The sequence below is a fragment of the Mercenaria mercenaria genome, unplaced genomic scaffold, assembly GCF_021730395.1.
Source record: "Mercenaria mercenaria strain notata unplaced genomic scaffold, MADL_Memer_1 contig_3065, whole genome shotgun sequence".
Lineage (NCBI taxonomy): Eukaryota > Metazoa > Mollusca > Bivalvia > Venerida > Veneridae > Mercenaria > Mercenaria mercenaria.
Genome location: NW_026461170.1, coordinates 1 through 58,614, shown reverse-complemented (window position 1 = coordinate 58,614; position 58,614 = coordinate 1). Strand labels below are relative to the sequence as shown.

The 58,614-nt window shown below is 36.2% G+C and overlaps 1 protein-coding gene across 1 annotated transcript; it reads left to right on the top strand.

Annotated features, from left to right (window-relative positions):
* Window positions 1-2,738: 2,738 nt before the first annotated feature.
* On the top strand, window positions 2,739-55,973 carry LOC128552705 (uncharacterized; the record flags this gene model as incomplete). Its single annotated transcript, XM_053533752.1, has 5 exons — window positions 2,739-2,784; window positions 7,806-8,081; window positions 12,630-12,917; window positions 13,181-13,489; window positions 55,851-55,973. Coding segments are annotated over exons 1-5 (1,042 nt in total), but the record flags the coding sequence as incomplete, so codon positions are not given.
* Between the last annotated feature and the right edge of the window lie 2,641 nt (window positions 55,974-58,614).

The following is a 58,614-nucleotide window of genomic DNA, read 5'->3' as shown; positions in this document are numbered from 1 at the left end:
AAATTATTTAAAGTCAACTTTAACACTTGGTTTTAAAACTAATGGCTAATTTCATTGATAAGTTTACCTGCTGCAATATAACTGAATATCTGCATGCAGTGAATGCATCTCTTTGGGAATTGTAATTACAGGTTGTGTCCCTACTATCCTTAGCTGACCTTTCAACTGTTCAGTTGAACTTTTAATGTGTGTTTGGTTTAGTTAAGCTGATGTTCAATTTATGGAAGAGTAATAAAAATAATATTCATTGTGGGACCTCTAACTCATTGTCAGGGTGTTGGCATTTTAGATTATTGATATTTTTCTTGCACAAAAAAATAATGGTGCATTGTGTTTATGTTATTTCTAAGTGATATATTTAATGCTAAAAGATGCTCTTGAGCCTGTTTCACAAAAGTTTGTAGGATTTTTTTCCACATACTTAGATCAATATAAAAACAATCTTACAAAAATATTCAGTATGTGTATAACCTAAACTACAACATTTATTTATCGCTTCCCCGCACCATACTATCCCAGATTCTAGAACGGAGGTAGCATTATTTTAGAAATTGAAAGTTGTTGTCCGTTAGTATTGACATGTGCCACTCATTAATCTTCGCCAATACTTTTGGGCGTTTTCTTTATTTTACACCATATTTGTAACCTGAAAATATCTAAATTAACCAAAATAACATGCAAAGTTTACCAATGGCACAGTGGCGTAGTGATAAGTTCTCCGACTTTCACACATGTTACCGTGGGTTCGATTTCAATTCAGATTGTTTTCATTAAAATGTCATTTTATTGATACTGCTTTTATTCTTACAACAATTTATGGTAATAACTTGTATGTAGAAGAATGTCAAATACTTGTGTATTTCTTTCAATAAATGAACAATAAATCACGATAAGTGACAATTTTCCTGCATTCTAAGTTTACAGATGAAATTTTAAAAAAATGATAATGAAAATAGTCAAACAGGTGTTTCGAACTTACAGTCCCGAGATTGGTAACTGAACGTTTTGTCAGCACAACTATATCTGCATGTCTGACCTGGTGATAAAGAAATCAGTGTGTACATACCACGTGGTTTGTGAGGTCATTTTCGGGTATTACGGCAAGAAAATTAATAAACAAATCCGTCGATTCAGAACTTAAAAACACCGTAAATATTTTATTTTTTCGCCGATTTTAAAAATTCTTTTACGAGGCTCAAGCAAAAATAGTGGGCTTTAAAGGTAAGGCAATGATTTTCTGAAATTCTAAGCAGTTTTTGCAAAGGTCCGTTCCAACCCTGAAATACTGAAAATTCTTGGAGGGTATTACGGCAAGAAAATCCTGTGTTTTACAAAATAATGCAGGATTGCTTTCTTTTACATTGTTGTGCCTTTCACCGCTGGTTATTTCGGTTCCAGGAAGACTCGCGAACCACTTTTCTTAAAATGAAATGGTAGGTATCCGTGAAAAAAATGTGTCTTCGGAAAATGCTAATACGGCAAGAATAATATGACGGCAAGCAGATTCATGAATACACTTTTTGTTCCTTTACGAACAGTCTGGCAGATTATTGTGTTTGAGATTAATTTCCTCTTGAAAAATACCTGTTAACAGATTTCTTTAGCTTTTAAGATTTATTTCGGTATGATGTGATATGAAAGAACGGGTTTTTTCAATGCTTCTTAAAGATCGTTTAGTAGATCTATTTTTTCTGTGTCATTACTTGTTATCTAATAATTTCGGGCTTTCAGAAGTTTCCAAATTTTTACTTTAATTATAATCTCAAGAGATATCTTAAAGATGAGTCCCTTTGTACCTATACTGTTGCATCCACGAATGCTAACAACTAAATTGCCAAAAAGTGAACAAAAAGTATTAATAATTGAAAAATATATCCTAAATGTTCACATTATATCTTTCCTTATCAAGCATTAGTGAGAGTTGGGCCTCTGATCAATACCTGATAATGTATCGAAACTTCATATAGGATAAGTCTTTGAGATTTCGAGATTACAGTGATAGATCTACAAACATATTGATACGAAAAACCTGATGTTGAAGACGAATACTCGGACGACGTATTTTAACTTTTTAAGAGTAATGACGCGAACAAAGACTAAACTTAAACTTGGGAAACGATCTAAGACAGAAACCAACAAGCGAGTTCAAATGTAAAGTTTGTTACCTCATTGATACATACAGAAGTTATCAATAAGGTTTTTTACTATAAAAAATAACACATTAAATTATGATAGTATAAGCAGATAATTAAACACTTTTAAAAATTGATTAAACATTTTGAAATGTAAAACATAACAGTAATATTTAATTAAGAAATGAAATGATTTTTTCGGTGTTCATGTGAAATGAACGACAGAATAGAATTGGCAATTTAATAGGATCGGCAATAGGAATGGATCGGCAAGTTTAATAGGATCGGCAAGTTTAATTTCTTATAATTACATTATATTTTCTTTCCATTTGTAAACTATATAATATTATGAATTGCATATGATTTGTAGTATTGAGCATTAAAATCAACTTCCCGGCGATTCTGTTCACCAGACGGAACAACTGCGATGTCATCTGAGGAACGTTCTTCCTGACTATACGCGGACGTCGTAAAAACACCGGTAGGTTATCACTAAGCAGCGATGATGTAACTTTCGCGCCTTTCCTTTTGCTGTTCATAGGAAATGAACGTCAAATGTTAAAATGTAAGATTGGAAATATTAATTTGATCAGACCCAACAAAGCAATGGCAATACAACAAATGCAAAATCAACAAAAGGCCACCAAGCCAGGTTTGTAGTTTCCATATTCGCAACGATATATCACGCACATTGAAACTCATAAATGAAGACTGTGCAGCATCCTTTTGTGATAAATTTGTATTTCAAAATTATCTTTTATGTAAACAAAAAGTTTTACTGACGATGGGGAAACTATGATGAACGTATATGATATATTATTGTAAGAGTAAAGCTTTTCCATTTCGACTTTGCATCTGCCGTATCGTCCATTAATCGCAGTTTAAACAATGTAAACCATATAATTGTAAATAACAGAACTATGCATATGTATGCAGTATTTCCTGTATGTCATACTAGAGTGTAAAATGCAGATGCACCTCTAAAAATAAAAACAATATCAAAAACGTATATTACAGTAATGTGTTAGAATATTTTCTAAAATTGGACACTTCCATAGCGTAAAACAACGACTAGAAGAATGTGATAAATTCGATTTTGAGTAAAATAAGTTTGTGTCTCATAAAAACCACACTGAACGTGAGACAAAGAACTATAATAATTGCTTTGAATAAAGCGTTAATGATAAGACAAAGAGCATATTTAAGTATGATATTGATCTGCTCCTGTTGGTTAATAAAACATAGTTGACACAGACGGAATCAAGGGTCGGTGTAATATCTTCCAAATACAGGTCATGTAATGAAACTGTTGTTTACCAAGTTACGATCCATGTTATGGTAAGGATCGCAGAATCATTACTGAAGGTAACTTCGACTTATCATGAAACTTAATTAAGAATCATGATATCCAGTCATTTAAAGATGAAACCATAAAGTGGTGAAACTTTATGCCCTAAAAAGGGAGCATATAAGTAAACGTATGAAAAGAAAAGGTTTATCCTGCTTGATAAACGTAACATTGTAAATGTGAATATTCTTAAGATTTTGCATAAATTGTACAGTAATACATGCATTCTTCAGACCCCTATAAGTATGTTGTCGTAGTATAAAATTATTTTTTACAAACAATAAGTATCTTTTATGAACAATATTACAATCGTTCAAAATATCGTTTCAGAATCATGTTCGTGGTCGTAAATTGGAATGTAAGACTATGCCTATACAATCACTTAACTTGCCAACAATATAAGTAAAAAGTATTTTCAAGTTGCGTTAAACACACTTTAAAAAGTAATCCCGAGACGACTATGACAGTCCTTAGTATAATGTCGCTGACATAGTACAACTGTTTGTACAGCAAAGCCCCCATCCTTCCTATGGATGGAAAGTGCATGAAAAGGTCACAACAACTTTGAAAACAGACCCCTGACTTATTCTTTCTAATAAAGAAAATGTTTTGTCAACACTTCAAAAATGAAACAGGGCTTTACTGTTTATAAACGGTTCAAATTAGTTTAGCATACCATGCACTAGGTAGGTAGGCCCTATTTACTTACCTGCTGACGGAAGTAAGTAGTTTTAGAGAACCAAATCTCAACTGCTGTTAGGGACAATAGGTGTATAAATGAATCTGCTTGCCGTCATATCATTCTTGCCGTATTAGCATTTTCCCAAGACATATGTTTTCAATGAGAAACCTATCATTTCATTTCCAGTAAAGTCGTTCGCTGGTCTTTTTGGGACCGAAATAAACAGCGGTGAAAGGCACAACAATGTAAAGCAAATCAATCCTGCAATTTTTTGTAAAACGCAAGGTTTTCTTGCCGTATTACCCTCCAAGAATTTGCAGCATTTCATGGTTGGAACGGACCTTTGCAAAAACTGCTTAGAATTTCAGAAAATCATTGCCTTACGTTCATAGCCCACTATTTTTGCTTGAGCCTCGTAAAAGAATTATTCAAATCGGTGAGAAAATGAAGTACTTACAGTGTTTTTAAGTTCTGAATCGACAGATTTGTTTATTAATTTTCTTACCGTAATACCAGAAAATGACGTCACAAACCACGTGGTATGTACACACTGGAAATGTTTATATTTTATTTGTTTTTTTTTTTACAGAAGCATACGGAATATTCTTGAGTGATATAGTTCAATAATTTCGGACAATACTAAATAATCCTCAACAGACAAAATAATAATAATTAGTTAAGTTATTCAATTGGGGGAAAACCAAACCACCAGTCCCCTGATAATAGTCGTAACAATTAATCAGGCATCACCTTTAAATTAGACATAATAGTTATATTACCTACAGGCTTATTCCCAGGTGTATAATTTTACAGGTGTATAATTTTACAGAGTGGGAATTCAAAATGTATTTATATAATGTCTGAAATATCCAAACTTATTCCAAAAGTCAGATTTTAAAGACCCTATATAGAAATCACTTTCACCTTTTATGAAATTGAAATCTATGGCCTGGCCTGGCCTGGCCCAGTCGAAAATTGGGCTCATCGGGCCAGGCCAGGCCAGAGATAAGAACATGCCGTTTCTTCAGTGTATCTTGGCATGAAAACTGCATGTGCCTTTCATGATGCCCCTTTGGTATTGACTGCATATTTACAGAAAATTATAAGTGTTGGGTCGGAAGTGGCAAACAAACATATTAAGGGTGGTCTTATCCAAAGAAGTATAAAATAAGATTTATTTTTATAGCTCTTTGTCTTATCTCAGAAAACTGACTGAAATATTATCACTATGATATTGGACATAGGATAACAGACTGCCTGTATTCACAATTTTAAAAATAAAATTCTAAAAAATGATATACATGTATCATAGTTTAGGAGTTTTTCAAATATGTTAATTGATCAACGTGTAAAAGTTTATTGATAAACAATGCGAAGAGGAGCCAGTTATGGTGTTTGTACCACTTGTTAATTAGCGGTATAGCCTACTGTTATTAGCGATAATTTACAATCAAGTTTTTACAACTTTCTGAAAAGCTCGGCGATTTGGATTTCGCCCGGAGGCGATAATTAGAAGTTGTCGGCTTTACAGCGACTATGTAGGATGATCTTTGGAATCATTGAAAAAAAAATGTCTCGACCATGAGTTGTCCTTAGAAACTTTCGCCAACTGATCCAAAATAACGTCAAATTTTGTGGCGACCGATTGTTTTACGGTTTGCCGACTTTATAATGAACAACAAATTGCATAATAAAAATCGTTATTTTGTGTGCTTGATACATCATATGAGCCGATCGGCCGGTACGGTCTATATAGCAAATCATTTTGGCCCAATAAAAAAAGCTTTATATAAGCAGAAACACAAGTAATGAAATGAAATAAAATTGAAAACAAGTATTTTATCAAGAACTTGATACTTTCCTTCGCTTTTCCGTATTTGTCACCCGTTTTTGCGATCGTGATTTTCGGATATTTCTGTCAGTTTTTACGAGATTTTCTAGTGCATTTTGAATAAACAGTCAATAAAAAGTTTGTATTTAAGAAAAATATGACAACTGTTGCAAAAGCAGCTCTATATTGAAGCATTTTTCGAAAATAAAAACATGCAAAGGCACCAAACCCCACCCACTTTTAGACAATGTGCAAAATTGGATAACTTAAAATATATCCTCCAACTTAAAGCTATTAAATATTTAAACATAGAAATAAAGTCAATCTTCAAGAAAGTATTAGACTATAAAACTTTACCATAATGATAAAATATATACAAATTTACCTTTTTCAAGTTAATTACAAAATGTACAAATTACATTAGATGAAGGCCTGTGCCTGAAATTTTTTATCCGAGTGACCGTTTTCCTGGCCTGTGTTTGGGACTTAGTAATATTCAGAATGCATAAATAAACTAAATATATAACATATCTGCATCTTTGACTTGTGTTATAGGTACTTTTGTAACCTGAATACCCAGGTCCTGTGATGGTTAATATGTTTCACATGTCAAACATTCACTTTGCAAGCCATGTTACTGCGAACATAAAATTAAAAGAATGAAATAAATATATTGATCAGGAGAAGAAAGCAATATAGTAGCAAGGAAATTTCATGAAAAGAAGGTTAACATGCTGCAGGGAGTGATTAGTAACCAAAGGGTACATAAAAAGCATCGGTATATGCTGATACACCATTGTTTCAATACAAAAAAAAAAAAAAAAAAAAATCCCTACCTACCTATGTAAGAGAAACATTCTTTTCATTAAAAAGTATCATTGTGTTAATAAGTGATGTTTTTCTGTTAGAAATGATTGAAAAAGATTGAAAAAAAACCCCTAAAAGACATGGAGCATACTACGGTCAGATGAAATATATAAAAGTAAACATATATAAACACTCTCAGAAGCTTGTGCAAAATCCTCTGAAATCTGGAATTCTCTGAAAATGAGACTTTTGATATGGTCCGGACAGGGTCTGGATTTTAGAGATTTTACTGTAACACATACTATTTCTTACCCGACACCTATATAATGCCAAGTGGGGCCTCCGTAGCTGAGTGGTTAAGGTTGCTGACTTCAAATCACTTGCCTCTCATCGATGTGGGTTCAAGCCTTACTCAGGGCGTAAAATTCTTCATGTGAGGAAGCCATCTAGCTGGCTTACGGAAGGTCGGTGGTTCTTAGTAACCCAGGTTCCTGCTTGTGATGAAATAATGCACGGAGGGGGACCTGAGGTCTTTCTCCACCATTTAAGCTGGAAAGTCGCCATATGACCTATCAATTGTCGGTGCGGGATGTTCAGCAATTGTAGCCAAACAACTTTAGGTATGGTTTCAAACAAATACATTGAACCATATTCGAGAAGAAGGAATTTTAAAAGTGTCCGGCTAGAAATGGCTGTAGGTGTATATATTTTCTTTAAATTGGTCAAGGTTCTCCCTCAAATTTGGCCAGATGGCGGTGCTTGACCTGTTTTATGTTTTTGTAAGCTAAACACAGATGTTACCATGTGATTCAGTGTGTCTTATATATATTTTATGTCAAATAGTCAAGGTCAGGTGAGCCATTTAGGAATACTATGGCCCTCTTGTTTGTAATTTTTTCAACCCTAATCAAATGTAAATCTTCCTTTTCTGTACTTCAGTTTACACTATGGTGTGAAAATGTACAAAATATATATGTTTAAATAAATGTCCTCACTGTATTTCAGATCCTCCAACGATAGGAGAACTAAAAAACACAAGTGTTGTTGAGGGGTCTCCGTTGACTGTTTTTTGTCCTGTCACTGCTGGTAATCCTTCTCAAACTACCTATGAATGGATGAGAAATGGTAAAGTATGGAAGAGAACTCAAACATTTACAATAGATACAACCTCAAGGAATGATGCAATGTTCTACACATGTAAAGTTTCCAACAGAATGGTACAAACTGGAGAAGAACCTGTTTCTCAACCAGACACAAAAGCTTTCTATCTGAATGTTTGGTGTAAGTACAACTGTAACCGTCAGTTTTTAAACATTTGTTTTTGGAAAAGTTACTAATAAAATCTGTAAAAAGATCAATTGGACGCATAGAATGCAAGAAAGCAGATTAATAATAGACTTGGTTTGATTGAGTCTGTTTATGAGAGGTATAAAATGTGCAACACCTCTCATGCCCCCTAGCATCGGCGTAAGTGGAATCCTATTACACATTTATTGAATGTAAAGATGGTACCTACCCAAATAAATCAAAGGGGGACAACTCTGAATTGATCAATAAACTGAAGCCAACATTAAACACTGATCAAAAGTGAAAGAAAAATCAGATAGGTCCTTTTTCAAACAACTTATCAGGCAGACAAAATATGACCTACATTTGTTTAAATCCCTTTGTATTCAATATACAATATGCACGCTTTTCTCATGACTTACACAGACAGTTATTTTGTAAGTTGTAGTGAGGCACATTAAGAAACGTTATTAAGTTTTGATCTTTTAGCCAAAGTTGTTTATTTATTGTTCTCAATGGTGATACATTGGTTTACACAACATTTATATATCAAAATGTAAAATGTATATATCCAACAATGAGAAATAACAAAAAAAGTTAAATTGGTAACACAAAAATTCATTGTCGTCAAATATAATAACAATGTTTTAAGGTAGTGGTTGTAATATTACTACATGTTAACGTAGCTGACAGGTAATGACTCTGTTTAATGTATTTTAAGCAATTCTCAATTTAAACATTCTCTGGAGGGAACTAGCACGATCCTTTGCTTTTCTTGAAAAACGAATAAATGCAGAAAAAGCATATGGAGATTACTCTATTTGATGATTTTCGTTACAGGTCAACTACCCTAAACAAACTAAAAGGTGTTTTATTTATTGTTGAAAACAAAGTAATCGGATAATTTCAGATATCAACATTAATTTAAAACTTATACTGTTTACACAACTTGAAAAAAAGGTTTTTGTTGGGGCCTCTCATTTACAAATATATCAACAATTATCACCTGAATTGAGTGCATTCATGAGTGGAAAATATTGATAGTAAAATGGTGTAGGGGTTTGTTTACAATATAAAATCTTTAATAACTTCTTTAAGGTACATTTTTGGTATGGTTTTGGTAAGCTTATAATAAAGAGCATGTCATTCCCTTTCACTCAGAATTTTTTCAAGCGTTTTAGACTCTTGGCTAGTCTTGGAATTTGACTTTATTAAAAGACAAAAGGAAGTTTAGTATAGGCTCTTTCAAAATGTTGAAAGTAGAGTAAACTTACCTTATACGCTATTGAATTTATTTAGCTGTGGGAGCTTTTGATATAGACTATAATTGTGAAAGTCCTAAAATCTTTGAAAAACGGTCAATACAAGAGTTGTCCATTTTGCTTCAGATATTTTGAGAAAGTCATTTTTATGCCCCCGAAGGGAGGCATATAGTTTTTGAACCGTCTGTCGGTCTGTCAGTCTGTCGGTCTGTCAGTCTGTCAGTCTGTCCGCAATTTTCGTGTACGGTCCATATCTTTGTCATCGATGGATGGATTTTCAAATAACTTGGCATGAATGTGTACCACAGTAAGACGACGTGTCGCGCGCAAGACCCAGGTCCGTAGCTCAAAGGTCAAGGTCACACTTAGACATTAAAGGATAGTGCATTGATGGGCGTGTCCGGTCCATATCTTTGTCATCGATGGATGGATTTTCAAATAACTTGGCATGAATGTGTACCACAGTAAGATGACGTGTCGCGCGCAAGACCCAGGTCCGTAGCTCAAAGGTCAAGGTCACACTAAGACATTAAAGGATAGTGCATTGATAGGCGTGTCCGGTCCATATCTTTGTCATCGATGGATGGATTTTCAAATAACTTGGCATGAATGTGTACCACAGTAAGACGACGTGTCGCGTGCAAGACCCAGGTCCGTAGCTCAAAGGTCAAGGTCACACTTAGACGTTAAAGGTCATTTTTCATGATAGTGCATTGATGGGCGTGTCCGGTCCATATCTTTGTCATTCATGCATGGATTTTAAAATAACTACGCATGAATGTGTGACTCAGTAAGACGACGTGTCGCGCGCAAGACCCAGCTCCGTAGGTCAAAGGTCCTAAACTCTAACATCGGCCATAACTACTCATTCAAAGTGCCATCGGGGGCATATGTCATTCTATGGAGACAGCTCTTGTTTAGATATCAAATATTTCTATTTTTGACATGGAGAAGAGGAAAACCATAAATATATTTAGAAAATTGGTGCACTTAGCTATCATTCCACTCTGAAAAAAACCTATAAAGATGAATTTGAATTTTTTAGGTACCATCTCTATTGAATGGATTCCCATGATTCCTGGAGGACCAGAAAATATACTGAACACTGAATTAAGTTTGTTGCCACAATAAAATGGGGAAATTACATAGAATACAGAATAACTTAATGCTTCAGAATCATGTAAAAACGTAAATTTTGCCACATACATATTTTTAGTTACAGTCAGCATCTTGCATGCAATGAGTGTGCTGAGTTACATTTTTCTGTAAACAAGCGTGGATTAATCTAATTTATTTTTAAAATTAATACTATTTCAGAATTAACCTTCCAGCAAAACTTAGCGGTTCTAAATCAAGTACATACCGGTATTGTTTCTTTATATGTATTATTATAGCTGGTAATCGTAGTTTGATACTAGTATGTGGTACACAATACGTTTTATTGCTGCTTTTTTAGCTCACCTGTCACATAGTGACAAGGTGAGCTTTTGTGATCACCCTTCGTCCGTCGTCCGTCAACAATTTCTTGTCTGCGCCATAGTGGTTTTATTAATGATTTTATTTTAACCAAACTTGCACACAACTTGTATCATCATAAGATCTCGGTTCCTTTCTTGAACTGGCCAGATCCCTTTATGGGTTCCAGAGTTTTGGACCCTGAAAGGGCCAAAATCAGCTGTTTCGACCTTGTCTGCACAATAGCAGCTTTATTTATGGTTTGATTTTTACCAAACTTGCACACAACTTGTATCACCATAAGATCTTGGTTCCTTTCTTGAACTGGCCAGATTCCATTATGGGTTCCAGAGTTATGGCCTCTGAAAGGGCCAGAATTAGCTATTTTGACCTTGTCTGCACAATAGTAGCTTCATTTATGATTTTATTTTAACCAAACTTGCACACATCTTGTATCACTATAAGATCTTGGTTCCTTTCTTGAACTGGCTAGATTCCGTTATAACGGTTATGGGTTCCAGAGTTATGGCCCCTGAAAGGGCCAGAATTAGCTATTTTGACCTTGTCTGCACAATAGCAGCTTCATTTATGATTTGAATTTAATCAAACTTGCACAAAACTTATGTTGCCATAAGATCTCAGTTCTTTTGTTGAACTGGTCAGATCCCATAATGGGTTCCAGAGTTATGGCCCCTGAAAGGACCAGAATTAGCTATTTTGACCTTCTCTGCACAATAGTAGCTTCATTTATGATTTGATTTTAACCAAACTTGCACACAACTTGTATCACCACAAGATCTTGGTTCCTTTCTTGAACCGGCCAGATTCCATTATGGGTTCCAGAGTTATGGCCCCTTAAAGGTCCAAAATTGGCTATTTTGGCTTTTGCAGCCATATGGAGACTTCATTTATGGTTTGATTTGATACAAACTTCCAAAACAACAATAAATCTTGGATTCCATGACAAATCAGATCCAATCATAGGTTCCAGAGTTATTTTATATCTGATTACATCCCCTGATTGTAGTCAAAATGGATTTATATCAGTAAGTACTTATAGGACTTATTTGAAATTTCATTATTGTCATTAGTTGGACTGAGCCAATCAGGGCAGATAACTATGGACTGATTTTATGTCAAATTACCTCCCTTTATTTCAAATTAAAATGGGTATATCTCCGTAACTAATTAAGATACTGATCAGAAATTTCATCCATGTCAACAGATTTATTTGGCAGATCCTTCTTTTGTTCACTTACAATAATTTTTTTTTTAATTACTTCCCTTTTACGTTACTATAAATAGCTTATTTTAGTAACTCTTTTATTATAAGCTGTAGGGAAAAACCGAGGCCACTTTTCTGTGGTACAACATGGATGGTACCTCCAATGTTTAGGTGTATTTTGACATACCTGTACCTTGTAAGAATTTTTTTTCTTATTGGTTAAATTTCTTTCCTTTGTTGTTCCTGTCCTTTGGACTTAGATAATTTTTCTGAGTATCTTTTTGTCCTCAAGTGCAATGATAACAGGTGAGCGATATAGGGCCATCATGGCCCTCTTGTCATTATATTTGGATCACAATGTGTGAACAAACATAATATGGAAAATGTCAGTTTGAATCAAACTATAATTAGGGAACATTTGTAAACAAACACAATGTGCACTACACATGCTTATAGGTCATAGTCAATATGGCTGAAATTTCGGCTTTTTCTTGTCAGATAATTATTGATGTATTATATGAATATAGGCTTTAACTTTTTAAAATCTACATGTATTACACTTCTTCAGATTTATCCAATTCTTACATTTTCTCATTTCAGACAAAGCGTCAGTTAAAGAATTCTTTATTTTTGGACATAAAGGAGAAACGAGCATTGTCATGAATGAAAATGATACAGTTCCATTTGTATGTAACGTGGATAGCAATCCAGGATCTAATATCTCTGTTGATTATAAGAAAAATGTATTAAAGTCGCAAACTGATACAAAATCACTGGCCTACTCTATTGAATCAGCATCTTGTACTGACAGAGGCGAATACAACTGTGTAGGATTTAATAAACACAACGAAAATCATTCTTCCAAACTTCTAAATCTGCTTGTTAATTGTAAGTATCATGCTATCTTGGTTTTGTATTAGTGTATCATTTTACAGCTTGAAATGCAAATTAATTAAACAATTAAGACTGAAAGATAAAGCATTCTGTTTATCACATTACAAAACAGTAAAATTTAAAGGAGTTGTTAGTACTTCCATCTTTATGATATTGATTTCGTTAAGTGACAGCTAACCACTGGTAACAAAAGTTAATAATTTTGAATGTAAATATTTGTTGAGTCTGTTTTAGGTTTAAGGATATTTTATTTCAAGGCTCTCCACGTCCATCACCATCGGTTACATTGAAGCAGAATGTAACAAGTGCACAGCATATACCAGCAGTTTTAACTTTTACAACACTGGCTTATCCTGACCCCAACAATGATGCCTTTAAGTGGTACAGATTTGATAGCAATGATTGGCAGTTACTATCAAATAGTGGAGAATTTCAGATAGAAACATCAAACCCACAGACAAACCTTACAGTCAAGGAAGTAAATCGGACTTATTATGGAATGTACAAGCTGGAAATTAGCAATAGTATTGGAAACTACAGTCAGCTATTCTACCTTGAAGCAGAAGGTAGTGTTAAAATAATCATACATATATACTCAGCGTCACTGAAAAGTTACCACCCTAATAGCCCTTATATTTTAAAAATCACATTGAACTGTGCTAAATGCATAACACGACTACATCTTTGACGCAGCTGAGATATCACTGGTGTAAAGATTTGTCAAATTCATTTAACTCCATTTGAGGCATGGGCTGTACGTGCAAAATGACTTTTTTCCAGCAATGTCGACATGTACGAATTTTCTGTCACAAATCATTCATCACATTTGAAAGTTAGTTGACAGACTAAAAGGAATATGTTAAAAAACCTAGAATATCCTTGCTAAGAATGCCACATTTAAGGCACGATCAACGCCATCAGGCCATTGGCATGGTTGACGCCGAACTTTCATGTCGTGAAATTGCACGTTGTATGTGCTGTTCTCACCTGACAGTCATGAAATGGGTTAGGAGACATGATCAGACAGGGTCTAAGAATAATAGAGCGTGCACAGGCCATGAAAAAGTGACATCAGTATTGTATAAAATAGTAAAGAGGTATATATTAGAGGGTAACTTTTCAGTGGTGCTGAGTTTAGTTACATTGCACCGGAAGATTTAAATCCCAGAATTATATTGTTTTTCAGTTGAGTAATAATATATGAATATATCAATAAAAAGAATTGATATTTCATGGTTATGAAGCAATAGGAATATGAAATGTGTTTTTCTCATGTGAGCAACAATACTGCAGAAGTACATGAATTATCTTATAGGCTGATCACTACCAAACAGAATGTAAGCCTCTGCTGATCTAGTCACAAGCAGTCTACATATAAATAGTACTAAACTTTTTAGCTCACTACGTGACAGGGTGAGCTTTTGTGATCGCCCTTCATCCGTCATCGGTCCGTCGTCCGTCCACAATTTCTTGTCTGCACGATAATGGTTTCATTTATGATTTTATTATCCCCCGGCGAAAGTCGGAGGGATATAGTTTTGGCATCGTCTGTCCGTCTTTCCGTCCATTTTTCCGTCCGTCCTTCCATCTGTCCGGAGCCATATCTAGGAAATGGTTGGGAATATTTATTTAAAACTTCATATACATGTTCACCACTATGAGTTCTTGTGGCCCGTCAAGTTTCAGTCAGATTGCCCAAGTAACACCAGAGTTATGGCCCTTAGAAGTTTCTAGTGTTAACTATATAGGCTACTATAAATATAGCAATTTCTGCATCATAACTTTTGATATATTTGACCTAGAACTATGAAACTTAAACAGAATTTAGATCACCATAATGTGGTTGTGTACACACAATTTAATTCGGATTTATATGTAAATTAAGAGTTATTGCCCTTTAATTGTATAAAAATCCACATATTTGTACATAACAAACTTACCATTTGGCAGAATTTCATTGAATTTCTTTCATTCTTTTCCATGAACATTTATTGTAAACATGTGAAGTTGTGTACCCACACCTGGTCACCCCCTTATCTTGATCACACACCTCCCCCCCACCCCCTCGCCCGAAAAAAAATCTTTCCTTTTTTTTTAGATTTTTTTCAAACAAACTACATATACATGTTCACCACAATGAGGTTATGGGGCCCATCAAGTTTCAGACAGATTGCCCAAGTAACACGAGAGTTAACTATATAGGGTATTATAGATCTATAGATATGGCAAATTTTCTGCATCATAACTTTTGATATATTTGACCTAGAACTATGAAACTTTAACAGAATTTAGAGCACTACAATGTGGTTGTGCACAGACAATTTTGTACGGATTTCTTTTGTAACTTCAGAGTTATTGCCCTTTAATTGTCTAAAAATCCACATATTTGTACATAACAAACTTACCATTTGACAGAATTTCATTAAATTTCTTTCATTCTTTTCTGTGAACATTTATTATAAACATGTGAAATTGCACACCCAAACCTGGTCACCCACTTGCCTTGGTCACACCCCTCCCCCTCCCAACCCCCCTCCCCCTTCCCCCCAAAATAAAAAAATAAATAACATTTTTTTCATTTCTTATTTTAGATTTTTTTCAAACCTTCCAAGTTGTACCATTCCCCCACATCACTTCTCCACCCAGTCATGCCCACCACTGATCATGCATCCTCTCTCCCCCACCCACCCCCAACTTTACCCTTTTTTTTTTTTTTTTCATTTTTAATTTTCAATCAATATTTATAATCAGCATGTGAAATTTTGTTTCTTCTCCCGTTCCCCTGCTCCCCCACCCCCTAAAAAAATAAATATATATTTCCATTCCTTTTTTTATTTAAATGTTCAAACCTTTAACATGTTTTTTTTTAAAAGTTGTGACTGCACAAACCTTGCCCTCAGCCATGTTCAAGATATCTTACCTGTGTTCTCTTAAGGACATCTGTCCTTTTAAGTTCAAATGAACTTGTTAAACAGCAACACCTGGTGCCAAACCACTCAAAGAGAATATTTCGTTCCAGTTAAACTTCAAGCTCACATTTCAATTAACTGCATTTAATTTTAAAAGCTAATCTTATTACAGTAAGCATATCCCATTCAAAATAAATTCTTAGTCAGGATCAAAGTATCATACACTTATTATGTACTCTTTAATTCAACATTAATTTTGTTTTCTGTTAAATTGATTTTGACTAATGAAATTATTTGCTTCTTATTAACATCCTTTTTGCCGGATATATCTTTTTGCCATTCCTCACCACAAACCCTTTCGGCGGGGAATACCAATTCATCGAATTTGCTTGTTTTAACCAAACTTGCACACAACTTGTATCACCATAAGATCTTGGTTCCTTTCTTGAACTGGCCAGATCCCATCATGGGTTCAAGAGTTAAGGCCTCTGAAAGGGCCAAAATTAGCTATTTTGACCTTGTCTGCACAATAGCAACTTTATTTATGATTTGATTGTTACCAAACTTGCACACAACTTGTATCACTATAAGATCTTGGTTCCTTTCTTGAACTGGCCAGATTCCATTATGGGTTCCAGAGTTATGGCCCCAGAAAGGGCCAAAATTAGCTATTTTGACCTTGTCTGCACAATAGCAGCTTCATTTATAATTTGAATTTAATCAAACTTGCACACAACTTGTATCACCATAAGATCTTGGTTCCTTTCTTGAACTGGTCAGATTCCTTTATAGGTTCCAGAGTTATGGCCCCTGAAAGGGCCAGAATTAGCTATTTTGACCTTGTCTGCACAATAGCAGCTTCATTTATGATTTGATTTTAACCAAACTTGCACACAACTTGTATCACTATAAGATCTTGGTTCCTTTCTTGAACTGGCTAGATTCCATTATGGGTTCCAGAGTTATGGCCCCTGGAAGGGCCAGAATTAGCTATTTCGACCTTGTCTGCACAATAGCAGCTTCATTTATAATTTGAATTTAATCAGACTTGCACAAAACTTGCTCTGCCATAAGATCTCAATTCCTTTGTTGAATCGGCCAGATCCCATAATGGGTTCCAGAGTTATGCCCCCTGAAAGGGCCAAAATTAGCTATTTTGACCTTGTCTGCACAATAGCAACATCATTTATGATTTGATTTTAACCAAACTTGCACACAACTTGTATCACCACAAGATCTTGATTCCTGAACTGGCCAGATTCCATTATGGGTTCCAGAGTTATGGCCCCTTAAATGTCCAAAATTGGCTATTTTGGCTTTTGCAGCCATATAGAGACTTCATTTATGGTTTGATTTGATACAAACTTCCAAAATATCTTCAACAACAATAAATCTTGGATTCCATGACAAATCAGATCCAATAGTAGCTTCCAGAGTTATTTTATATCTGATTACCTCCCCTGATTGTAATCAAAATGGATTTATATTAGTAAGTACTTATAGGACTTATTTGAAATTTCATTATTGTCATTAGTTGGACTGAGCCAATCAGGGTAGATAACTATGGACTGATTTTATGTCAAATTACCTCCCTTTATTTCAAATTAAAATGGGTGTATCTCTGTAAATCATGAGGATACTGATCTGAAATTTCATTTATGTCAACAGATTTATTTGGCAGATCCTTCTTTTGATCACTTACAATAATTTTTCTTTTTAATTACTTTCCTTTTACGTTAATATAAATAGCTTATTTTTAGTAACTTTTAATTATTCGCCGTAGGGCTGTAGGGAAAAACCGAGACCACTTTTCTGTGGTACAACATGGATGGTACCTCCAATTTTAGGTGTATTTTGACATATCTGTACCTTGTAAGATTTTTTTTTTCTTTTTGGTTAAATTTCTTTCCTTTGTTGTTCGTGTCCTTTGAACTTAGATATTATTTTTGAGGACCTTCTTGTCCTCAAGTGCAGTGATAACAGGTGAGCGATTTAGGGCCATCATGGCCCTCTTGTTTTCCTTTCCTAGTGCATTTTCTCAAGAGCAGCTGCTTACTTTTACCCTACCGTGTTTCAGTATGATTGTATCACATTGCATTCTGTTGAAATCGGCATGTTCCTATTGCATGCTAGGTAAAAATGGCGGCATAAGAATTTAATGTCTCGAAAAGGTATATGAAAGAAGTGAAAGGTAGAAAATTCAGCAGGTTGTATTTAACGAACTGTTGTTTTCTTATATAAAAGTTAACACCCCCTTTTCTTTTTAGCCTACCTGTTACAAAGTGACAAGGTGAGCTTTTGTGATCGCGCAGCGTCCGTCATCCGTCGTCCGTCCGTGCATAAACTTTTGCTTGTGACCACTCTAGAGGTCACATTTTTCATGGGATCTTTATGAAAATTGGTCAGAATGTTCACCTTGATGATATCTAGGTCAATTTCAAAACTGGGTCACTTGCGGTCAAAAACTAGGTCAGTAGGTCTAAAAATAGAAAAACCTTGTGTCCTCTCTAGAGGCCATATTTTTTTTCAAGATCTTCATGAAAATTGGTCAGAATGTTCAACTTGATGATATCTAGATCAAGTTCGAAACTGGGTCACGTGGCTTCAAAAACTAGGTCAGTAGGTCAAATAATAGAAAAACCTTGTGACCTCTCTAAAGGCAATATTTTTCATGGGATCTTTATGAAAGTTGGTCTGAATGTTCATCTTGATGATATGTAGGTCAAGTTCGAAACTGGGTCATGTGCGGTCAAAAACTAGGTCAGTAGGTCTAAAAATAGAAAAACCTTGTGACCTCTCTAGAGGCCAAACTTGTGAATGGATCTTCATAAAAATTGGTCAGAATGTTCACCTTGGTGATATCTAGGTCAGGTTTGAAACTGGGTCACGTATGGTCAAAAACTAGGTCAGTAGGTCTAAAAATAGAAAAACCTTGTGACCTCTCTAGAGGCCATATATTTCATGAGATCTTCATGAAGATTGGTCAGAATGTTCATCTTGATGATATCTAGGTCAAGATAGAAAGTGGGTCACGTGCCTTCGAAAACTAGGTCAGTAGGTCAAATAATAGTAATACCTTGTGACCTCTCTAGAGGCCATATTTTTCATGGGATCTGTATGAAAGTTGGTCTGAATGTTCATCTTGATGATATCTAGGTCAAGTTCAAAAGTGGGTCACGTGCCATCAAAAACTATGTCAGTAGGTCAAATAATAGAAAAACCTTGTGACCTCTCTGGAGGCCATATTTTTCATGGGATCTGTATGAAAGTTGGTCTGAATGTTCATCTTGATGATATCTAGGTCAAGTTCGAAACAGGGTCATGTGCAATCAAAAACTAGGTCAGTAGGTCTAAAAATAGAAAAAACATGTGACCTCTCTAGAGGCCATACTTGTGAATGGATCTCCATAAAAATTGGTCAGAATGTTCATCTTGATGATATCTAGGTCAGGTTCGATAGTGGGTCACGTGCCGTCAAAATGTAGGTCAGTAGGTCAAATAATGAAAAAACGTTGTGACCTCTCTAGAGGCCATATTTTTCATGGGATCTGTATGAAAGTTGGTCTGAATGTTTATCTTGATGATATATAGGTGAAATTTGAAACTGGGTCAACTGCGATCAAAAACTAGGTCAGTAGGTCTTAAAATAGAAAAACCTTATGATCTCTCTAGAGGCCATACCCTTGAATGGATCTGCATGAAAATTGGTCAGAATGTTCACCTTGATGATATCTAGGTCATTTGAAACTGGGTCACGTGCCTTAAAAAAACTAGGTCAGTAGGTCAAATAAAAAAAAAAAACTTGTGACCTCACTAGAGGCAATAACTTTTCATGGATCTCAGATGAAAGTTGGTCTGAATGTTCATCTTGAATGATATCTAGGTCAGGTTTGAAACTGGTCAATTGCGATCAAAAACTAGGTCATTAGGTCTAAGATAGTGAATAATCTTTTTGACCTCTCTAGAGGCCATAGTTTTCAATGGAACTTCATAAAATTGATTCTGAAGGTTCACCTTAATGATATCTAGGTCAGTTTCGAAACTGGGTCACATGTGGTGAAAAACTAGGCCAGTAGGTATAAAAATAGAAGAACCTGTGACCCCTCTCTAGAGGCCATATTTTTCATGAGATGTTAATGAAAATTAGTGAGAAGTTCACCTTGATGATTCTAGGTCAAGTTCAAAACAGGGGTCCGTCCTTCGAAAACTAGGTCCAATAGGTGAAATAATAGAAAAACCTTGTGACCTCTCTAGAGACCATTACATTTTATCAATAGATCTTCACGAAAATTTGGTCAGAATTTTTATCTTGAGAATATCTAGGTCAAGTTTCAAAACTGGGTCACATCATGAGCTCAAAAACTAGGTCACTATGTCAAATAGTTTAGAAAAAACTAACGTCATAAACTCAAAACTGGGTCATGTGGGAACAGGTGAGCGATTCAGACCATCATGGTCCTCATGTTTTTCGAACGTAGCAATCTAGTTCTTTATGAATATAAGTCTCTGAATCTACCTGATTATGCTAGAAAATGTCACAAAACTGTTAAGAATTGGATTTTAATATGAAATAAAGAACAGCTGGATTTAGTGTTGTTCAGCCTATAAACCCGATCTAGGAATCCCCATTTTTTTTTTTAAAGAATATTTAAAAATATATCTTTACAAATTTAAAGGCAAAGATGTATAAGATGAAATGTACTCGTGTATGTATTTCCATCTTATATAAAACAAATAGAAACATCATCCCTAAATTATTATAACTGTATGCATGCAAAATGTATAGATATGATAAAATTTTTGAATTGTTGACAATATACAGACCCCGCCAGAAAGAATTTCAACAATAGCTGAACTCGCTACAGAATCATCAATCCACATGACAGGGAAACCTGGTTTTGATAATGTCCAGACCAATCATTTGTTTTGAGATACAAGCAAGTAGCTTGACAAAGACTGGACAAGTGTAGCTATACCAGATACAGGAGAGATGGTGATGAACTACAAACATAACCCAAAAATTTGGGTTGCTATCAAGCGGAACCGAGTATGAGGTGGTTTAACACACCTAACAATGAACTGGGGAATTCAACTGAAACAGAAACCCTAAAAAAATCAAAACAACAGGTACAGTATATATGTAAAGAGCCATATAACATATTAAAGCGACAACCCAAACTTTGTGAATTCTGATTATTTAAATAATTTATCACTGAAAGGCAAAATGCCACCACGGTTTCAAATATATACATGAAACATAATGGTTTCACCATTTTTTATAGTTTTCAGAATTACAGGAACATTCAAGTTTTTGCATTTTGTTCTCGACCTTTTATAAACCATTGCACTCTTAATTTTCATAAACAATGGATAAATGTAGAAATAAGATGCGACAGTATTTTTAGTAGAGATGCCTGTGCCAGCAAATTGGGTGGGAATTAGCAATTGTGGGCAACAAACCATTAAGAGGCCTCCGTGGCCGAGTGGTTAAGGAGGTCGCTGACTTCAAATACTTGCCCCTCATCCGATTTTGGTTCGACCTCACTCTGGGCTTTAAAATTTTTCATGTAAGAACCATCCAGCTGGCATACGTTGTTGGTTCTACGAAGGTGCCAACTCGTGACAAAATAATCATGGAGGGGACCTGGGTCTTCCACCACCATAAAAGCTGGAAGTCGCCAAATGACCTATAAATGTGTTCGGTGGCGATGTTAAATCCAACATAAAAAAAAAAAAATATTGTGCATATAGTTTGATGTTTTCAATTATAGACTTGTCTACTTATAAGGAACAATCAATTTTTTTTTCAGATTGCATTACATCACTGGGACTAAACAGTGCCTGCGGCCCGCCATTGCCGATGAGGAATGAAGCACTTGCTTCCGTACCGCAGGCATTTCCGCCAATGTTGACAATCACGCGAGATCGGTGAGTGTTTTTTTTCGTTTTTGTCATTTTGTACTGCATGTAGCATTATTTTTTTCAAAATCGCGGAATGTAGCGGATGTAGAAGTACCTCATGAACATAACCCATCTAATGTTTGTTGGGGAAATAATCTAATTTCCAGAACTGTAAGGACAAACAAGTTGGGAATGAAACTTAATTGGTTTACACATCATGACTGTTAGCCTCATTTCTTTCCGCTGACGCCAACAACCTATAGTCTCTGCCGTCATAAAACATATTTATTAAATGATATGTGATATGCAAAAACGTAAAATTGTCCAAAAAATTCCGATTTGAACGTTAATCCCATTTTTGAAAATATGCCGCAGCCCCTTCGAGGTGCCGCAGGCACAATCTTAAAGTATCGGGGGCATATATTTGGCCCAAAACTAAACAAATCTCGAATAACTAGCATTCGTGCGTTAGGATATCATATTCACAAACATTTTCAATACATGCATGAGTTACATAGTCAAAAAGTTTAAGCAATTTAAACCTATAGTGCAGGGTGAGCACCCTCAGTAAATGCATTTAAATCACGTTTAAATAAACATTGGGTGGGTCTTTCCATAAAATTTAAGGCTAGTTTGCTATCAATGAATTTGTGACATTGAGATGACTATAAGTTTATAAGAAATAACGTTTGTGAAGATCATCATGTAAACAGATGTTTGCTACGGAGAAGAAATCACAAAGAAAGGGCCCGTCAGAAACGATATGTTTATATGGAATTTATTCACATGTGCCTCTACAACAGTATGAACAGTTTGAACAACAAAATTCGTTTATATCGCGAGTAATCTTAAACTCTACACCATTCAGTTGATGCAAACTGTATTTCCCAAACATTATGCTTCTTATGATTGTCATTAGATAAAAAAGAGACATCTTTTCTCAAAATGAATTACGAATAACAAGAGACAATAATAAGTTGACAGTTATAACCCATGTTGTCTTGGCGTGTTATCTTATACAAAAACTTTATTAATCAAATCATTTAAAACAAGAGCCCACAAGACAACAAAACCTCGACTATTCGAATACGGTAATATAACATTTAATATTAAAAAAACTATATAGTATTAATTGGTATCTGTGGAACTTATGCGAAACATAGGTTTATAAACCATGGAGAAATGTGGGTAGGTTCAATTCAAAATTTGCATTTAGTTGTAATAGTTTAATTGTTTGTAAAACAACAAACAACAAGAAATGTTCCCAATGTATCGCACAGAGGATACACATAATACCAAACTGGGTTATCCGGATCACGTGACTGGTACTCTGAATTGCGCCTTGATGTTTCGATCGGGCTATTTAACATGTCCCGAAAATGTACCGAATTCATGCGCGTGCAACTAGCTCGACTGAAACGAATGAAAATTGATATTGGGGTACAGGGCAAAAAAGGAGTACATAATCGAGCCCATCTAGAATATACTTACCTTACGTTTCGATTTGGTATAACTACTCTATCTTTTCAACACAACTTGCTTTTCAGTTGAACAACCTAGAAAACACAAGAAAGTTGATAAGTGGACTAATTACTAACGATCGAAATTGTGTTTCCTTAAAAAAAAAAAAAGATAAAAAAAGAATACACACGCACACACACAAAGATAGAAACACATTTTGCTATCAATATATAGATCTATAACAAACCAATTTAAGGTGACAAGGTTTTAAAAAAGTTTTATGTTTTCGGGAAAATACACATTGTTTAAAACTGATCAAACGGATCTTACAAAAGATGTGGAGATAAACCCGTTGCTAAAATATTTTGATCATGATAACTCAATCACAATGTTTTGAAATGTTTTGTGAATATGATATATAATCGCATACGAATGCAGTTTATTTGAGATTTGGGTTAGTTTTATGGGCCAAATATATGCCTGGAAACTTTAAGAAAGTCCTGCGGCACAAACCGTCGAAATGCCTGCGGCATATTTTACAAAAATAGGGATAACGTTCAAATTCGGCTTTTCAGGACCCATTTATGTTTGTGCAGATCATATATCATTTATAAATATGTTTTACGATGGCAGAGACAATATGGTTTGGGTCTGCGGAAAGAAATGAGTCTGAAACAGCAGTCACTGATGTGAAAAAAATCACGTTTCCATTCCCAACTATTTGTCCTTACATTTCTAGGAAATGATTATTTCCCACAAACTTTAGCAGGATATGTTCATGAGATACTTCTATCTACTCCCCCCTACAGTCTCCCGATATTTGAAAAAATGCAACATGCAGTAACAAAATGACATAAACCGAAAAAAAAAACACTGACCGATCTCGCTTGATTTGTCAACATTGGCGCAATGCCCTGCGTATAACCGTGGAAGCGAAGTGCCTTTCATTCCTCCATCGGCACAGATTTAGTACCCGTGTACATACTTTTGAAAAGTGTTTTTCTTTTGTTTCTAAATTTATTTCGTTTCTTAATTATACACACCCCACCAAACAATTCATGGGGGGGGGGGGGGGTGAAGGGGGTGCGGGCACATAAGGAGTCAGTTTTTGTCGCGTCACGTCCTCGAAATCTATTTTCTCAAGTATCTAAAAATGGATTTGATTCAGACTTAAAATAGATGTATCACCTTATCGGACACCTACATATGACACAAGAATGCATAACTCTGACACCACTGATATTCCCATGAATTACCCCCCCTTTTACTTAAATTATTAATTTAATTTTGATAGCCTTTTCATTATATCTTCAGTTATTACTAACTGGATTTTATTCAAACTTAAAAAATGGAAGTTCCACCTTAATTAACCCACAAACATGTGACACAAGAAGCATAACACTGACTGAGCTATTGTGACAGCTTGAAGTCAGTCGACTGACTGCATTGTCCGTCGTCCGTCAATTCAATCTTGTAAAAAAATCACGGCTTGAGAACCACTGGGCAGAATTACACAACCAAACTTCACAGGAAAACCTTGTGCCCCCCCTGTTTCAAAATAGTTCAAAGAATTGCATTTCCCATGCAGAACTCTGGTTGCCATGGCAACTGAAAAGGAAAAACCTAAAAAATCTTCGTCTCAAAAACGTAGCCCAGAGCTTAGATATTTTCGAGTAACATTGCCTAGTGGACCCTCTACCAATTTGTTCAAAGCATGACTTCCAGGGTCATAATTGACCCCGCCCCAGGGGTCACTTGATTTTACATAGGAAAATCTTAAAAAATTGTCTTAAAAACCAGAAAGCCCTAGATAATGACCACATAGCATGGCAGCCTAGTGACCTCTACTAAAACTGTTCAAATCATGACCCTGAAGTCGAAATTGGAACTCCCGCCCAGGGGTCACTTGATTTTACATAAGAAAATCCTCAAAAATTTTCAAAAAAATAAACAGAAGGCGCTAGAACCTAGATATTTACGTGCAGCATTGCCTAGTGGACTCTCTAACAATTTGTTCAAATCATGACCTCCAGGTCAAAATTGACATCCGCACCCAGGGGCCACTTGATTTAACCTAGGAAAAATTATAAAAAATCTTCTCAGAAAACCAGAAGCCTTGAGTTTGGAGATATTTGGACAAATAGTCATTGCCTAGTGAACCTCTTACTAAAGTTGTTCAAATCATGACCCCGGGGTCAAAATTGGACCTCATAGCCCTAGGGGTCACTATTTGATTTTACATAGGAAAATTCTTCAAAACATTCTGGAAATAAAGCCAGAAAGCCTAGAGCTTAGATATTTCGCATTAGCATTGCCTCGTTGACCCTACAACATTTGTATCAAAGTCCATGACCGCTGTGACAAAAATTGACCCCGCCCCAGGGTCACTTTATTTTTCATATGAAAATCTTCAAACATTTTCTAAAAATAAACCAGAAGGTCCTAAGTTTTAGATTATTGCACTTGTAGCATTGCCTAGTGGACCTCTACAAAATTTTGTTCAAAACGTTTCCCCAGGTCAAATTGACCTGTCCCAGGGGTCAGCACTTGATTTCTACATAGGAAAATCTTTAAAAAAATCTAAAAATAAGCCACAAGGCCAAGATCTTAGATATTTGAAATGTAGCATTGCCTAGTAGAGTTCTAAAAATTTGTTCAAGTCAAGACCCCCCAGGGTCAAATGTACTCCATCCGCTCCCAATGTGTTTAACTTGAAAGTACATAGATAAATCTTCAAAATTTTTCTAGAAATAAACCAGAAGGCCAGAGCATTAGATATTTGACATGTAACATTGCCTAGTGACCTCTACCAAATTTGTTCAATTTATGACCCCCCATGGTCAAATAGACTCCAGCCCAAAGGGGGCTACTTGATTGTACATAGAGAAATCTTAATAAAATTTGCTAAAATCAACCAAAGGGCTTAGATCTTAGATATTTGAATATGTACATTGTCTAACTTCTACAAACTTTGTTCAAATATGACCCCCGGGGCCAAAAATAGCCCTTCCCCAGGGGTTACTTGTTTGTTCATAGGAAAATCATCCAAAAAAAATTCTAAAAAACATCAGATTGACATTTGAGAACATGTAGCTTCATAATACTCAGGTGAGCGTTCCAGGTCATCATGACCCTCTTGTTAATATTTATGCCCCCCTTTTGCTTTAGAATTATGTCTCCCATCACACAGTGGTGTGAGAGACATATTGATTTACTCCAGTCTGTGTGTCCTGTCTGTCATCAGAGCTTGTCCCGCACTTCATTAAGTCGAACATTTCTCATCTGACCTTCACCAAACTTGAACAAAATGTGTTTGAACCATAAGACCTTGGCCAGGTTCGATAACAATCCAAATCAGCCCAGGCACTTTTGAATTATGGCCCTTGAATTACTGATTGACCTCCACTCGTTCAAGCCATCTAACTGAGTCCATTTATGTAGCCATCTAAGAAACTGAACCTTTTTCATAGTGACCAGTCGTGGAGACAATGAGGTTTTTTATCAAAACAAGCATCTCCAGTTTAAGATTAATTTTGATGCATTTTACTAAATCTCAATATATTACTAAATTGATTTGATGCAAATTTAAAATAGATGTTCCCACCATACACCCAACATCATAAGACAACCAAGGTGCGATAACCCTGACGAAAAACCAATTTTTTCATTAATAATGCCCCCTTTTGCTTAGAATTTACGGTTAAATTTAATGCAATTTTTCACTATATCTCTTAATACTAAATTGGAATTGATTCAAACTTAAAATAGATGTACCACTCATCACCCAACATCATGTAACACAAGATGAATAGTCTGACACCAATTTTTAATGTGCCCCCCATTCGAAGAAGGAGGGGTATATTCAGGGTTTCAGAAATCGGCAATTTATTGGTAGCCCACTGGGCAACAAAATTTTCATCTGGTAGCCCGAAACATTAAGTTTATTTGGCAGTGGCCATTTCAGTTTATTTTAACTATGTTATTCTATACTACAGTGGATGAACTTATAGAATTATTAGAGGTTTCATAATTTTAGCCAAACGCACATTGTTATAAATTTTGTTCTCTTATAAAGCAATTAACATTAACTACCTTTTTCCCTCCTTTTTTATCATTTTTAAAAGAAAAAACCACATGTATATAAACTGAGAAATATAACCAGGAAGACTCCTATAGTTATTGCAACATGACTGCAATATAAAAGGAATGCAAACTTGCAATTCTCAGTGGCTGTATGAATATGTAATTTATCTAAAAATTAAAGTTTGACATAATAATTCTGTCTTGATTCCAACCAACTGTCTTGTTAATAAACGGACTAAGAACCGCGTATATAAAACTCTCTCAGTTTCTTTGGCACTGTAACACTCCCTATCCGAAAATCTGTATTGTCCAATTCTGTTACTTTCTGATATTTGCTAAATCATGTCGATTTTTATGCATGTTAGACAAGTTTTACATTGAAAAGCATAAACATCAGTGTAGGCACTAAACTGCCTCAAAATCAAACATCTGTTCTTTCTGTTTGCTCGATAAATATTGAGGTCAGCGAAACATAAAGTACACTTTGGCAGGTGGCGCTTAAATGACGTAATTTTAAGACTGGTTTGCAGATTGTTTTAAACAATACCGATCAGCGATTTTGATGTTATTGGATCAGTCTAAAATCACTCGTGCACATGTTTTTGTAAACATTTGCCTGCGGGTACGATTAAACGGTTAATTGTTTGCAGATTGTGACTGTAGGTGGTAAGATAATTAAAGCCTCGGGCTTGTATCTCTTGATAAATAAGGGGATTATAGACAACTATCAAAATTATATTTGAAGACTAAATTATTGATTTCCGGGCTACTCAATACGGAGTTTCAAGGTAGCCCGGCGGGCACGCTCTGAAAAAATTTAGTAGCCCGACAGAATTTTCTGGTAGCCCCCGGGCTCCGGACATGGGATTTCTGAAACCCTGGGTATATTGTTTTGCAGATGTAGTTCGGTAGGTCGGTCGGTCGGTCGGTCGGAATGTAGACCAGTCCATTTCCGGATGATAACTCAAAAACGCTTGGGCCTAGGATCATGAAAGTTGACAGGGAGGTTGGTCATCACCAGCAGATGACCCCTATTGATTTTGAGGTCTGTATGTCAAAGGTCAAGGTCAAAGTGACCCTGAACAGTAAAATGGTTTCCGGATGATAACTCAAGAATGCTTAGGCCTAGGGTCACGAAAGTTGATAGGGAGGTTGGTCATCACCAGCAGATGACCCTATTGATTTTGAGGTCAGTATGTCAATGGTCAAGGTCGCAGTGACCAGGAACAGTAAAATGGTTTCCAGGCAATAACTCAAGAACGTTTGGGCCTAGTGTCAGTTAAATTGATAGTTAGGTTGGCCATGACCAGCAGATGATCCCTATTGATTTTGAGGTCATTAGGTCAAAGGTCAAGGTCGCATTGGCCAGGAACAGTTCAACAGTTTCTGATCTTTTTATCCAAACCATAGGGCATAGGGCTTTGATATTAGGTATGTAGCAAAATCTTGTGATCCTCTATCAATATTGTTCAGATTATTTCCCTGGGGTCAAATATGGCCCCACCCTGGGGGTTACAGGGTTTATATAGACTTATATAGGAAAAAAACTTTGAAAAACCTCTTGTCCAAAACCACAGGGCCTAGGGCTTTGATATTTTGTATATGACATCATCTAGAGGTCCTCTGCTAAGATTGTTCAAATTTTTTTCCCCTAGGGTCAAATATGGCTCCACCCTTGGGGTCACATGGTTTACATAGACTTATATAGGGAAAAACTTTGAAAATCTTCTTGTCCAAACCACAAAAGACTATGGCTTTGATATTTTGTAATGTAGCATCATTTAGTGTTTCTCTACCAAGTTTGTTCAAATTATCCCTCTAGGGTCAAATATCCCCCCCCGCCCCCCCCCCAAGGGGTTTCTGTTTTTCATATGGGCTTATATGGGGAAAAAAACCTAAAATTTTTATGTCCATAATTTAAACATCTTTTAAAATTTTTGGACCACATGTATTTTTTTGAGGGGCAAGATAAAAAACCCTGGAAAGATTTGGGACCTTGATCTTGCCCTTAGTGACCTACTTTCACATTTTTTGTAGCTACGCCTTAAAATTTTTGGACCACATGCACAGGTTTTTTTTTAACCCGGAAAAAAAACTTTGACCTTGTTTTTTTAAACCTTTTTGGGGATTATTTTCAAATTTTTGAAGGTAAAAGGCTTAAAATTTTGGGAAAAAAACATGCTTTGATTTTTGTTCCAAAAAAAAATTTTTGCCCCTTGATTTTTACCTAGTGACTTTTTCACATTTCTCAAGAAAAAAGCCTTCAAATTTAAAACCACAAGCATATTTTTGGGGTTTTGCTGAAATGAACTTTGTTCTTGAAAATTGACCTAGTGACCTGCTTTTAAATTTCTAAAGGGTTTTACGGTTTAAAATTTTGGGACCACTTGCATGTTTTGTTTTCCCAATGGGAATTTTGCTCTTGATTTTTTTCCTAGTGACCCTTTCCCATTTTAAAGCTACACCCTTTAAAAATTTGGGAAAACCCAAAATTGCATATTTTTGGGGGTTCTAAATTTTAAAAATTTGAAATTGTTTTTAAACCTTTTCCCTCTTTAAACATTTCTCAAGCTAAGCCCCCAAAAATTTGAAGCAAATCATATTTTCCTGTCTACCAAAATGAACTTTGACCTTAAAATTTGGGATCTAGGACCTTTTTTCACATTTCAAAGCCACGCTTTCAAATTTGGCCCACATACACATTGTTTTGTACCAAAATAAAAATTTGCCTTGTTTTTTGCCCTTGAGTACCCTTAAAATTTTTGGAAATTCAAAAAAGGGGCTCGGGGGTTGGGCCAAATCAGTCTGAAAATCTTCTTTTTTGTTTAATGGGGGAAAAGGTAAAGGGTTCGATTAAACCAGAAGGTAAAAATTTTTAAATTTTAAACGTGAATAAAATTTCTGTTCCTTGTGCAATTACTTAATGACAAGGGGGGCCCATTTGTGTTCGCCGACTCTTTTTTTTAAATAAATTTAATCCCCCCTTTTATTTAGTTTTTCGGTTTAATTTTGTTTGCTTTTTCACTATATATCATTCTGATTGGTTTTTAGATCAGCTTAGATAAAAAGGGGAAAGTAAATTTTTTTTGGGCTCACCTGAGCAAAAAATCTCAAAGGGACCTTTTGTTTTCATTTGGGGGGGTGCCCGACTTTCCCCTCCGTCATCACCCAATTTTGGGACTTTTTAACACCTAGAGGTCATTTTTTTGGGGTAAATTTCAAAGGGAAAAATTGTAAAAAAAGTTATCTCAATAAAACCCGGGGATGAGTTAGAGTTTGGGGGTCTTTGGGGGGTAAAAAAAACTAGGTCACGGGTTTCAAATAAATCAAAAAGTTTGGGTTAACACTCTAGAGGTAAAAATTTTTTGGCCCAATTTTTAAAGAAATTTGGCCCAAAATTGTTACCCTCAAAAAAAATTCTTGGATGAGTTTGAAATTGGGTTATCTGGGGTAAAAAAAAACTGGGTTTCCCCAAAGGGCAAACCAAATTAAAAGCTTTTTTAACCCTGTAGAGGCCCCAAAATTTTTGGGCCCCAAATCTTAATGAAACTTTGTCAGAATGTTACACCAAAAAAACCTTGGACAAGTTAAATTTTGGGGTATAGGGGGCCAAAAAACGGGCACCGGTGAAAAAAAAGGGAAAAGCTGGGTTAAACCCCACCCAGAGGTCACTTTTTTGATCATACCCTTAATGAAATTTGGGGCAGAATGTTAATTTTGATGATCTTTGGGTTTCAAGTTAAATTTGGGGTTCATAGGGGGGCCCCAAAAACTGGGTTTCCTTGGCCCCAAATAAAAGGGGAAAAGCTTGTTAACACTCAAGAGGCCACTTTTTGGGGATTTTTTCTCATAAAAAACCTTGGGGTAAGAATTTTAACCCGGGATGATCTTTTTAGGGCAATTTAAAAAATCTGGGTCGTGTGGGGTAGAAAACTGGTAATTGGGGCCCAAATAAAAAGGAAAATTTTATTTTAAGGTTTTTTAAAAGGGCCCACTTTTAATACCAAATTTTTGGGTGGGAAATTGTTAATCTTGCAGATCTTTAGGCCCGCTTTTTTTTAGGACTGGGTTTTAAATTACTCTTTTTAAATGGACCCCATTTGATTCTAGCTGAAACAGGTTTCAGTTTTTCAAAACCGCTAATCACTCTCAAACAATAAATATTCTACAATCTCAGAAAAAATTATTTTCCCTTCAAAATTACACCCTTGAGAGCAACAAAACCGGGGGTTTTTATTTCGCTAAAAAACACTCAACTTTGTCAATGGGCCGTGTTTTGGGCCGTTTGATATTTTTAAAAAAATACCCCAAAATTTGATTTTATTTTTATCACAGGGCTTAATACGTAAATTTTCATAATTTTCCTGATGAATTCAGCTGCAGGGTCATCAGGAAAAAAAACAGCATTTTGATTGTGGCCGCCAAAAACCCGGTTTTCGATTTAATTTCATAAAAAACATTTAAAACCGGGTTTTCAAAATTTGAAATTTTCCTGCCCATTTTAAAATCTGGGTCGGGAGGGGGCCCAAAAAACTAGGTCACCAGGTCAAAGCAAAGGAAAAGCTATTTTAACACTGTAAAGCAATTTTAAAACCGAATATTAATGAAATTTGGGTTTCAAAATTTTTTAATTTGAGTTTTTTTTAGGTAAATTTTTAAAAATTGGGGTCAGCGGGGGAAAAAAAACGGGTACCGGTAAAACCCAAAAGGAAAAGCTTGTTAACACTGAAAGAGGCCACATTTAAAACGGTATCTTCATGAAACTTGGCCCGGGAAATTTTAAAATCTTAATAATCTTTAGGTCAGATTAAAATTTCTGGGTCAGGGGGGGTCAAAGCTGGGTCACCGGGTAAAATAAAAGGAAAAAGCTAATTAAATTTTTGAGGCCACTTTTTATGACCAAAATCAAAGGGAAACTTGGTCAGTTTTTAAATTTTTTTGTTTCTTTGGGTCAATAGGCCCCGATTTTAAAAAGTAAAGACATTTTACTGTGGTAACAGGGGTCTTTAAAGACATTTTTTTTGTATTCATTTTTAAAAACGCCCGTTTGAAAAAGGGACCTATTAGGGGGAAACGCCCTTGGGGGGTTGGAGGGGCCCTGGCCGGCGGCGTCCACAGCCCTTCCGGAGCTATTTCTACATGAAAGGAGGGATTTTGATGAAATTTGGGCACATTTTTTTTCACCACTTGGGGACAGAGTGTCATGCACAAGAAAAAAGGTCCCTAGGTCAAGGAAAAGGGTTCACACTAGGTTAAAGGTCAAATTCAAAATGACTTTGCTGGGCTTTTCTTCTTCATGCAGGAGGGATTTTAAATGAAAGTAAAAGCACAATTTCATCATTTTAAAAGACGGAGGTCGTGCGCAAGAACCGGTCCCTAGGTCTAAGGTAAAGGCCCCACATTTTGGGTCAAAGGTCCCAAGAATAAAAATTTTGTCCGGAGCATTTTTCTTCTACAGGGGGGGGATTTTGATATAACTTGGCAAAAAATTTTTCACAAATCAGGGGGGGAAATGCCCAGGGCAAAAGCCCAAGGTTTTGGGTTTAAAGGTTCAAGGTCACACTTAGAGGGCAAAGGATCAAAAATTTTAAAAAAACCTTGTCCGGAGCTTTTTCTTCTTCATGCATGGAGGGATTTTGATTTTAACTTGGCAAAAAAATTTTCCCCCAACCACGGGGTTTAGGTGTCATGCGGGGAAAAACCAGGTCCCTGGGTTTCTAAGGTCAAGGTCAATTTTGAGGGCAAAGGATACAAGAATAAAAAACCTTGCCCGGAGCTTTTTTTCCTTTAAATGCAGGGGAGGGTTTTTTGAAAAAAACTTGGCCCCAAAATTTTTTAAACCACCACGGGGTAGAGTGCCCCATGCGCGAGAACCAGGTCCCGGGGTTAAGGTCAAGGTTTCCCACCTTTAAGTAAAAGGATCCAAGAATAAAAAACCTTGCCCGGGACCCATTTTTTCTTCGCATAGAGGGTTTTATGATATAACTTGGCTAAAAATATTCAAAAATTTTGGGAGACGGGGGTGTCTTCCCGAAAAAAAACGGGTCCCTGGGTCTAAGGTAAAAAGGTAATTAGAGGCTAAAGGTCAGAAAACAAAATGACTTTGCCCCGAAGCATTTTTTTTCCCTGCATGGAGGGTTTTTTGATGTAATTTGGGTTTTTTAAAAAAATTTTATTTTTTTAAAAGTCTTTTAAAAGAATAAAAAACCCGGCAACTGAGAAAAGGGGGAATTTTGGACAGAAAGCAATTAGTTAACGGTTTTTTTTTCCCCGGGAGAAAATTTTGGGAACAATTATACCCCTTTATGAGACGAACTTCATGCGAAAGTTCCCTTCTTTGGGTTTTTACTTCTCTTTTTTTTGTTACAATAAATTTCTTATATTGTAACTTTTTCATTACAAAGTCAAAGGGGGAAAAAGTCGAGACCACTTTTTGTAGTAAAAACATGCATGTACATCCAAATTTTGAGGTGTTTTTTTGACCAATCTTACCTGGAAAAAATTTTTTTTGTTTGGAAATTGCCCAAATTTTTTTTTTTATTTTTTTTTTTTTTAAAAATTAACTTCCATTAGTTGTTACTTTTAAATAATTAAATTGTAACTTTTAAATAAATTTAAACCCTAGGGGAAAAAAATTGACCACTTTTCTGTGGTTTCAAATATATGTTTCTTTCCAAGTTTTTGGGTACTTTAGGTTTTTTAAAAAACAAGTGATTACTAAACAAAACCCCAAAAAAAATTTAAAATCTATTTTTCAAAAAAGGGGCTAAAAGTAAAGAAAATTTTCTGTGACGGGGATATTGTGAAATTCTTGGCACTCTTGTTTGTGTATCTCCCTTTTATTAGAGTTTCTTAAAATTTACCCCATCCCTCTTTCTGGACACATTTTAATGTATTACTTAAATTTTCTGAGGAAACCCCCGGGTAAGTACTCCCCAAAAACAAGTAAAACTTTTTAGCTCACCTGCTCAAAGGGGAATTTTGTGATAGCCCCCGTGCCATCGTCCCTTTAAAATTTTCTGTCGCAAAAAATTTGACTGGGGGTTAAATCTAGAGGTCCCCAATTTTTTAAAAAAAATCTTACTGAAACCCTTTGGCAGAAAAATTTCCCTCAATTAAAAAACTTGGACAGTTCCTTTTTGGGTCATCTGGGGTCAAAAATAGGTCACCAGGTCCAAAACAAAGGAAAGCTTTTTAACCCCTCCAGAGGGGCACAATTTTGGCCCCAAACTTAATGAAAATTTGGGCAGAAAGTTACCCCAATTTAATTTGGCGAATTTTATATTGGGTCTATGGGGTTAAAAACTTTGGTCACCAGGTCAAATTAAAGGAAAAGCTTGTTAACACTGAAAAGGGTTTACTTTTGACTTTTATCCTTTATGAAACTTAGCGAGGGAAAAATTAAACTTGATGGCCTTAAGGTCCCGTTTGAATTTTGGGTTATGGGGGGGTCAAAAACTAGGTTTACCCGGTCAAATCAAAAAAAAAAAGGTTAAATTTTCACTGTAGAGGCCACATTTAAACCCTACCTTTAAACAAATTGGTCAAATGTTTTAATTTTTGGTTTATCTATAGGTTAAAGGGTTTAAATCCCGGGTCATGTGGGGGCCCCAAAAACCCAGGTCACAAGGGGCAAAACAAAGGAAAAAACTTTTTTTAAAAACTTAGAGGCCATTTTTTGAAAAGTATCTTCTTGAAATTTTTGTCAGAATGTTAATCTTTGATGATCTTTATTTAATTTTAAAAATTTTGGGGCATTTTGAAAAAACTAGGTCACCGGGGCCCAAAACAAAAGGGAAAAAGCCGTTAACAATTTACCCGAACCCCCCATAAACTTAAAGGGGATTTTAGATTTTTTGGGGGTGGAACGGGTTTTTTGAAACCCTTTTAAAGTCTGATCATTTAAAAAACCCATTTATGTTCTCCTTTAAAGCTTTAAAAACAAGTTAAAATTTTCACTGGAGGTATTTTTAAAAAATTTTAAAATTTTTCCTATCCTAGTTGCCCAACCAAGATGGAGTTTTAAATTTTCATTTAAAATATAAATTTTAATTAAAACATACTTTGCCTAAGGAAAGTTTTTAAATATTAGAATTTTTTAATATATTTGTAAAATATTTGCATTAACAATTTGTATTTTGGGTTTTTATTCATTTGAAACCAAGTTTTAAAAAATTTTTTTTATCTCCCTTTGTTATCTTGGGTTCGCAAACCAAGAAAAGTTGGAAAAAAAATTTAAATTCCCGAAAAATTCACACAGCTTTTAAAAACTTGCCTTTTTTGGGTTTGGATTGTTAAAAACTTAAAATGTTTTAAAAAAAATGCAAATGTAAAAATAGAAATTTTTAAACGAAATAAAAGAAAAATATCCAAACTTTTTAAATACTTTCTATTAAAAAAGGGGGGTAATTTTCAAAATTTTTTTTAAAAAATTTAAAAAAATTACATTTCCGTTGGAATTTTATCTCTTGAAAAAAGGTTTTTTTTGTTCCTTAAATCAATCTCTACCAAAAAAAACAAAAGTAAAAAAAGTTTATAAAAATTTGGGTTTTAAAAATGATTGGGCCACCTTTAAAGGGAAATTGGTCAGGGAAAAATTTTTTTTTGAAGACTTTAGGTCATTAGGTCAGGTGTGGGAATACAGGGCCTTCGGGCCCCCTTTTTTTTTAAGTATTAAATTTTTTTTTTCATTTTTTTATTCCCAAAAATTTCTAAAATTTTTAGGGTTTAAAAAGGTTTTCCATTTCCTTTTGTTTTTAGGACCCTAAGGTGGGATTATAATCACTCCTGTGACGGTTTTTAGTTTTTTATAAAATTTGGGAGTATCTTTAAAATCAATCAATCCTGAAATATGGCCCCGGGCAATGCTTTTGTTAAAATGAAGTGTAAGATTTGTTTTTAAAAAAAATTAAAAAAAAAAACCCGTTTGAGGTTTAAAAGTATCGGGAGGAGGAAAGCTTAAGAAAAAAAACCTTGATCAATTAAAAGTGGGCTGTATTTATACCCCCACCAAACATGTGCCAAAGGGAAACCCAGGTGAACTACTCTGAAGACCCGTAAAAAAATTTTTTTAAAATACTAAGGGTTTTTTTTTTTTTTGCTCACCTGTCCCCATAGTGAAAAGGGAGCTTTTGTGATCACCCTTTTGTCCGTCGTCCCGTTTTTGCGTCCGTGCGTCTCGTGCGTTTTTACAATTTTTTGTCTTCACGATAGTGGTTTCATTTTGATTGATTTTAACAAAAAATTGCACGCAACCTTTTTTCACCCTAAAATTCGGGGTTTCCTTTTTTTGAATGGGGCCCGATTTCCCCTTACAGGGTTTTTAAAAAAGTTAAAGGGGCCCCCGAAAGGGCCAAAAATTTGCTTTTTGGGCCTTTGTCTGCACAAAAAGCCCGCTTTTTTTTATAATTTTGATTTTTAAAAAAAAATGGGAAACCCCAATTGTATCCTTTATAAGAAACTTGGGCCCCTTTTTGAACTGGTTTAGATTCCCTTATGGGTTTCCCGGTTTTTGGCCCCCGAAAGGCCCAAAATTTGCTATTTTTTCCCTTTTCTGCACAATAGCACTTCATTTATGTTTTTTTTTTTAAAAACCAAAATTGCCCAAAAACTTTTACCCCCATAGATCATGGTTTCCTTTCTTTAAATGGGCCCGATTCCATTATGGGTTCCAAAAGTGATGGCCCCTGAAAGGGGCCCGAATCAGCTATTTTTGGGCCCCGTCTGCACAAAAAGCAGCTACATTTATGATTTTTTTAATCAAACTTGCACAAAACTTGGTTTACCCAAAAGATCTAGGTTTTTTTTTTCTTTAAAAACCCGGCCCGATTTCCCCTAATGGATTTTTCCGAAATTATGGCCCCCTGGAAAAAAAAGCCAAAATTAGTGTTTTTGGGCCTTGTCTGCACAATAGCAGCTTTTATTTATGATTTGATTTTAACCAAACTTGCACAAAACTTGTATCCCAAAGATCTGGTTCCTTTCTTGAACTGGCCAATTCCCCCATGGGTTTTCCCGGTTATGGCCCCAAAAAGGCCAAAAACCCCCCGTTTCATGACTGAAATTCTGTTGAAAAAAGGCCCTTTAAACCCAAAAAAAAAAAAAATTTAAAAGGGCCAGAAAATTTGGTTTAATTTTTTGGGTTTTGCAGCCATTTTAGAGACTTTTTTTTTTATGGTTTTTTTTTTGAACAAAAATTCCAAAAAAATCTTCAAAACAATAAAACTTGGAAATTTCCTGAAAATCATATTTTATATTTATTTTAAACCCCCCTGATTGTAATCAAAATGGATTTATATCAGTAAGAATTATTTTAGTACTTATTTTAAATTTCATTATTGTCATTAGTTGGACAGAGTCAATGAGGGGGAAAATAAAATAGGACTGTTTTATTTCAAATTTCCCCACCCTTTAAAATTTTAAATTTTTTAAAAGGGGATATTTCCCTAACAAATTTAAAAAACTGATCTGAAATTTTCATTTAAAGTCCAGTTTTTTTGGGGAATCCTTCTTTTGTTTACTTAAGTCATTTTAAATAATTTAAAATTTTTTACATTTTAATTATTCTTTAAAATTTCTAAAATTTCTTATGGTTGATGGTTGCCATTCTTCTGTGATAGGACCGTATGGTGGGATTATAAGTCACTCCTGTGACAGTTCTAGTTTTGTATAAAATTGGTAGTATCTTTAAATCAATCAATCCTGAAATATGGCCGGACAATGCTTTTGTTAAAGTCAAGTGTAAGATTGTTATAAAACTTAAAAAACTAACCCGTAGAGGTTTAAAAGTATCGCAGGAAAGCTTAAGAAAAAAACATTAGATCATATTAAAAGTGGACTGTATTCATACCCCCACCAAACATGTGCCACGGAAGCCCAGGATGAACTACTCTGAAGACCAGTAAAAAATTTTTTAAAGTACTAAGTTTTTTTTTTTTTAGCTCACCTGTCACATAGTGACAAGGTGAGCTTTTGTGATCACCCTTCGTCCGTCGTCAGTCTGTGCGTCCGTGCGTATCGTGCGTCAACAATTTCTTGTCTGCACGATAGTGATTTCATTTATGATTTGATTTTAACCAAACTTGCATGCAACTTGTATCACCATAAGATCTCGGTTCCTTTGTTGAACTGGCCAGATCCCATTACAGGTTCCAGAGTTATGGCCCCTGAAAGGGCCAAAATTAGCTATTTTGACCTTGTCTGCACAATAGCAGCTTTATTTATAATTTGATTTTTACCAAACTGGCACACAACTTGTATCACCATAAGATCTTGGCTCCTTTCTTGAACTGGTCAGATTCCGTTATGGGTTCCAGAGTTATGGCCCCTGAAAGGGCCAGAATTAGCTATTTTGACCTTGTCTGCACAATAGCAGCTTCATTTATGATTTTATTTTAACCAAACTTGCACACAACTTGTATCACCATATGATCATGGTTCCTTTCTTGAACTGGCCAGATTCCATTATGGGTTCCAGAGTGATGGCCCCTGAAAGGGCCAGAATCAGCTATTTTGACCTTGTCTGGACAATAGCAGCTACATTTATGATTTGAATTTAATCAAACTTGCACAAAACTTGTGTCACCATAAGATCTAGGTTTCTTTCTTGAACCGGCCAGATCCCATAATGGATTCCAGAGTTATGGCCCCTGAAAGAGCTAAAATTAGCTGTTTTGACCTTGTCTGCACAATAGCAGCTTCTTTTATGATTTGATTTTAACCAAACTTGCACAAAACTTGTATCACCACAAGATCTTGGTTCCTTTCTTGAACTGGCCAGATTCCTTCATGGGTTTTAGAGTTATGGCCCCTTAAAGGTCCAAAATTGGTTATTTTGGCTTTTGCAGCCATATAGAGACTTCATTTATGGTTTTATTTGATACAAACTTCCAAAATATCTTCAACAACAATAAATCTTGGATTCCATGACAAATCAGATCCATTCGTAGGTTCCAGAGTTATTTTATATCTGATTACCTCCCCTGATTGTAATCAAAATGGATTTATATCAGTAAGTACTTATATAGTACTTATTTGAAATTTCATTATTGGCATTAGTTGGACAGAGTCAATGAGGGTAGATAACTATGGACTGATTTTATGTCAAATCACTTCCCTTTATTTCAAATTAAAATGGGTATATCTCCGTAACTATTGAAGATACTGATCTGAAATTACATTTATGTCAACAGATTTATTTGGCAGCTCCTTCTTTTGTTTACTTACAGTCATTTTTTAGCTCACCTGTCACATAGTGACAAGGTGAGCTTTTGTGATCACCCTTCGTCCGTCGTCCGTCCGTCAACAATTTCTTGTCTGCACGATAGTGGTTTCATTTATGATTTCATTTTAACCAAACTTGCACACAACTTGTATCACCATAAGATCTCGGTTCCTTTCTTGAACTGGCCAGATCCCATTATGGGTTCCAGAGTTATGGCCCCTGAAAGGGCCAAAATTAGCTATTTTGACCTTGTCTGCACAATAGCAGCTTTATTTTTGATTTGATTTTTACCAAACTGGCACACAACTTGTATCACCATAAGATCTTGGTTCCTTTCTTGAACTGGCCAGATTCCTTTATGCGTTCCAGAGTTATGGCCCCTGAAAGGGCCAAAATTAGCTATTTTGACATTGTCTGCACAATAGCAGCTTCATTTATGATTTGAATTTAATCAAACTTGCACAAAACTTGTGTCACCATAAGATCTCGGTTCCTTTCTTCAACTGGCCAGATCCCATTATGGGTTCCAGAGTGATGGCCCCTGAAAGGGCCAAAATTAGCTATTTTGACCTTGTTTGCACAATAGCAGCTTCATTTATGATTTGATTTTAATCAAACTTGCACACAACTTGTATCACCACAAGATCTTGATTCATTTCTTGAACTGGCCAGATTCCTTCATGGGTTCCAGAGTTATGGCCCCTTAAAGGTCCAAAATTGGCTCTTTTGGCTTTTGCAGCCATATAGAGACTTCATTTATGGTTTTATTTGATACAAACTTCCAAAATATCTTCAACAACAATAAATCTTGGATTCCATGACAAATCAGATCCAATCGTAGGTTCCAGAGTTATTTTATATCTGATTACCTCCCCTGATTGTAATCAAAATGGATTTATATCAGTAAGTACTTATATAGTACTTATTTGAAATTTCATTATTGTCATTAGTTGGACTGAGCCATCGGGTAGATAACTTTGGACTGATTTATGTCAAATTACTCCCTTTATTTCAAATTAAAATGGGTATATCTCCGTAACTAATGAAGATACTGATCTGAAATTTCATTTATGTCAACAGATTTATTGGCAGATCCTTCTTTTGTTAACTTACAATAATTTTTTTTAATTAATTCCCTTTTACGTTACTATAAATAGCTTATTTTTAGTAACTTTTTTATTATTGGCCGTAGGGAAAATCCGAGACCACTTTTCTGTCGTACAACATGGATGGTACCTCCAATTTTTAGGTGTATTTTGACATATCTGTACCTTGTTAGAATTTTTTTTTTTCTTTTTGGTTAAATTTCTTCCCTTTGTTGTTCCTGTCCTTTGGACTTAGATATTTTTTCTGAGGACCTTCTTGTCCTCAAGTGCAATGATAACAGGTGAGCGATATAGGGCCATCATGGCCCTCTTGTTTTTTTAATTACTTCCCATTTACGTTACTATAAATAGCTTGTTTTAGTAACTTTTTTATGCCCCCGAAGGGAGGCATATAGTTTTTGAACCGTCTGTCTGTCTGTCGGTCTGTCGGTCTGTCAGTCTGTCGGTCTGTCCGCAATTTTCGTGTCCGGTCCATATCTTTGTCATCGATGGATGGATTTTCAAATAACTTGGCATGAATGTGTACCACAGTAAGACGACGTGCAGTGCGCAAGACCCAGGTCCGTAGCTCAAAGGTCAAGGTCACACTTAGACATTTAAGGATAGTGCATTGATGGGCGTGTCCGGTCCATATCTTTGTCATCGATGGATGGATTTTCAAATAACTTGGCATGAATGTGTACCACAGTAAGACGACGTGCAGTGCGCAAGACCCAGGTCCGTAGCTCAAAGGTCAAGGTCACACTTGACGTTAAAGGATAGTGCATTGATGGGCGTGCCGGTCCATATCTTTGTCATCGATGGATGGATTTTCAATAACTTGGCATGAATGTGTACCACAGTAAGATGACGTGCAGCGCGCAAGACCCAGGTCCGTAGCTCAAAGGTCAAGGTCACACTTAGACGTTAAAGGATAGTGCATTGATGGGCGTGTCTGATCCATATCTTTGTCATCGATGGATGGATTTTCAAATAACTTGGCATGAATGTGTACCACAATAAGACGACATGTCACACGCAAGACCCAGGTCCGTAGCTCAAAGGTCAAGGTCACACTTAGACGTTAAAGATCATTTTTCATGATAGTGCATTGATGGGCATGTCCGGTTCATATCTTTGTCATTCATGCATGGATTTTAAAATAACTATGCATGAATGTGTGACACAGTAAGACGATATGTCGCGCGCAAGACCCAGGTCCGTAGGTCAAAGGTCCTAAACTCTAACATCGGCCATAACTATTCAGTCAAAGTGCCATCGGGGGCATGTGTCATCCTACGGAGACAGCTCTTGTTATTATTGGCCGTAGGGAAAAACTGAGACCACTTTTCTGTGGTACAACATGGATAGTACCTCCAATTTTTAGGTGTATTTTGACATATCTGTACCTTGTAAGATTTTTTTTTCTTTTTGGTTTAATTTCTTCCCTTTGTTGTTCCTGTCCTTTGGACTTAGATATTTTTTCTGATGACCTTCTTGTCCTCAAGTGCAGTGATAACAGGTGAGCGATATAGGGCCATCATGGCCCTCTTGTTTAATTTTATGTTATATATATTTTTTAAAATTTCTTACGGTTGCCATTCTGCTGTGACGACTGTAATGGTGGGGGTATAAGTCACTCCTGTGACAGTTCTAGTTATGTCTCCCAGAGAGGGAGAGATATTGATTTACTCCAGTCTGTGTATGTGTGTGCGTGTGTGTGTGTCTGTGTCTGTGTCTGTGTGTGTCTGTCACAAAGCTTGTCCGCACTCTAAATCGAACCAAAAATTGGTCTTTTTACTCTTGTCCGCACTCTAATTCGAATATTTCTCATCCAATCTTCACCAAACTTAAACAAAATGTGTTTGACCATGAGACCTCGGCCAGGTTCGATAACTAGCCAAATCGGTCCAGGCATTTTGGAGTTACGGCCCTTGAATTATCGAAAAATTGGCCTTTTTCCTCATGTCCGCACTCTTAATTAAACATTTTTCATCAAATCTTCACCAAACTTGAACAAAATGTGTTTGACCATGAGACCTCGGCCAAGTTCGATAAATAGCCAAATCAGTCCAGGCATTTTAGAGTTACGGCCCTTGAATTATCAAAAAATCGGCCTTTTTACTCTTGTCCGCACTCTAAGTCGAACATTTCTCATCCGATCTTCACCAAACTTGAACAAAATGTGTTTGACCATGAGACCTCGGCCAAGTTCGATAACTAGCCAAATCAGTCTAGGCGTTTCAGAGTTACGGCCTTTGAATTACCGAAAAAATCCGTCTGTTTACTCTTGTCCACTCCCTAAGTCGAACATTTCTCATCCAATCTTCACCAAACTTAAACAAAATGTGTTTGACCATGAGACCTCGGCCAGGTTCGATAACTAGCCAAATCGGTCCAGGCATTTTGGAGTTACGGCCCTTGAATTATCGAAAAATTGGCCTTTTTCCTCATGTCCGCACTCTTAATTAAACATTTTTCATCAAATCTTCACCAAACTTGAACAAAATGTGTTTGACCATGAGACCTCGGCCAAGTTCGATAAATAGCCAAATCAGTCCAGGCATTTTAGAGTTACGGCCCTTGAATTATCAAAAAATCGGCCTTTTTACTCTTGTCCGCACTCTAAGTCGAACATTTCTCATCCGATCTTCACCAAACTTGAACAAAATGTGTTTGACCATGAGACCTCGGCCAAGTTCGATAACTAGCCAAATCAGTCTAGGCGTTTCAGAGTTACGGCCTTTGAATTACCGAAAAAATCCGTCTGTTTACTCTTGTCCACTCCCTAAGTCGAACATTTCTCATCCGATCTTCACCAAACTTGAACAAAATGTGTTTGGCCATAAGACCTTACCCAAGTTCGATAACTAGCCAAATCCGCCCAGGGACTTTTGATTAATGGCCCTTGAATTACTGATTGGATCCACTCATCCAGACCATCTAATTGAATCCACTTGTCTAAAACATCTAGAGAAACTAACATTTTTCATAGGGGCAGTTGTGGGAGACATGCGCTTTTCTCAAAAGCATCTCTAGTTTAACTAATAATTATGTGTCAATTGTTACGTATATAATTTTACTGAACATGTTAGAACTAGATTTACTAACTTGTTTAGTCTTCATTGAATGGTATTGAAGAAAAAGAAATTAAATACAGTTTTAAAGACACTAATGGGTCTAGGAATCCAATGCGAATACCGTAACCACTCAGCAAAGTAGATATTGTTGACTGTATCGTAAACGTACTAAGTGTACTGACTTCGTTTTTAGCTCACCTGTCACATAGTGACAAGGTGAGCTTTTGTGATCACCCTTCGTCCGTTGTCAGTCCGTGCATCCGTCCGTTCATTTATAATTCTATTTTAACCAAACTTGCACACAACTTGTATCACCATAAGATCTCGGTTCCTTTCTTGAACTTGCCAGATCCAATAATGGGTTCCAGAGTTATGGCCCCTTAAAGGGCCAAAATTAGCTATTTTGACCTTGACTGCATAATAGCAGCTTCATTTATGATTTGATTTTAATCAAACTTGCACAAAACTTGTATCACCATAAGATCTTGATTTCTTTCTTGAACTGGCCAGATCCCAGTATGGAGTCCAGAGTTATGGCCCCTTAAAGGCTCAAAATTAGCTATTTTGTCCTTGTCTGCACAATAGCAACTTTATTTATGATCTGATTTTTACCAAACTTGCACATAACTTGTATCACCATAAGATCTTGGTTCTTTTCGTGAATTGGCCAGATTCCATAATGGGTTCCAGAGTTATGGCCCCTGAAAGGGCTAAAATTAGCTATTTTGACCTTGTCTGCACAATAGCAGCTTCATTTATGATTTGAATTTTATAGAACTTGCACAAAACTTGTGTCACCATAAGGTCTTAGATCCTTTCTTGAACCGGCCAGATCCCATAATGGGTTCCAGAGTTATGGCCCCTGAAAGGGCCAAAAATAGATATTTTGACGTTGTCTGCACAATAGCAGCTTCATTTATGATTTGATTATAACCAAACTTGCACACAACTTGTATCATCACAAGATCTCGTTGCCTTTCTTAAACTGGCCAGATTCCATTATGGGTTTTAGAGTTATTGCCCCTTAAAGGGTCAGAATTAGCTTATTTGACCTTGTCTTCACAATAGCAGCTTCATTTATGATTTGAATTTAATTAAACTTGCACAAAACTTGTGTCACCATAAGATCTTAATTTCTGTCTTGAACCGGCCAGAATCCGTAATGTGTTATGGCCCCTGAAAAGGCCAAAATTAGCTATTTTGACATTGTCTGCACAATAGCAGCTTCATTTATGATTTGATTTTAACCAGACTTGCACACAACTTGTATCACCATATGATCTCTATTCTTTTTTATACACCCGAAGGGACTTATTACGTTATCGCCTCAGTGTCTGTCTGTCTTTTGGTTAGCAATTTCTCTTCCGCTCTGTAACTCTTGAACCCCTTGAAGGATTTCAAAGAAACCTGACACAAATGTTCATCTCATCGAAACGATGTGCATTATTTCATCACGAGCGAACACCTGGGTAGAACCACCGACCTTCCGTAAGCCAGCTGGATGGCTTCCTCACATGAAGAATTCAAAGCCCCGAGTGAGGCTCGAACCCACATCGATGAGGGGCAAGTGATTTGAAGTCAGCGACCTTAACCACTCAGCCACAGAGGCCCCTTTACATAGACTTATATAGGAAAAACAATAAAGATATTCTTGTCTAAAAGTTCAAGGCCTAGGCATTTGATATTTGGTGTGTAACATTGCCTGGTGAATATCTAACATGTATTTCAAATTATGCCCCTGGGGTGAAAAGAGGCCCCACTCCAGGGGTCATTTGTTATAATTATGAGTTATATAAGGAAAAATACTTCAAAAATTATCAGGTCATATTTCCTAGACTGTTTAATTATAATTACCTGGTGACCCAAGCGAGTAGGGATCACTTGACTGTGACCTTGACCTACTGACCTAATTTCTTGTTTTTTAAGTTACAGTCTTGAAATTTGGATGACATGTACAGTTTTGCACACCAGTCTCAAATTTGTCTTTCAGTGACCATTAATGTGACCTACTGACCTACTTTCTAATAGGGGTGTAACGATACATCGAACTATCGATGCATTGCGATACTAAGTGTCCCGATAGCATGCATCGATAGAAAAGTCACGATCCAATAACAATCGCCGATAGTTCCTTCAACAATCGATAGTTTCGATAGTTTTGAAATTTTAGTAAATACAGAAATAATTTGTAATTTATAAACCAAGAAACAGAGCCAGCTTTCATTTGCGCCTCGGAAAATGTTTACGTCTCCATTACAATAATTACCCTCACGGAATTTAACTACCATAAAGGACTGAGAAGTTTGGGAGATAATTAATAAATTAAGTTTCTTAGAAACTGTGATTAAATATATTTAAATAACCTGTTAATCTTAGATGAGAAAATGTACTATGGACATTGAGAAAGAAGGCTACTTGTATTATACAGCAAACTGTTCAGTAGGGCCCTTCATTTAGTGCTGGTACACCTTAATCCGATCCGTTAATTTTCGTCTTTTTCGATGCTTTGGGTTATTAAACATGTTGACATTCGCAACAAAATGGCCGATTCGTTTGAGTATACCTTGCATAGGTTTATTGTTTTACTTATTGTTCCAAAGCCAAGGAAGGCAAGAAATGTTTAATGTTAGAATTATTTCTGTCCATTTCATTTATACAAACATCTCAATGTGTGTTAACAGCAATTATAAACAGTGCCGTCTCTTACACTGTGTAACAATGCCAGTTGGTAGCTTTACTGTATAAATTATGATGGCCGATAACTATTGCAATAGTATCGCAATAGTAACCTGCAATAGAATAGTATCGCAATTGTTTTTAAGCAATATCAATAGTATTGCAATAGTCAAAATTGGCCTCAATAGTCACCCCTACTTTCTAATATTTTAGCATCAGTTCGTCATTTGAAACATGTTGCTCATATTACACAGGTGAGGGATTCAGGGTCATCATGACCCTCTTGTTATGGAATTTGGTCAGAATGTAAGTCTTGATGATCTCTAGGTCAAGTTTGAAACTTGGTAATGTTGGATTAAAAGCTAGGTCACCTGGTCAGATCAAAGGAAAACTTGTAAACACTCTAGAGGCCACAGATGTGACCAAATGGTTATTGAACTTAGTCTGAAAGTTTGGCTTGATGATCTCTAGGTCATGTTTGAATCTTGGTCATGTGAGGTCAAAAACTAGGTCACCTGGTCAAATGAAAGGAAAAGCTTGTGAACACTTTAGAGGCCATATTTGTGACTCAATTTTTATGAAACTGGGTCAGGATGTTTGTCTTAATCATTTCCAGGTCAAGTTTGAATCTTGGTCGTGAAAGATTAAAAACTGTCACTAGGCCAGATCAAAGGAAAATCTACACTCGAGAGACCACAATTTACATTTGAAACACCTGAGACTTTGTAGGAATGTTTGTTTTGATAATCTAAAGGTCCAGTTCGAATCTGGGTCATGTGGGGTCAAAAACTAGGTCACTCGGTCAAATCAAAGAAAAAGCTTGTGAACACTCTAGAGGCCACAGTTGTAACAAAATCTTTATGAAATTTAGTGAGAATGTTTGTCTTGATGATTTTTAGGTCAAGTTCAACTCTTGGTCATTTGGGGTCAAAAACTAGGTCAGTAGGCCAGATCAACTCTGGTGAGCGATATATAGGGCCATCATGGCCCTCCTGTTAGATATTTAGATCAGTGCCGGTGTTGCCAGTAATGATCTATTATAGATAGAGCCAGCATGGTGCAGTTTATATTAGATCTTGGGCATATTTGATCAAGAGTATGTGGAAACGTTGAGTATTATATGCAAACAGGACACTCATCATGGATTTAGCTTAATTTTTATTTTGCAGTTTTTAGCTCACCTGTCATAAAGTGACAAGGTGAGCTTTTGTGATCGCGCGGTGTCCGTCGTCCGTCGTCCGTCCGTCCGTGCGTGCGTCCGTCCGTAAACTTTTGCTTGTGACCACTCTAGAGGTCACATTTTTCATGGGATCTTTATGAAAGTTGGTCAGAATGTTCATCTTGATGATATCTAGGTCAAGTTCGAAACTGGGTCACGTGCCTTCAAAAACTAGGGTCAGTAGGTCTAAAAATAGAAAAACCTTGTGACTTCTCTAGAGGCCATATATTTCGCAAGATCTTCATGAAAATTGGTCAGAATGTTCACCTTGATGATATCTAGGTCAAGTTCGAGACTGGGTCACGTGCCTTCAAAAACTAGGTCAGTAGGTCTAAAAATAGAAAAACCTTGTGACCTCTCTAGAGGCCATATATTTCACAAGATCTTCATGAAAATTGGTCAGAACGTTCATCTTGATGATATCTATATCAAGTACGAAACTGGGTCAAGTGCCTTCAAAAACTAGGTCAGTAGGTCAAATAATAGAAAAACCTTGTGACCTCTCTAAAGGCCATATTTTTCATGGGATCTGTATGCAAGTTGGTCTGAATGTTCATCTTGATGATATCTAGGTCAATTTCGAAACTGGGTCACGTGCAGTCAAAAACTAGGTCAGTAGGTCTAAAAATAGAAAAACTTTGTGACCTCTCTAGAAGCCATATATTTCATGAGATCTTCATGAAAATTGGTCAGAATGTTCACCTTGATGATATCTAGGTCAAGTTCGAAACTGGGTCACGTGCCTTCAAAAACTAGGTCAGTAAGTCTAAAAATAGAAAAACCTTGTTACCTCTCTAGAGGCCATATATTTCGCAAGATCTTCATGAAAATTGGTCAGAATGTTCACCTTGATGATATCTAGTTCAAGTTCGAGACTGGGTCACGTGCGGTCAAAAACTAGGTCAGTAGGTCTAAAAAGAGAAAAACCTTGTGACCTCTCTAGAGGCCATATATTTTACAAGATCTTCATGAAAATTGGTCAGAACGTTCATCTTGATGATATCTATATCAAGTTCGAAACTGGGTCACGTGCCTTCAAAAACTAGGTCAGTAGGTCAAATAATAGAAAAACTATGTGACCTCTCTAAAGGCCATATTTTTCATGGGATATGTATGAAAGTTGGTCTGAATGTTCATCTTGATGATATCTAAGTCAAGTTCGAAACTGGGTCACGTGCGGTCAAAAACTAGGTCAGTAGGTCTAAAAATAGAAAAACCTTGTGACCTCTCTAGAAGCCATATTTTTCATGAGATCTTCATGAAAATTGGTCAGAAGGTTCACCTTGATGATATCTAGGTCAAGTTCGAAAGTGGGTGACATGCCGTCAAAAACTAGGTCAGTAGGTCAAATAATAGAAAAACCTTGTGACCTCTCTAGAGGCCATATTTTTCATGGGATCTGTATGAAAATTGGTCTGAACGTTCATCTTGATGATATCTATATCAGGTTCGAAACAGGGTCATGTGCGGTCAAAAACTAGGTCAGTAGGTCAAATAATAGAAAAACCTTGTGACCTCTCTAGAGGCCATACTTGTGAATGGATCTCCATAAAAAATGGTCAGAATGTTCAACTTGATGATATCTAGGTCAAGTTTGAAACTGGGTCACGTGCCTTAAAAACCTAGGTCAGTAGGTCAAATAATAAAAAAAACCTTGTGACCTCTCTAGAGGCCATACTTTTCATGGGATCTGTATGAAAGTTGGTCTGAATGTTCATCTTGATGATATCTAGGTCAAGTTTGAAACTGGGTCAACTGCGATCAAGAACTAGGTCAGTAGGTCTAAAATTATTTACAGCTTTTGACCTCTCTAGAGGCCATATTTTTCAATGGATCTTCATGAAAATTGATCTGAATGTTCACCTTAATGATATCTAGGTCACTTTCGAAACTGGGTCACATGCGGTCAAAAGCTAGGCCAGTAGGTATAAAAGTAGAAAGACCTTGTGGCCTCTCTAGAGGCCATATTTTTCATGAGATCTTCATGAAAATTAGTGAGAATGTTCACCTTGATGATATCTAGGTAAAATTCAAAACAGGGTCACGTACCTTCGAAAACTAGGTCAATAGGTCAAATAATAGAAAAACCTTGTGACCTCTCTAGAGACCATATTTTTCAATGGATCTTCATGAAAATTGGTCAGAATTTTTATCTTGATAATATCTAGGTCAAGTTCAAAACTGGGTCACATGAGCTCAAAAACTAGGTCACTATGTCAAATAATAGAAAAAACGACGTCATACTCAAAACTGGGTCATGTGGGAAGAGGTGAGCGATTCAGGACCATCATGGTCCTCTTGTTTTTTTTTTTTTACTTGGCAAGAAGAATGCGTAGTTCAGTACTGCAAGGATGATGTACAGCTTCTCCACATTTCTCTCTGGCATGGTGACTGGTATGTAAATCAGTTACATTTTGTGACTGTTCAGTCGGTCCTCTACATCTAAATACATGGTATATTCTAGTTTTTAATGTATTTCCCCTGATTTCTATAAGGAGTTGGTCTAGTAGTTCGAATGTTTTTCGTTGTATCATTTCCAGTGATTGGTTGTATGTATCAAGGGTGTCCTTTTTAGCTCACATGTCACAAAGTGACAAGGTGAGCTTTTGTGATCGCGCGGTGTCCGTCGTCCGTCCGTCCGTGCGTCTGTGCGTGCGTCCGTAAACTTTTGCTTGTGACCACTCTAGAGGTCACATTTTTTGTGGGATCTTTATGAAAGTTGGTCAGAATGTTCATCTTGATGATATCTCGGTCAAGTTCGAAACTGGGTCACCTGCCTTCAAAAACTAGGTCAGTAGGTCTAAAAATAGAGAAACCTTGTGACCTCTCTAGAGGCCATATATTTCACAAGATCTTCATGGAAATTGGTCAGAATGTTCACCTTGATGATATCTAGGTCAAGTTCGAAACTGGGTCACGTGCCGTCAAAAACTAGGTCAGTAGGTCTAAAAATAGAAAAACCTTGTGACCTCTCTAGAGGCCATATATTTCACAAGATCTTCATGAAAATTGGTCAGAACGTTCACCTTGATGATATCTAGGTCAAGTTCGAAACTAGGTCACTTGCCTTCAAAAACTAGATCAGTAGGTCAAATAATAGAAAAACCTTATGACCTCTCTAAAGGCCATATTTTTCATGGGATCTGTATGAAAGTTGGTCTGAATGTTCATCTTGATGATATCTAGGTCAAGTTCGAAACTGGGTCACCTGCGGTCAAAAACTAGGTCAGTAAGTCTAAAAATAGAAAAACCTTGTGACCTCTCTAGAGGCCATATATATCATGAGATCTTCATCAAAATTGGTCAGAATTTTCACCTTGATGATATCTAGGTCAAGTTCGGAACTGGGTCACGTGCATCAAAAACTAGGTCAGTAGGTCAAATAATAGAAAAACCTTGTGACCTCTCTAGAGACCATATTTTTCATGAGATCTTCATGAAAGTTGGTCTGAATGTTCACCTTGATGATATCTAGGTCAAGTTCTAAAGTGGGTCACATGCCTTCAAAAACTAGCTCAGTAGGTCAAATAATAGAAAAACCTTGTGACCTCTCTAAAAGCCATATTTTTCATGGGATCTGTATGAAAGTTAGTCAGAATGTTCATATTGATGATATCTAGGTCAAGTTCGAAACATGGTCATGTGCGGTCAAAAACTAGGTCAGTAGGTCTAAAAATAGAAAAACCTTGTGACCTCTCTAGAGGCGATATTTTTCATGGGATCTGTATGAAAGTTGGTCTGAATGTTTATCTTGATGATATATAGGTCAAGTTTGAAACTGGGTCAACTGCGATCAAAAACTAGGTCAGTAGGTCTTGAAATAGAAAAACGTTGTGACCTCTCTAGAGGCCATATATTTCACAAGATCTTCATGAAAATTGGTCAGAATGTTCACCTTGATGATATCTAGGTCAAGTTAGAAACTGGGTCACGTGCCTTAAAAAACTAGGTCAGTAGGTCAAATAATAAAAAAACGTTGTGACCTCTCTAGAGGCCATATTTTTCATGGGATCTGTATGAAAGTTGGTCTGAATGTTTATCTTGATGATATATAGGTCAGGTTTGAAACTGGGTCAACTGCGATCAAAAACTAGGTCAGTAGGTCTTGAAATAGAAAAACCTTGTGACCTCTCTAGAGGCCATATATTTCACAAGATCTTCATGAAAATTGGTCAGAATGTTCACCTTGATGATATCTAGGTCAAGTTAGAAACTGGGTCACGTGCCTTAAAAAACTAGGTCAGTAGGTCAAATAATAAAAAAACCTTGTGACCTCTCTAGAGGCCATACTTTTCACGGGATCTGTATGAAATATGGTCTGAATGTTCATCTTGATGATATCTAGGTCAGGTTTGAAACTGGATCTACTGCGGTCAAAAACTAGGTCAGTACGTCAAAAATTAGAAAAATCTTTTGACCTATCTAGAGGCCATTTTTTTCAATGGATCTTCATGAAAATTGATCTGAATGTTCACCTTGATGTTATCTAGGTCAGTTTCGAAACTGGGTCACGTGCAATCAAAAACTAGGCCAGTAGGTATAAAAATAGAAAAACCTTGTGACCTCTCTAGAGGCCATATTTTTCATGAGATCTTCAGGAAAATTAGTGAGAATGTTCACCTTGATGATATCTAGGTAAAATTCAAAACAGGGTCACGTACCTTCGAAAACTAGGTCAATAGGTCAAATAATAGAAAAACCTTATGACCTCTCTAGAGAGCATATTTTTCAATGGATCTTCATGAAAATTGGACAGAATTTTTATCTTGATAATATCTAGGTCAAGTTCAAAACTGGGTCACATGAGCTCAAAAACTAGGTCACTATGTCAAATAGTAGAAAAAACGATGTCATACTCAAAACTAGGTCATGTGGGAAGAGGTGAGTGATTCAGGACCATCATGGTCCTCTTGTTTATAGTAGATATATTGCCAGAACTTTTGTGCACGTTTGTCCAGGTTTTCTTTCCTGACAGAATGCTGAATGCATTTTCGAAATTTGTAACAAATGTATTGTTATCTTATGCCTGTTGAAAGATACACAGTGTTTGTACGTTTTGTAACAAATTCCTGAAGTAGTGCATCGCACCTCTGTCACGGTAGGAGTTGTTATGACATTGATGTCGCATGACGTTGTGTTCTTGACGTTACTCAATCATCTGTATGGTCTGGATGTTTTCTGAACGCTTTTATGGCGTTTTTAATATGCTGTTTTGTGGTTAGTTATATTTCCGTATAATCAATTAAGCTAAAAAGTGTGTGTTTTTGCACCTGGAAGATAAGTGGTTCATTACCAATGCTTTTTTGTACTTACATATTTACGGATAACATGGGAATGAGAGAAAAACATATAAGATAAATGAAATGGCTGAGTATTCCCATTCTATCCGGAAATATTGATCCCTACTGGGTTGAGAGTACGAGGCTTGTGGATCCAGGAGTATTACCAGAGTGTTACATCTTATATTTTTTGTGTTATTTGATGTCTGGGTTATTCTGCATGATTTCAGTGATTTTTATTTGATATCATACTATTGCTCACGTTTAGTGTATAGTCTTTAATGCCTTGTGACTTTACATATATACTAAGAATCTATGTTGCTTCTTTATAAAGCGGCATACATATATTGCATATGTCTAAGGTTATCCTAGTCTTTGGCATTGTTTCACTTTCACTCTCTGTTCTGTGGCACTATAATGTTAGTGCCCGTGGTAACTGTGGTGCTGGCATAGCTAAAGGCAAGTGTAAGGTTGCATAGATAGTTGCCAATTGCACCTGATGACATACTGCAATTTTTCCAAAATTTACTAAAAAAACTGACTTTCAATGCAATTTTTAATGAAAAGTAGCATCATTATTTGAGTAACTATCTCTGGTTTACCTTAGTGGACCAAGTTAACTGAGCAAAATCAACATTTCAGACGACATTCAGAAAGTGTACCAGTATCCGGATAGTACGTTTTGGATACATTTTTACAGTGTTTTAGCACTTTTCTGTTAAGAAATAAAAATATTGAAGAAAAACCTCATCAAATTAATATGAATTTTGATAAATATTAATTTACAATATGAGGTTATATGACCTGAAACAGACTCTTATTATGCTGTAACATGTTCTTGGTTTTATTGTTTTATTAGCTATTTATTACATAGTATTACTATATAAGAAAATATAGTCAGTTGTATTGACGTATTGGGACAGGACTCTTGTATTTTGAAAAAGGACCCTTCAAAATTTGGACCCAAGGGTCCTGGGACTCTTGGGTTTTCAGGTCTAGTGGAACCCCTGATTAAAGTTGTTCAGATTAGGTCATGGTTTTGAAAAAAATCGTGCTTGAAAAATTGTAAAAAATCCTTGAAAAGTACTTGAATTTTGTCTCTGATCTTTTGTATGAACGTGTGTGTGTTCGAGTTTAACGTATTTTTCAACAATTTTTCAGTCATATAAACGACGGGGTCTACTTGTAGCAGTGAGCACAATGCCAAACTTTATAGTGGCACATTAGTGCTGCCTCACTGGAATATCACACCGTAGACACGCGACATGATACCCCACCATGTCATATTATACTGACACTGTGCTGACCAGTCCTAGCACTATCCTCTTAATGCTGAGTACCATTTTTAACGTCTTTGGTATGATGCTGCAAATAGGGAAGGAACCCACGACCTCCTGCACTCGAAGCAGATGCTCTACCACTAGGCTACTGAGGCGGTGTGCAGTGTGATGCTGCTTATATTCTGCCGGTTTGTGTCAGTGCCAGAGCTGGTATGAGGCCGGTTTGGCTTTTACATGGCTTTCTGGGATACTCCTGGTGGAGTTATGGTCCTTGAATTACCGAAAACTAGCCTTTTTACTCTTGTCCGCACTCTTAGTTGAACATTTCTCATCCAGTCTACCACTTTAACGAGAAGAAAATGTGTTTTACCATAAGTCCTCGGTCAAGTTTGATAACTACCGTAATGGCCCGTTTATAGGTTGCTCTCGTGTATAGGATGCAGTGAAAAAATATCAACAGAATTCTTGAAAAATGTTTTACCCACTTATCCGAATTTATGTTTGTCCGAAATTCACTATAGTTTGACACAAACTCGTCGGTTTTTGCTAAATTGTTGTCGATGTTTTTGCATGTTGTGCAAGTATTTAAATTAAAAAGCTTAAATAAACTCTGTGTAAGCACTTAAACCTGCTACATGCTTTGATCACTCCATGAATATTGACGCCAGCTAAAGCGAAAGTACATTTTGGCACATAATTTTAAGACTGGTTTGCATATGATTTTGAACATTACGCATCAGGGACAATGATCATGTTATTAGATCGGTCTAAAATCTTGCTTGCACATGTTTGCAGTTGCCTCCGGGTATGATTAAATGGTTAATTGTTTGCAGATTGTGACAGTAGGTTTAAGAATTTCTCGATGAATAAGAGGATTATAGACAACTATCAAAATTATGTTTGAAGACTAGATAATCGATTTCCAGGCTACCTGATATAGAGTTTTTTAGAGTATTTTAATGCAAAATATGTGAAAACCCACCGAGAAAGTTTTATACAGGTTTTGTTAAAAATTTAATGATCAGATACAGCGTTGTAAAATATATTTATATGAAAAACAGCATTTATTTATCTTAAGATTTTACGTGAGCTCTAAATTTTACATTTTATGCAAAGTAATATAAGTCACCGGGTCCCGATACCGGCTATTAGCTATGCCTGAGTCATTGTTATTTACTCCCCTTGAATTCTCTTCAATATAAAGGTACGTGTTGTAAACAAAGATCAATTTTCTTAATTTTTGAGTCATGGGAAATGTTTGGTCTTTTTCTATCAACACATATAGGACGCACCAGTCTTCTTTCTCATCCGATCTTCACCAAACTTCAACAAATTGTGTTTGACATACATCCTCGGCCAAGTTTGATAAACAGCCAAATCGGGCTAAGCACTTCGGAATTATGGCCCTTGAATTACCGAAAATCAGCCTTTTTTCTAGTAACATGTCCGTCCTCCAAATTGGACATTTCTCATCCTATCTTCACCAAACTCGAACAAAATTTGTTTGATCATAAGTCCTCGGCCAACTTTAATAATTAGCCAAATCGGCCCTGGCACTTTGAAATTATGGCCCTTGAATTACCCAAAATCAGCCTTTTTACTCTTGCAGTGAGTAAACAAGTATATGAAGACTGACCTACTATTTAGATGATTAGGCAGTTGTGGGGGACATGCGCTTTCTCAAAAGCAGCTCTAGTTTAGAAATATATCAATATTCACATCCTTTTTCAGCCAAAGACATTCCATCTCCAACAAATCTTGGATTAATATTAGGTGTGGTGTGTGGTGTTGTTGCCATAACTGTACTCGGTTTTCTTGGATTTTTATTAGCACGAAAACTCAGAAGTGGAAAAGGTTAGTATTTCTTTAGATACATTCTATACAATAGCTTAAAAGTACTCACAAGAAAAACAAGAGTTCCGTAATTTGCTCTTTTTATTATGCCCCCGAAGGGAGGCATATTAGTTTTCAGCTGTCCTTAGTTCGTTCATTCGTTCGTTCGTTCATCACAACGTTAACTTTTTGTATGAAGGCACTTTACTCGCGAACCACTGCACCCAGGACCTTCAAACTTCACATGCTGATAGTACACTGAGTACATGACCCTACTGACTTTGGGGTCACCAGGTCAAAGGTCAAGGTCACCAGGTCCAAGGTCAAGGTGCTGCGGGGGTATTTGTCACCATTAGTGACAGCTCTTGTTCTGATATAAATTTTATGCTCACCTGTCACAAAGTGACGAGGTGAGCTTTTGTGATCGCGCAGCGTCCGTCCGTGCGTAAACTTTTGCTTGTGAACACTCTAGAGGTCACATTTTTCATGGGGTCTTTATGAAAATTGATCAGAATGTTCACCTTGATGATATCTAGGTCAAGTTCAAAACAGGGTCACGTGCGGTCAAAAACTAGGTAAGTAGGTCTAAAAATAGAAAAACCTTGTGACCTCTTTAGAGGCCATATATTTCAAAAGATCTTCATGAAAATTGATCAGAATGTTCAACATGATGGTATCTAGGTCAAGTTCGAAACTGGGTCACGTGCCATCAAAAACTGGGTCAGTAGGTCAGATAATAGAAAAACCTTGTGACCTCCCTAAAGGCCATATTTTTCATGGGATCTGTATGAAAATTGGTCTGAATGTTCATCTTGATGATATCTAGGTCAAGTTCGAAACTGGGTCACGTGCGATCAAAAACTAGGTCAGTAGGTCTAAAAATAAAAAAACCTTGTGACCTCTCTAGAGGCCATACTTGGGAATGCATCTTCATAAAAATGTGTCAGAATGTTCATCTTGATGATATCTAGGTCAAGTTTGAAAGTGGGTCACGTGCCGTCAAAATGTAGGTCAGTAGGTCAAATAATGAAAAAAAAACCTTGCAACGTCTCTAGAGGCCATATTTTTCATGGGATCTGTATGAAAGTTGGTCTGAATGTTTATCTTGATGATATATAGGTCAAGTTTAAAACTGGGTCAACTGCGATCAAAAACTAGGTCAGTAGGTCTAAAAATAGAAAAACCTTGTGACCTCTCTAGAGGCCATACTCTTGAATTGATCTTCATGAAAATTGGTCAGAATGTTCGCCTTGATGATATCTAGGTCAAGTTTGAAACTGGGTTACGTGCCATCAAAAACTAGGTCAGTAGGTCAAATAATAAAAAAACAAACTTTTGACCTCTCTAGAGGCCATACTTTTCATGGGATCTGTATGAAATTGGTCTGAATGTTCATCTTGATGAGATCTAGGTCAAGTTTGAAACTGGGTCAACTTCGGTCAAAAACTAGATCAGTAGATCTAAAATTAGAAAAACCTTGTGACCTCTCTAGAGGCCATATTTTTTAATGGATCTTTATGAAAATTAGTGAGAATGTTCACCTTGATGATATCTAGATCAGTTCCTCAACTGGGTCACATGTGGTCAAAAACTAGGCCAGTTGTTATAGAAATAGAAAAACCTTGTGACCTCTCTAGAGGCCATATTTTTATCTTCATGAAAATTAGTGAGAATGTTCACCTTGATGATATCTAGGTCAAGTTCAAAACAGGGTCACGTACCTTCGAAAACTAGGTCAATAGGTCAAATAATAGAAAAACCTTGTGACCTCTCTAGAGGCCATATTTTTCAATGGATCTTCATGAGAATTGGTCAGAATTTTTATCTTGATCTTATCTAGGTCAAGTTCAAAACTGGGTCACATGAGCTCAAAAACTAGGTCACTGTGTCAAATAATAGAAAAAATGACGTCATACTCAAAACTGGGTCATGTGGGAACAGGTGAGCGATTCAGGACCATCATGGTCCTCTTGTTATTAAAATGCATGCAGATTATGGTTCAGAAGGGTCCTGAATGTTTTGTCATTTTGAAACATGTTTGGACGGGGGTATATAGGAGTCAGTTTTGTCACGTCCCGTCCCGTCCCGAAATCTATTATCTCAGTTATTACTAAATGGATTTGATTCAAACTTAAAATAGATGTTCCACCTTATCACCCACATCATGTGACACAAGGTGCATAACTCTGACACCAAGTTTTCATGAATTATGTCCCCTTTTACTTAGAATATAAGGTTAATTTTGTTGTATTTTCACTATATCTCAGTTATTACTAAATGGATTTGATTCAAACTTAAAATAGTTGTTCCACCTCATCACCCACATCATTTGACATAAGGTGTTTCACTCTGAAATCAATTTTTTATGAATTATGTCCCCTTTTTACTTTAAATTTAAGGTTGATTTTGATGTATTTTCACTATATCTCAGTTATTATAAAATGGATTTGATTCAAACTTAAAATAGATGTTCCACCTCATCACCCACATCATGTGACACAAGGTGCATAACTCTGAAACCAATTTTTCATGAATTATGCCCATTTTTACTTAGAATTTAAGGTTAATTTTGATGTATATTCACTGTACAGGGCTCGACACTAACGCTGGTCCGCTGGTCTGAGACCAGTGCTTTTCTGGGAGGACCACTAACTTCTCGAAT